The sequence below is a fragment of the Terrapene carolina genome, unplaced genomic scaffold (assembly GCF_002925995.2).
Source record: "Terrapene carolina triunguis isolate 2854851 unplaced genomic scaffold, T_m_triunguis-2.0 Scaffold68, whole genome shotgun sequence".
In the NCBI taxonomy this organism is placed as follows: Eukaryota; Metazoa; Chordata; order Testudines; family Emydidae; genus Terrapene; species Terrapene triunguis.
In genome coordinates this window covers 81,715,182-81,786,690 of record NW_020664419.1, presented here as the reverse complement: position 1 = coordinate 81,786,690, position 71,509 = coordinate 81,715,182, and the positions used below count along the sequence as shown (strand labels likewise).

The 71,509-nt window shown below is 45.6% G+C and overlaps 2 protein-coding genes across 2 annotated transcripts; one reads left to right on the top strand and one right to left on the bottom strand.

The window, feature by feature from the left end:
- The first annotated feature begins 12,107 nt into the window (after positions 1-12,107).
- On the top strand, positions 12,108-27,189 carry GSG1 (germ cell associated 1). The gene is made up of 6 exons (XM_024193869.1): positions 12,108-12,187; positions 15,231-15,549; positions 19,025-19,072; positions 22,239-22,391; positions 22,826-22,937; positions 26,859-27,189. Exons 2-6 carry the CDS (start codon positions 15,231-15,233, stop codon positions 27,187-27,189), a joined length of 963 nt encoding a protein of 320 aa, XP_024049637.1. The 5' UTR covers positions 12,108-12,187.
- Positions 27,190-29,684: 2,495 nt separating this feature from the next.
- FAM234B (family with sequence similarity 234 member B) lies at positions 29,685-54,066 on the bottom strand. Its single transcript, XM_024193880.2, has 13 exons — positions 53,987-54,066; positions 47,805-48,197; positions 44,581-44,679; positions 42,655-42,843; positions 40,548-40,678; positions 39,602-39,749; positions 39,054-39,195; positions 38,291-38,434; positions 35,194-35,275; positions 34,875-35,030; positions 32,678-32,795; positions 30,734-30,957; positions 29,685-30,398 (listed from the first exon to the last, which is right to left on the bottom strand). The coding sequence occupies exons 1-13, from the start codon at positions 54,021-54,023 to the stop codon at positions 30,393-30,395; spliced, it is 1,869 nt and encodes a 622-aa protein (XP_024049648.1). The 5' UTR covers positions 54,024-54,066; the 3' UTR covers positions 29,685-30,392.
- Positions 54,067-71,509: the final 17,443 nt, after the last annotated feature.

The following is a 71,509-nucleotide window of genomic DNA, read 5'->3' as shown; positions in this document are numbered from 1 at the left end:
GCATTTTGTCAATCTCCCTACATTCAACACAGCAGGACTGTTCCCTTACAGTACATCTCCAGAGCTTTGTCTATATGGCTTATGCAATGGGGCATCCATCACTTTCCTCAGGAGACTGTTTGGAAAGATTTCCTAGCTACACTCTAGATTTTCATTTTCATTTAAATCCTTCAGGAGTGGATTTTCACATTTGGATGGAAACCAGATAATGTGGTAGGACCAGAGGCTCTGATCCAGCAAAGCTCTTATGCATGTGTGTAAGGGCTTTGTTGGATTAGGGGTAGAAAGAACATCACTTTCCACTCAGTATTATCCATGTTCTCCTAGTTATACCCTTTATAATAGCTCAGTGGTTTGAGCATTGGCCTGCTAAACCCAGGATTGTAAATTCAATCCTTGAGAGGGCCACTTAGGAATCTGGGGCAAAAATCAGTACTTGGTCCTGCTAGTGAAGGCAGGGGGCTGGACTCAATGACCTTTTGAGGTCTCTTCCAGTTCTATGAGATAGGTATATCTCCATATATTTATATTTATTTAACCAATTTATCTCTTTCATTGTATTTAAACCTTGCAGATGTCGGTAAATATTGCTCATGTCTCCCACATAGTCTTTATTTAGTCAAGCTATTTAGTGTTTGGCTATGAAGTCTGGCAATTATAAGTCTCGCCTGCCTTACGGGAATTGTTGTTAGGATTAATTAGTTAGTGTTTGTACAGAACATTATAGGCAGGGTTGGTAGCATCGCCTATTATTAAGGTTGCCCAATAATTCCCATTAGGAGACACTGTTTTCAGTTGCATATTACTTTGCCAAACTTTAACACTTTGGACTGAAATTTTCTCTACGCATTGCCTTCCTCAGGCGGAATTGTTTTGGAAGATATCTGCCACAACAGTTCAGCCATTTCTGAGAATGAGGCTAAGCTAAAAAACACATTGCTTTACTTATGTTAGAATATTCATGCGTCCTTTTTTTTTTTAATAGCTCTAGTGCCACCTTGCTTTAAAACAGGGCCTTGAATTCTGACAGGGGAGTCACCTTTGCATGAGGGATGATTAAGTCTGTTACCATCCCCATGGAAATCTGCCTGGATTTGGTCAAGGTACACACCTTTGTAAAATCACAATTCACACATGCTCAGGAGATATCTTTGATTTTAACAGCTAAAATCTTGGAAGATTCTGTCCTCACTGAGCATGCTCCGGCCTCTCTTAGCTCCTCCCTTTGAGCAGATTGCTTATGTGTCATCCCCACAGAATAACTGAGTTGGACTGAGGGTGGGAGAATGAGTAGATTGGGACAAGGAGTCTGGTGATACTGGGAATGGAGGAGAAAGAGAAACTCTGACTGGGAATTGGCAAGAGGGAGGCTGGAACTGGTTGAGTACGGAGACTGTGATGAGTAACAATGGGGGAGAGGTGGAGATTGTGATTGCGAGCGGGTGAGGGAAAGTGGATAGGACAATTTGGCTGGGGATGGGAACACTGAAAGCAGACAAGGATCTGAAAGAGGGGATACTGGGACTGGCTGGACAAGGAGATTGAGATTAGGAACCAGAGGGAGGAGAATGGGGCCATGTGCGGGGAGGAGAGACAGATCTAACAAAGAGTTAGGGTGCAGGGAGAGAACTGGGATGGAATGGGCAGACACTGGGCCAAAGAGATATGGAGAGACTGTGATTGGATGAGGATCCTAGTGTGGGCAGACTAGGACTGGGAACCATTGTGAGGTGGGGAGAGGCAGATCAGATGAGCTGGGAGGGGGAACTCGGATTGACTGGGCAAGGATACTGGGACTAGTGTGGGAAAGGAGAGAGGCTGGGAGTTGGGGGAAGACTGGGACTCAGACAGCAAACCCAGAAAGGGAGAGTAGGATTGGCTGGGCAAGTAGACTGTAATGAGAAGCCTGAAGAGTGGAGACTGGGTAGGTGTGACATTCCCAAGGGTACAATCTGGACTGTTGAACAGCTGTGTCCCCTTAACTCTCTTATTGGGTACCTTTTACACTGTTTTGCTTTGAGAACAACCATTCCACTGAGGTGATTTGTGTCCTCTGGTCTTCCTTCTTATAACATTTCTCTTCTTTGAGAATCATCTCCAGCTGGGATTCAGGCGACAACAAGTCTGTCTGCCAAGATGTAAATTGCTTGCTCACACCCTTCTTCCTGCCAAAGAATAGCTGCTCAGCCCAGTAATAGTCCACTTGACTATGTTGACACCTGACTGAGGTGCTAGCTAACCTTTTGCCTCTGAGGAATTGGTTTGGGCTGTTTTTTCTAAACTTGGATCATGTCTCAGCAATTTCATAGAGTAGAATCTTTACATACAATGTTGCTACACACATTTTACCAGGACAATAATGATCAGTAGATTATAAGTTTTTAAATGATACCTCACAAGGCATACTTTGTAGAAAATGTATCATAGCCTTGTAAAAGTGGTGAACATGTGGGTACAGTCTGTCACAGTAGGCTAGTAGGATGAGACTGGGACAAGAACCTATGGGTAGGAAAGAGACAGGACTGGGACAGAGATAGGCTGATGGGGATGGGCTAGAAGGGGGTCAAGCTTGTGGGAAAAAAGCAGAAGAGTCTGTGGCTTTTAAACCATATGCCTCTCCAGAGGCTGGGGTGGAACCCAAATTTCCTGAGTCTCACTATTCCTCTGCTGTCAGAAAATATCTTTGAAACCCACTGGCAAAGTGTGTGTGTCGTCCCCCTCTAGTGCTTGTCCATATAAAAGATGACAACCTGCTATTGCTATTGGTTTCTCTGTTAACTGAAATGGTAGAGGTCTCTGTGGTCAATCTAAACGTTCCAACCCTGTTGATTAATCATGTGGGGGTCAATATGATGCCACATGATGGAATTTCTGTTTTTTCAGTTTGCTTTTTTTTATAAACCTAGGAAATTACTTGCAACAAACTACATTAGAAGCAGATTAAGGATCCTAAGTCAAGCAGTCAAATTAGAAAATGCCATAATTAAGGTTATCTGTGCAACCGTAATTCAGTCCCCTTGTGTGTGTACATTGACTTTAGTTACATGACAACATGCTATTTTTTTTCTACAGGGCTCCTGTCGCATTCAGTGCACAGAGTGGACAAGGCTCTGGGGATGAATCAGGGTTGTGTTGTGGAGGAGGCTGTTGTCTGTAGGACCCCTGCCGTACTTATTGCAGAAGGTGGAAGGCACAGGTGAGCACCATAGAAAAGAAGGTGGAAGGCACAGGTGAGCACCATAGAAAAGCCCATGAGGAAACTGATAATTCTGTCTGCAGAGCAGGGTTTGGACAGTGCACAGGAAATAAGGCCTAGGGCCACACCCTGACCAATGAAGAGAAAACAAAATATTGAATAGCTGCTCGTTAATTGAGTATCATCCGTCCTGTGCAGTGAATGAGGCAGGGATCTGTGGCAAAAACAGGACATAATCATGTAATTATTGACTACATCATAATGCATTCGCACAAGGGGACTGAATGATGGCTGCACAGGCAAGCTTCATTCAGGCATTTCTTAACTTTTGACTGATTGACCTTGCAACCTTAATAATGTTTTTAATAATATTTTTGGTGTGTAACTTAAGATCTAGGGCTCGATTCTCAGCTGGGTTAAAGTGGTCCGGCACCATTGAAGTCATTGGGGTTTTTCATAGACTTTTGCAATCCTGTCCTGTGAACTCCGCCCCTCAGTTAATGATAGGGTGACAAGACAGCAAATGTGAAAAATCGGGACGGGGGTGGGGGGTAATAGGAGGCAATATAAGAAAAAGACCCAAAAATCGGGACTGTCCCTATAAAATCGGGACATCTGGTTACCCTAGCTAATGAGCTCCAGACAAGCCCTCTAAGGGTATGTCTACACTGCAACGTAAGCCTGTCCTTGAGTTTGGACTCAAGCCTAAGCCCCCCCTCCCCTTGTGTCTACACTGTAGTTGTGTTAACCCAGGGCTCGGACCCAGAGTCCCAGGACCCTGCAGGGCTGGAGGGTCCAAATTCAAGTCAAGCTGGGACCCAGGGTCTGAGCACTATTGCTTTGCACGTAGATGCAAACCCGCTTGACTTGGGTCCCGGGAGTCAGCTAGAAGTATCCTACAATTCCATGGGACAGCTTCCTTAGTCCCCTTTATCCCAACAGTCTGCAATCCCCTCTAGTGAAAATGAAAGCCACACCCCTGCAGGGCAGGCAGTAAAGTTTATCCACAGTGCACCACAATCCTAGGGCTAAAGTGACCACATTTTGGAGAGTGGGGGGGAGGTGCTAGGGACTCTGTGATATGGTTATTTTGACTCGGGTCTGCGCTCTGCAGAGCCCTAGGTTTTAGCACGGGTTAGAAAAGTTTTAACATGGAGTTTAAATACAATGTAGATGCTCAAGCCCAAGGTTCCCTAACATGGGTCAGCTGACTCAAGTCCCACTAACCCTGGGCTTACATTGCAGAGTAGACATACCCAGAAAGAACCAGGGGGCTTGTGCTCCTAGGCTGTGTGAACCCCAGAGCAGGACAGTGACACATTATGCATGCATCACACGCACACGTGGTGCTGCGTAAAGAAATAATAATACCCATGACTCTCGCTCTCTTACACACATTCACACAGCTGGAAGTGGAGGGAGTGAATGAGAGGAAGGGGGGTTACACAACAGAGACCATTACTATAGCAACCCTCCCCCTCTTCCCTTGACACAGTGTGAGGAACTATCAGCTGGGTGTTCCCCTTCAATTCTCACACTCAGTCATTCCCAAAGCAGTAGTAGCAGCAGAAGCAGTAGAAAGCCCCTTTTGCCTTGATCTCTGTTTCCCAGCCTATCCACTAACGCCTACTGGCCTTCCTTGTACATGTCACCTTCATAGCCTGATCCAACGCTCTTCCCTCCACTTTTGTCCATCTACACTTGAATTCTATTCTTTTGGGGTATTTCTGTCCAGTCTCCTTTCCCTGCCCCCCTCTGGACGCTGTCTGCCTTGGGAGTGTTCCAGGAAAGCCGTTAGTACCAGTCGCAGGAAATGGAGAGGAGGAAACATCCCCCACACACCCATCTCAGCCCCCTTCTGCTGCCCGACTAGTTGGGAGATCTAAGGCCTGTTCTCTGCCTCCAGAATTCACAACATGTTCGGTGTGGTACTGGGGTTGCCCTGGCAACAGAATGGCTGGCTTTGAGGCAACTCCAGAGTAAACAGAGAGAGAGAGAAATAGAGAGAGGGAGGGAGACGCCCAGCCCCATGACTGTTCCTTGTTCTCACTTTGAGTGGGCCGCTCCCTTTCCATGGGGCCTCGTGAAGGCCCCCAGCTCCCTCCCCCTGCACGAGCTTCTGTCCATGTCAGTCATCAGCCCGCGTGAGGCGAGTGCGCCACAGGCTGTGCAGAGGCAGCATCTGCAATTCTCCCAGCTGGCTGGGAAATGGACAGAAAGCCATTCCTGCTCATCGCACTACACACCAATCCTGTTGCTAGGGGGACTCCAAAGCAGGGAGCGGAGGCTTCACAGCTGTGTCTCCTCCCCCAGAAGACAAGGCTGGGGGAAGTTTCCCAAGCCTCTTTTGGGTAACAGAATTTCCCCTTTATATTAATGGGGGGGGGGGGAATCTGTGTTACTGCAGCACTGAGCTAGACAGTTCCCAAAACACACAACTTATGGGATTCAAACACTGAGGTTCCCCCTCCCTGTCATGTTAACCTGCCCCATTGCACTCACAGAGGCAGTGTTTCGGGTTACACTTGGTGCTGTTAAAGGTGCACTTTAATGCCATGACCCAGCACATGGTATTTACCAGACCTGCAGACCATCAATGAGCAGATGACCTCCAAGAGCCACAAAAGAATTACAGGGGATTTAAAATCCTCATTTAAAAAGAAACAAAAACCCAAAACTACAATCCCTGATCATTAACAGATCACATGAGTTAAAATGTGCAGGAATAATATTCAGCACCTTTTGTTTTCAGCAAGCATCAGCCGTAACTAATCCTCCTCCATCTCCGCCATCGGGCAATCTATTCTTATTATGTCACTTAGAACTAAATCTCTGGCCTTGTCTCTTGTTGCACCCTCTGCCTGCTCCACTTTGTCAGTTCTGCCAGCCTCAATGCCTTTTTTTGCAACCGTCTACTGCTCCAGTCTCTGTACCGCTTGCCATGCTGTCTTTTATGCATGAACACCCACAGGTAGGCAGTTTGTAATAACAAAAGGACAATAACACCTCCTCCCACCCCCAAAAAGCTAACTCTCTACATTACTCTCTCCTCTGAATGTTCTGAGCGTCTTCTGTCAACTCAGAGTCTTTCTTTAAGGTCTAGATCCTGCAAACACTTATGCATGAATGTAACTTTAATAACATGGTTAGTCCCACAGACATCAATGAGTAAAGTTACTCACATGCAGACTGAGCCTTTAGATTTTAAGCAGAGCTGGTCAAAACAAGTTGGATTAAAATTTGATGTGGAAAAATTCAAAATGGTTCATTTCAGCTTTCTTGTTTCATTTCAATAACATCAAAACCTTTAGTTTTGATAAGGTAAAAACATTTTCTTTCGACTTTTGGTTTTGATTCATTTTGTTTTCACTTTTATATTATATTTAAATTACTTTTCATATTATATATAATATGTATATATATTACTTGTGTATTACAATGTTTCAACAACATGTAAATGAAACACTTCTATGGTTTTGAATCAAAAGTTTTCAGCATTTTTGTTCTGTGGAAAATGGTGGCTTTTCAATCTGATTTGGAATGAAAAAATTTGAAATGTAAGAATTCTCCACCCCGTGGAAATTCTGTTTTCTGGCCAGCTCTAATTTTAAGCCCTTTGGACCAGAGACAATCTTTACCTTTGTGTTTTGTACATCAGTGAGCACACTGTCCACGCTGATCTGTAATAAATAAATAATATTAATTTTGAAGACAGCATAACCAGAGGCAGAGATTAAATCCCGATCCTGCAATGAACTTCACAGGGATGACTTCTGCTCCTAAGAAGAGCCTGTTTGATTTCATTGAGACTCCATGTGCAATGGGGTCAGCCCACACAGATCTCATTTAAGATTGGGTGTAAATTACTTAGCCACTACCATAGAGTCAGTGTCAGAACCAGGAGCAGAACTCAGGAATTTGGGTTCCCTGCTAGACCGCTAGCTCACACTAAGCATCTCTAATAAAATGCATTTATTTGTGGCATTTAAAATAAAATATTTAAAATCATTTTGTTGCATGTCACCTGCCAAGTTTAGGGTTCTGTATCTCCTGTGGCACAGATGATGACAGGCATAACCAGGGCCGGCTCCAGGCACCAAGCACCCAAGCTGGTGCTGGGGGCGGCACCTGGAGGGGGGCGGCGGCGCGGCGCTCTGGCCGCCTGGGGGGGGAGAGCGGGCCGCGCGCCGGCCGGGGCTCGCTGCTTCCCCCGGCGCTCCGGCCGCCCCCTCGGGGGGGGGCGGCCGGAGGCTTTTTCGCCTGGGGCGGCGAAAAAGCCAGAGCCGGCCCTGGGCATAACAAGTTCCATTGGTTGGAAACTGAAGCTGGACAAATTCAGACTAGAAAGAAGGCACAAAGTTTTGATAGGTGAGGGTAATTAATCATTGGAACAAGTTACCAAGGACGTGATGGATTCTCCATCACCTGCAGTCCTTTTAAGTCAAGACCGGATGTCTTTCTAAAATATCTGCTATAGCTCAAACAGAAATTATAAGCTTGATTCAGAAATTAATGGCTGATGTTCTATGGTCCGTGTTATGCAGTAGGTCAGATTAGATTATCATAGTTGTCCCTTCTGGTTTTAAAATCTATGAATCTATGACAGTTCTTTGCTCTGTTTAGGTGTTCATGAGGCTATTTATTCTTAGAAGGGATCCCATAATAGGTATAACTAAAACTGTCAACAATTAATTTTAAGAGCATTTCTAAATGCAAAGAGAGACATTCTGCAAAAGTGGAAATCCTGCAGCTTCTGTGACATATTACACAATGCATGAATTAGCAAGCTTAGAAAGAATTAACCCATCAACAAAATGACAAATGTGGTACATTTCAAGGCAGCTGGACAAATTTCCTGGAGATTCATGACTGATGAATGCTTAATGAAAGAAAAAGAATAGTTGCATGTTTCCACTCTTTCATACTTGCCATTTTGGGTATTGTCCCCAAAGAACTGATGGAGATAAATGCTTACCTTACCTAATCTAATCTATCTGTCTATGGGCTTGTATGGCCCACACAACTGTAGTATCTGAATGCCTTGCTCACACAAGCAAGCTCTGGATCTTATTTAATATAACTATAGAGCTATAGACACTGTTTTTTTTCTTTTCCTATATATTATATGTTGGCCTAAATTTTTAGAAGTGACTAGTGATTTGGGGTTCCTCAATTTTTGGGTGCCCAATCTGGGCCACATTAAAGGGGCCCGATTTGAAGAAGGCAGGTGCTCAACGCTTTGTGTAAATTGAGATCCCTTAAGGTATCTTAAGTTGGGCATCTAGAACTCAGGGCAAAAACATCCCTAGTGAATTCTGAACATTTAGGCTGCTGCATTTAATTTTCCTTTGTTTCCTGTAACCTTGTGTGTTTCTTAAATAGGTCAAAATCATAAAGATATAAATGAAGAAAAAACAATTCCCCTGCAAACAGAACCTTTTCCAGAAGAAATGCAGGAACTTAAAATCAGGTCTTAAGAGGCGAAAAGCTTGTTTATTCACCTTTAAAATATATTTGTAATGTGTAAACGATGTATATTCAACACGTATATTCTGTTAGTGAGCTTGTGTCCCTAACAGTATAACCAATTTTAATGGTTTTAAACAAAAATTCACCTTTAAATGGATTTAGAATCCAAACATATGCCTAACTAGTTCATTGCAAAGTAAGAGTTAATTCATACATACAAAGAGCTAAATAAAGGTTTCAATCTGAGTAGAATTATTTAGGGCTCAGGGAGAAATCTGGCATTTGCAGTCTGTCACTGGTTTTGAAAAGTCCGGCTCTAATGTCACCACCACCCGGAGATATCCGCTGTGTATGTGTCACTAAGGGAAGGGACCACTTCTCTGGACTTTATTCATATAAAAGCAGAAGAAGGAGCTATAGGTAGAAGGTAATACAGAGGTGTAATGTCTGAGGAGCTTGGAGAATGGTTTGTGGGTATAAGTGTGTCTATGTAAGTTTAGCTGAGTGAATGTGCGTGTTTTTGTTGATATTGCCATTTTCCCCCAGGGCAACTGAAGAATCCATGTCAGACCGTCACATGACCCCTTACTTGCCCATCAGAAGAGAACTACATACAGGGCTATGAAGAGCCATGTACCTCTTGAGATCCACCGGTTGAGTATCACTGCCTTAGGGTGCTATCCAGTTAGATGCTCAGCACCCTCAAATCCCACTGTAGTCCTTGGACACTGAGGGTGCTCACCTCCTTGCAGGATTTGACCCTGAATGTGTATGTGCGATGAGGCCAAGCTAAAAATGCTGTGGGAAATTTAACTTTTAAAATACCTGACTTTTGTATATGTAAAAATCTCCTCAAAGATGTTGCATTAATATTGTGTCTTGCATTGAAGTCAGAGTGCTTCATGTGTTGACTTCCCTAGGCAAAGGAAACTTTTAAAATGGTCAGTGGTGTGAAGCTGCAGATACCCAGAGGAGAAAACTGGAAGAAACAAGTATCAGAGGGGTAGCCGTGTTAGTCTGTATCCACAAAAACGAGGAATCCGGCGGCACCTTAAAGACTAACAGATTTATTTGGGCATAAGCTTTCATGGGTAAAAAACCCACTACCCACAAAAGCTTATGCCCAAAAAAATTTGTTAGTCTTTAAGGTGCCACCGGACTCCTCATTGTTTTTGTGGAAGAAACAGTGCTCCCCACGGCATGCTAAGGCAGCAGAATTGTTTAGGATGTCTGGGAGGGTATTTCTAGTAGCAATGGCATGAAATTGAGCTAAGGGGATTTTAGGTTGAATATCAGGAAATATTTTCCAAGGTTGAAATCTACTGGATGGTGGAATAATCTCCGGATGGAAACCCCATTGCTTGAGATATTTGAAATGAGACTTGGCGAAGCATTGGAAAATACTGTACAGGGCGCAATCTGGCATTAGCCAAAAGATGGAGCAGGTGACCTATTAGATCTTTGCCACTGATAATTTTCATGGTTTTATAATTCTTTGGGGCTTAGCTGATAGAGATAAGCACCTTAGAAAAACCTAACACAGAAAAAGAGAGAGAGAGACTCAGAAAGCGAATTTGTTCTTTGAAAGAAGACAGAACAAAAAAGGGAGAGAAGATGGATATAAACTGGGATGTTGCTTCCCTGATACATGTGATACAAGTTAGAGCAGCAAGTGAGAAAAGAGTGAGGAAAAGTTGCCACCTGGTGGTAGGATAAATTCTACCGCCATCAAAAACACTAAAGGCCAGATTTTTAAAGCTGTTTAGGCACCTAAATATTTTCAAAATTCTGGCCCTTAAGTCCAGTATTTTTAAACATGGGCACCTAAAGGTATACACCTAAAATCCATATCTAGACACATAAATTAGAACTCACTTCCACAATAGAGTTAAACATGTACCCAACTTTAAGTATGTGAGTTGTTCCATGTACTATAATGGGACTACTAACATGCTAAAAGTTAGGTGCATGCTCCACAGTTGACTCAGGGCCTGCAAGAGGATTTTCAGAGGGGCTGAACACCTCTCAGACTCGCCCTCTCTGAAAATCAGGCCACTTTTATTTAGGTCTGTAAATATGGATTTAGACGCCAAACTTTACATACTCCCATTTGAATGTTTTGGCCTATGGAAAGAATTGCCTCTCTCACTAGAAGAAGACTCCTAACTAATATTATATATGGGCCTCACCCTTTTCACTCAGACAGAGGAATCTGTATTCAACACAACTCAGTAATTAATATAAGGATCTGGGAACAGTGGTTGCGGTGTCCAAACATTCAGTACTGCTGCCAATTAACCTCAGAAAGAAATATATACATAAGAGTAGCCTATGCAATAGCTAGGACTAAAGTGATCTAAGGGCTATCAGTCCTCCTGCTTCAAGATATAAGTGATCAGGAGGAAATTATGCTATTGACCATGTAGGGGCATTGTGAGGCATTTTCATTAATGTCAGTGTGGTACTTTGGAGGTGGAATGTGCTATACAAGTGCCAAATATTATTTTATATCTACCTCTCAAGCATCTAGCAATGGGATTTATAAGAACCAGGACCCCTGACTAGATAGACCCTTGCTTTGTTTGGTATGACAAGAGGCAGGAGAGTAGGCTAGCTACACACACAATCCATTCTGATAACCCTGAACAACACTGGGAGACTCGCCCACTCTGTACAAGGACTCCTCCTGGCCCCAGATAGGCAGGTGTGCATGGGATGCCTTACGGGCACTTTTCTGTAATGAAGTTCAAACTTAAAACAAGTTCCTTGCGTCATAGTGAGAGCTCCCCTATGCCCTTTAGTGGCTGTCTGACATATTTGTCCTGCCGTCCAGTTATTTCTTTTTAATTAAAATTTGAAGAGGTTGTGAGAGGTGCTGGATTGATGTCCCTTGGCGTCTCAAATCTTCCATCCTCAGAACGGCTGCCCTTTCCTTTTCACATGCCTCAGTTCTGCCAAGGAGAATACAACTCTAAGGATCAAGGGAGCTCAGCCTCCATGGCCCATTCAGTCCCTTGCCACTCTGTTGTGATTGCCAACAATGGGACCAGCTAGTGCCAATGGTGGTTGTAGTTTTTTGGGCTGCTTGGCATTAGTCTGAGAAACTCCGACTCATTTTGTACAGGCTACCAAACATCCATCAGACGGGAGTAATTGAAGTCTCCTCTGTATTATATTGAAACTTTTTCCTCAGTGAATGCAGGTCACTCTTTGCGCTTAATCCCAGCCTGCAACACCAATCTCTTCCCGTATAATCTCCCAGAACAGCTGTGCCATGATTGCATTGTGGATTATAAAACAGCTCAAAACAGCTGCCGGCTGGAAGGGAGAGCATTTAATAATCACAGGGTGTTGGGGGGCTGGGTGGGGTTGGGAGGAGATGAAGGAGAAAGAGCTTTAGAAGCAGTTTGTTTTCTTGAAAGATCTAGCTGGTAGATGCAGGAGAGAGCAAGGCAAAGAGTGAGTCGTACAGCTGTGCCGTCCACAAACTAAACAACAGCACGTAAAAGACCCACCAGCAAGGTAAATTCTACTCTCCTTTATTTCAGGAGGTTAGCTGCAGAGGCTTTCCAGATGCCAGAAGTTGTCTGACCAGTTACTGGCTGTAAGTGCTTGGCTTTCGTAGAAGGAAACTTTTCCGGGTGTGTTTGGCTAAGGAAGTAATTCAGGTTGCCTTCTCACTTTCCTAACCAATGTCCTCTCTCTCCGCTCTTCTACATCCTCCTGGCACCACCATTTTCTGCCCCTTCTTCTTCCCTTTGCCCCAGTCCTAAGGTATTTAGAAAACTATGCAGATTCTAAGATACTGACACAAACACAGCTGCACAGAATTTTTTTCTCATGGAAAATTTAGGTGAAAATAAAAAAAATTGTGTTTGACAAAATTTTAATAATAATGATTGATGCTAAATCCCTTTTTAGCAACTGCAAACAGAATAATTTTGACCAAAAAATGTTGAAAAATGGAAAACTTGGTTTTCAGTGGAAAATCTTCAGTTTTCAGGTTTTCTGCTTTCAGATGAAAAACTGGATATTTTTGAGGAAAGCAGACACTTTCCACAAAAAAACTGTTTTCTTGACAAGCTTATCTTCATCAGAAAAAAGTGTTATTGGAGATTTTTTCCCATCAGCCCAGGCCATAACCCCTTAACTAATACTGTGCAGGTGGCAATCATCTGCTTCCTGGACACGGTAAGGTCAAACATGCCTTCAGATTAGAGATTAAATGAGTAACTCTGTAGTGTTGGCAACACCTTTTCCAGTGTAATTGAACCGGGAGGTTGCTGAGTAATTGTCACTGGAGTGGCTCACAGGAAACAGAAGCCTGAGCAATAGACTTTGAAGGGAGAGGGAAGGGCATTCTCAGTAGTTGGGTAGTTTCTTACCTTTGCTCAATGCATTCTACTTGGGCACACAGTGTTTTGAGGGTAGGGTGACCAGATGTCCCAATTTTATAGGGACAGTCCCGATTTTTGGGTCTTTTTCATATATAGGCTCCTATTATCCCCCACCCCCTGTCCCGATTTTTCACACTTGCTGTCTGGTCACCCTATTTCAGGCTATGTCTACACTTACGGCAGCATATAGAGTACGGACTTTGCACACCTCCTACCACAGGTATACACAGCAGTGTAGATGACAAGGCACTGTTTAGGTGTGTAAAGACATGCCAGAACCTTAGGGTATGTACTCCACACAGTCTCTCTATGCCCAGGCAGTGCCTCCCACGTCTACACTGTAGTGTCCTGCTGCCTCAATGCAGCCCTTCCCCACCACAGGGAAAAACTCCGACCCAGGGGAAAGGCTCTGGCAGGTGGGAGGCTCCTTGCTGCTGAAGCCTTTCCCCACTGCCCCAATCCCTCCAGGTCTTTCACTGCCTTGTGTAGCTACAAACTGCAGTGTGGATGCAGCCTGGTTTTCACTGCAGCCTGCAGCTATGCATACCCTACATGCTGCCATCAGTGTAGACAAGGCCTTCTGTGTGATGCAAGGCTAGTCAATCCTACTCCCACCCAAGAGGGAAAGTTGCTCCATCTCAGGCACTGTCCTTTACTGATCAGCTTTCTGGTTAACAAAGCAGGGGTTGTGGCCTCCGTGGGCCATGTCCTTGTAATTTATCACGAGTGAAGCAGCATTACATCTCACATATTATTTATTTTTGGTTGTGCCCCAGATGGGCCAGGTGTTTCCCAAACATTGAAAAGGGGGTGGTCCCTGCTTTGGGGAGCTCGCAGTGTAAAGGCAGACAGACAAGCAGACAGAGGTATGGGGAAAGGGAACAGTGGGAGGCAATTTATATACCATCAACTCTATCCATGGTGAGCAGCACAGCTGAAATAGGGCTTTAGGAGAATCTTAAATATGGAAAGGTAGGAGCCACGCCAATGAACTCAGCAAGGATGTATCACGCGTTGGGGGTGCCCCATGGAAGAAGGCACTGAAACGATTACATGAGAAGTTGGCAGATGGACAGATAACATCTAAATGCTCTAGGGAGTGTTTTGCTGGGAGACCTCAAGAGAAAACCCCAGGGTTCTAGGGGAAGTGGTGTGAGTTATTCAGCAGGGGTACTCTTCCCTCAGAGTGAGAAGTGGCCAGTGCCCTGACATACTTGGAGTTGCTGGCTTTCAAATGAAAAGGCTTTTATTGTCATTTAAGATCTTCATTACACTTTTTGCAAGAGCAGGGGTATTGCCATCCCAGTGCCCGACTCAGATTCTGATTTAAGGGTTTGTAGCTTCCTGTGTGGGAAGTGCAGTCTAGTGGGGAGTCAGGCTGGGGAGTCAGGATTCCTAGGTTTTCTTCCTAAGTCTCTGATCCGGCGTGTTGGTTAATTCATGTAATCTTTCTCTGCCTCAGTTTCCCTATCTGCAAAATGACTATAATCATATTTACCTCTCACAATGTGGGGCTAAATTAATTAACCATATCTGAAAAAAAAAATGCTTTGCAACCCTTCAATAAAATGTGCTATGGCATTGCAAATTTGCATTTTATTGGGATACAATAGTCTTCTTCACTTCCTGTTCAAAGCTGTTGCATGGTGTTTCTGGGAGCTGTTTAACTGCTGCGGCATGCCACCTCAGACGTGCTTGTATTTCATGGCCCTGATCATTTCATCAGTTTTGTGCACACAGCTTTCTCTGAAGAGAGAAACTCCACTCACTCTGTCACTGAAGGATTATTCCCTACAGTATATTCGCCAGTTCCTTTGTTCAGTCCAATTTTAAATGGATGAAGCAACCACTTCCCTCAAGTGACTATTCCACAATCTAAGGGATCATGCTGTCAGGAAACGGTTTCTCATTCCTGAGTGAGGTAATAAGCTGCCCTGAGGATGGCAGACTGTCCTGTTTCTCCTCCTTGCCCTCACACACACACACACACACACACATATTTTGGTGGAATACGACATAGGCCCAACTACTCAAAGGTGTTTAGGTTCTGATGCCCAGTGAAATCAGTGGAAGTGAGAAGCCTACATACCGGTGAGGGTCTGGGACATTGTGCACAGTAAGAGAGATGCATGGCTGGTATGTGAGTCCGTCATGTTTGTTTGTTGCAGATGGAACTGCTGAAGATCCTGCCTTGGCGTCGTGCTGTCTTGGCAGTTGTCCTGAATCTGCTGGCTCTCAGCCTCTCTACCACAGCCTTGCTTGGCAGCTACTGGTGTGTTGGGACCCAGAAGGTGCCCAAGCCTTTGTGTGGAAAGGGCAAAGCCACCAAGTGCATCGGTGTGCACGTGTCCGCGGACGGAGGTGCTAGCAATTCTTCATCCCAGGACGTAGTGCACTACAGCTGGGAGACCGGGGACGACCGCTTCGCCTTCCGATACTTCCACACTGGCATGTGGCTTTCGTGTGAGGAGAACATGGAAGGGCCAGGTAGCATCTCCATCAAGGCAGCTTCAGCCTCATTCTTATTACAGCAAAATGTCTTTGGTGTCAATGACAGATGCCAGGCAGACAACACTAGGGAAAGATGCCTTCTCCATACTTGCAGAACAGATAGAGTTGGGGCAGTGGCAGTGCCCGCCTCCCACACATACTCACACACCACACCACCATACTTCATCCCTCAGTGAGGGGAATGATGTATGGGAGTTGAATGGGTCTTGGAGACAAGATGAGACTGCTAACAAAAGGCACCTTAGTGCTATTTGTGGGGGTGGTGGTTTTGTAATGTTCACATCTGTCCCAGCATGAACTGGAGTAACACCCTCCCCCCTTCTCCCCCCCCTCCCCAGTTCATGTCACGTTCAGTAGGGGATGGAGCCTGTGCGGTGAGAGACAGGGTGATGGCTTTATGCAGTGCTGACAACTGTCGCCGTTTTCATTGCAAGTAAAATGACAGGAGGTGTTTTTCTTAAAGCCCTAGGCCCTGGAGTCCTGTGAATAAGAGAGAATTTCAACTGTCATTTTAAACCGCCCTCCCCCCCCAAAGTTTCTCTCCCTCAGAGTTGTGGAGAAAAGCTTGCAAACGTGAACCCCAAAGGTGCAAATGACAGAAGGAGTATGAACAAGAGGCTTATCTTTAGAAGCTCGTGGTTTGGGGTGGGACGACACATTCATGCTTTTTGAATGCTTGGCACCGGCAATACGCTTCATGCCACCTTTGTGCCAACCAAATTCTGCCTGTGCTGGGGGGCTGGTGTGGCCCCCAGTGCAATTTAGACTGGTGGTGCTGGTCTAATTTATGGCAACCTTACCCAGGCTGCCTATGGACTGCTCCGCAGCCCAGAGCCCTTTGAACATGCCTCCTATCACCCCAACTTGCTTCCCCTACCTCAACTCCTGTGCTGTGGCTTTCGTCAGCCCTATGTCACACGTGCTCTGGGGGAATTCTCCCCAAGCCAGTCTTTATGGCCTGGCATATTTGGGTCAGAACTAGCTCCAAAGGCAGCAAACAGCTAGGTTGAAACTCATAAAAGAGAAATGAAAGGCGTTTTAGCCCATCCCCATTCCTCTGGGCCAGCCAACATTCCCCCTTCCTCAAAGGCACTCAAAATGGAACCTCAAAAAGAACAGGAGTACTTGTGGCACCTTAGAGACTAACAAATTTATTAGAGCATAAGCTTTCGTGGGCTACAACCCCTTGGTGCCACAAGTACTCCTGTTCTTTTTGAGGATACAGACTAACACGGCTGCTACTCTGAAACAATGGAACCTGTCAGTTCAAGAAGGCATTCTGTGCACTATTGCTCCTTCTGCGATCCGCTGGGATCAGCGCTTGAAAACAGAGAGGTTACAAATTAAAAGCAGGGCAACAATAAAAAAAAAAGCTTCAGTCACTCTCAGGTCTTGCTGAGAGGACTGGTTTGTTCTTGGCATTGTCAGGAATGGTTCAGAACAGGGTGCACTTAGGTAGGAATGCTTAAAGCTGTGATTAATTTCCATGGCAATAGCGGGTATGAGTTGGGAAAGAGACTGCATCATTCGACTGAGTTCAAGGTGTTTTCAGAGATGTAATGGGCCTCTTGGCAATACTGGAATAACAGTGAGGCATGAAGGGAAGGAGATCTGATAGATTTGGATTTTAGTAATGCATTTGGTACAATTTTTCATGAAATCAGACTCAAAATTAATTCAGACTGGCTTGCATATAGCCCCTGTTATGTGTTTTGACAGCAGGTTGAAGGACCAGAAACAAAGGATTATGATCAGCTGCAAAGTATTGAATTTTGGGAAGGTGTCTCATGGGGCCACTGCACGGCTCAGCATTAGGGTCAGTGTTGTTAATAACTTCATTAAAGTCTAGATGAGGTAGTGAACAGTGAGTTAATGAAATCTGCAGATGGTACTGAGCTGGAAGGAATCCTGAACACCACTGAGAGGAAAGATATAATACAAGGGGTTTACAGAGATTAGAATTGTGGGCAGAAAATAACAAGATGAGATTCAGCTGGAGAAAAAAGGCAAGTTAATATATATGGGGGGAAATAATCTGCCCAGGGGAGATTCAGTGGGAAAGAGAACTCTGGCAAACCGTCATGCTAAAAGAGACTTTTAGGGATTATAATGGATGTGCGGATTAGACAAAAGTTTGCACTGGGATATGGAGGCCAAAGCAATTTTGGATTGTATATGCCTAAGGGTAGGGAAGTGATAGTGATTCTGTATCGAGGGGAGAGTCAGAGTTTCCTTTGGAGAAGGGGTGTCCTGTTCTTAAGAGAAGGTACATCCTTCATTGGGAAGGAGCTGTGAGCTACTTTCTGCGGGACCAGTGGCAAGTGAAAATTCCATGTCCTAAGTGGGAGCTGGCTCTTCTGGTGCCTGTTACATGAGCTCCTTAGCAGAGGCTGGAATCAACCTGATGAATGCAGCTGAGATTATAACTGGCATGAGGGCCCTGGTGGAGTTTAGTCTCCTTCATGGGTGCAGCAGAGACTGGATACAACTCTGGATATTTTTAAAATCTTGGCCAATTAATGAGAACATCATACATTTTACAGAGTCAATGCTCATCTTTCTGCCATTGTCAATAAGCAATGGCCTAGCTTAGTTTGGTGCCTAGGGTATTCTGGCCTGTGTGTGTTGAGTGGATTGGATGGCAGTTGATAAGTGGCCTGGAGCAATGTCTCTGACTCACATCAGAAAGTTATATATGACAATTATAATGGAGTTTCTAGTCTATATATAGAAAGTGGATGGGGTAGATTAGAGTTCCATGTCTCATAGTGAAAAAAGGTTGATGGAGTTTCTATGGAGATTAGGATATATATTGTGGTTTTCTTAGGATAGTTGGAAGTTGGAGTGGGACAAGAGGCACCTCTCTGGTTTGTTTATGGAGAGTAAGAGGAAAAGAGTTGGTGTGTTTGCAAATAACAGGCAGGCAAATAGAGCACGGGCCATGTGATGAGTTTGAGGGTTTGTAGCCGATACTGGAAAATCATGAAATAGAAGAGTGGGATGGAAGAAAGTTTATGATCTCCAAGCTGAAGCTGGAAGGGGTGAAGTTATAGAGTTAAAGTAGCTTGCGGAACTTCTATGACAGCAAAGGAGCATTTTATCTCATCACAGCTTTCTTTTAATGTTTTGAATGTATAGCTATTTACTTATACTCAGCTGTATTTAATTTTTTGTGACTGTATACCAGCTTTCTCATAAGAGCCCCATCTGCACTAGACAGACAGACCATTGTCCTTCTTTCCCTACCTTTCCCCACTGGACTCCCACAACAGATCAAAGCAACCATCTCTTTGGTCAGAAAGACAGCAGACTCTAGAAGGCCTTAAAATAGGTAGAGCCTGCAAGCTTGAGAAATGAAAGAGGCATTAAGGTGGAATTTTTTCCCCTCTATCCTCCCCTACCATCTTTTGAGAATCCATATAATCTGAGCTTGATTGTGTTTGTATTTCAGATGAGAAATGTCGTAGCTTCATTGAGCTTTCACCCCCCGCAGAGAGAGGTAAGAATGAGTCTCTTCTTTTTCTCACTAGAGTTGCCCAATGCACCTTCTAGAGATCGGGGAACTTCAGCAGGTTGAGAGGGTGTTGTAGGCACCTAATCCTGGCCTACTGAAGTCAAAGTATTGAGGATTTCACCCCAAATGTTTACCCAAAACATCTGGCATCAGCCCCCAAAAGCTAGAAATCTCAACCTTCCTCACATAATTTCTGGTACTTCCTGCTGTCAGCCCAACTGTCAATGTGACAAAAACAGCCTTTTTTGCTGCGTTTCAGCATGTCCAATCTTGGTCATAACCCGCAATGCACACAAGCAGTCAATGTAAGTGATAAATAGTAACACAGCTGTACCATCAACTTGACATATGATCTTGGGCAAGTCACTTCTGTCAAAAAGTTGAAACATGGCCACCATTTTGGGTGCTTTCGTTTTTGGGTCCCAACCTGAGACACCAGAGTTCTGAATTTCAGTCATTCTGAGCATCCATTACTCCAGCTGAATAGGAGCTGTGGGTGATCAGAATATCTGTAAATTAGACCCTAAGGGTGAAATCTTAGCCGCACTGAAGCCAATGGCAAAACTTCCATTGACTTCAGAGGGGCCAGGATTTCATCCTATGTGTCTGTTTGGCCACTATTTTGGGGTATCCACTTTTGAAAATGTTGGTCCTACTTTCTCTTTAAAATGGTGCTAATAATGCATACCCCACCTTTGTAATGCACCTTGAAAGCTACAGAAGAGAAACGAAGAATATGTGAGCAAAGAATTGTTAGTATTAACAAGCTACTCTCCCAGAAGCATGCAAGAAACCTGCTTTCATTCTTAATTTGAGTCAGAAATCTCTACTGTAGGTGTCAAAATCTAAAACACACAGACAGGGCCTGTGGCCAGATTTCCGTGGGCTGCTGTTCAGGGCAGTTTGCTGTGGGTTAGGATCTGTGCAAGGGAGGGGAGTTTTGTGTTTTGTTGTAGAGGGATTGAGTTCTGGTGGAGGTCAGGGAGGGGGTAAGATGCTGTTTCGTTTTATCTTTATTCTAGCAACTTGTGTCAGCGGCGCTCAGACCCTGGGATATGTAGCCTGTTATATTAATATATACATCTAAATAAATAATAGAGTGCCCTGTTCTCCTTGGGAATAACAAATCTGTTTTTTTACTGATGGCACTTGTTAGTTAAAAACTGACCTGTAGTCACAATGGGAGCTATTTCTACAGGGTAACTTAAATGTTTGTGCTTTGCCTATCCCCCAACCAACTTTGCATGGATACATTATTCAAGCACAAGGTCATCTTCCTAGTCTTTCTGTATTAATTAGTTTTAACAGAGTAGCATGTGTTATCCATGATCCACTACTAGGCTCAATCCTTCCTTACAATAGGATTCCCTTCTGCTCTAAAGGAACAGGCAGAAAGCTTGTTAGAATAATTAATAACTGTCATTTAAATACAACAGGTAGAACTACAGGCTAAGTCAACTCGACAACAGATGGACCAAAACCAGGAGTGGGAATTACTTGTGAACTTACAGAATGGAAAATGATATCCAGAAACAGTTATGGAAGAACTTAGTATAACTAGATGCTTCCTGCTCCTTATCAGAACCTGAACTGTAGAATAGGGAGAATAGTCTCCAAGCTCACCTTGAACTCCTCCTGCATTGGGTCTATATGGCTTATTTGGAGACAACCCAGAGATCACTTTTCCTTCACTGGAGGAGTAGCAGGGAGGAGCTGGGCAATTGGAGTCTTGAGCCCTCCTTAGCTCGAGGCTTACAAGGCAGTTCAGTCTTTCCGCATACAATCACCTTCCACCAGCTCCAGGGAGTTGGCACTCACGTTCTTGGCTCAAAGCCAGACTCCTGATGCATAGGAGCTCAGCTTCTGTGCTCAAAGGCAATCCTGTTCGAGCCTTGTTATTTAGTCAAGGCTGAAAGAAGCTTCTGGAACTGGCATCCCTGGTCTCCCAGATGCCACTGTGATGTCACCTGTCAAGACACTGTGATGTCACCTGCTAAGATTCCAAACTCCATCACAGTCCAAACTAATTGCTAATTGCACAGGGGATGAAACAGGGCTCCCGAATGTTTGATTTTCAGATGGTCTTGTACAGATCCCAATTAGTATCCATAATATTTTATATAATTGGAGTAGCTTAGAACATCCTGTAGGAGAGCAGAATAATGTCCATGGAAGTTAGTGTAGCGTACAGTGTATCTCCTATTTAATACAATAGCCACATCTGTTGTTATTATATAGTACAATATAAAATTGGAGATGGGGTGCCAAATCTTGGCTGCATTCCATCCCCTTTTCATTTCAGGAAAACAACTGGTCCTCCCTACCTGGAAATGTGTGAAGGGGTGAGAGAGTGGGGGGAGGGGACTCCTTGGGTGGCATAGGGCTGGCATAGGGGCTCTATGTTGCATTCTCCCCTATAGCTCCTGGCATAGGGTCATGCCAGAGGTGGGTATGTTGGGAGAAGGAGGGAGTGTAGCTGAAATTCACTGGACTCTGGCTAATTTGAGCTATTGGACAGTCCTAAAGCCACCTTCCCCCTCCCTTGCAGTGAAAGGTACAGCTCAATTTCAGGGCTAGGGTGTCTATTAGTAGTAATGGTGGTTAGAGCAGGGGACTGGGAGACAGGCGATCCCAGAACAGAGATGTTACAGGACCCCTGTGTATAAGGTCATCTCCTGACTTTTCTGAGTCTACTCAACTGCCCTAGATGTACCTGTGTAGAGGATCCACACAAGACCTATGTATATCATTTAAACCCTAATTCGAAGGCTTACGTGGTATATACATCCTCTTCAGGCCATCTGCACAGGGGTGAATGTCGTCCCTGCAGAATAGCCATTTTAGCCGATGTTTGTATTCACTCTGCATTACTCAGCGGGCTGTGGGGAATGTCTGGAGTCTTCTCTCTCTCCCCATGGTGTCAAGTATCATGGGGTAGCTGTGTTAGTCTGTATCTACAAAAACAACAAGGAGTCTGGTGGCACCTTAAATCTGTTAGTCTTTAAGGTGCCACCAGACTCCTTGTTGTTTCTCTCTCCCCAGTTTATGATGGGGATCCTTTGGGGGGTCAGGGTCAGGAGGGCTGTGGCAGGTCATGACCCTATTTTGTGCTGACTCTGAGAGGTCTCTTCTTTCCTCTGGTTCATGGCAGGAATCCTGTGGCTGTCGTTGGGGTCGGAGATGGTCTACATCAGTTTGCTGCTCATTAGTTTCATCCTGCTGCTGATAGAAATGCTGTATACTGGGAATCCGGTTTGCGGGCTGAAGCTCAATGCCTTCGCTGCTGTCTCCTCTGTGCTGTCTGGTTGGTGCCCTAGTGCAGGCATGGGGTCATGAAGGCATTCTTGGGTGGCAGCATGAGTGGCCCAGGGCAGGGAGTGAAACTCATCAAGGAAAGGGTTCAAGAAGTCCTTCAGGGAAGAAAGTGCTGCCAAGACCTCACACATTCATTAGCCTCAGTGTGTCAATCGGGGGGCAGAAGGGGAAGGGGCCATGGAGAGAATGTGGTAGTGAGAGAGAGAAGGAAATGCGCAGAGTTGGGGAGAATAATGGGGAATCAGAGGAGAGATGATGACACAGGGTGGGGGAACAGGGCCCAAGGGTGGAGATCATTTAGCTGCTGAACCTGCTGATTGGAAGGATGAATTTGGTTCTAAGCCTTAGTTCCTAGACAGAAGAACAAATCAGCTGCCCTGGCCTCCACTGTGACAATTTTGCCTTCCTGTCCTCTTGCTTTAGGCCTGCTGGGGATGGTGGCTCACATGATGTACTCACAAGTCTTCCAAGCGACTGTCAATCTGGGGCCAGAGGACTGGAGACCGCACTCGTGGGACTATGGCTGGGCTTTCTAGTACGTGAACTGTGAGGCTGTCCACATCCCTATGGCTGTAGGCTTCAGTCACAGTCCACCTCTCCAGCACCCTCCTACTTAGCCCCTTACCCCTGAAGACAGCTCCAGTATGGCTTCGCCAGTGCTGCTTCTCTGTGATCCTTAGGTGTTTGCCTCAACCCTTGCCTCACATGGTTAACGTAATAGATCTGGGATGGAGGATGTCTAGCTAGGTCACATCCTGTCCACTCCCCTGACTCAATGCAGGATTGCTCCCTGAAACATATATTCCCCAGAGTTTTGTCCAGTCCAATTTTGATTGAACCAAGATATGGAGCTTCCACCCCTTACCTTGAGAAACTATCCTACAGTTTAATAGACCTCCCTATTTCAACCTGATCTATCAGGAAAGTTAACAAAAAACTTGTTAGTCTTGAGAAGCGAAGACTGAGAGGGGACCTGATAACAGCCTTTAAATATGTAAAGTGGTCAGTTGTTCTCCTTGTCCACTGAATGTAGGCCAAGAAGTAATGGGCTTAATCTGCTGCAAGGGAGATTTAGGTTAGATATTAGGAAAAGCTTTCTAACTATAAGGGTAGTTAAATTCTGGAATAGGCTACCAAGGGTGGTCATGGATTTCCCACCACTGGAGGTTTGTAAGAACAGGTTACATGAACACCTGTCTAGGTTTACATGGCTCTCCTTCAGTGCAGGGGCTGGACTGGATGATCTCTTGAGGTCTCTTTCAGCCCTACATTTCATTTCTCTGATTACCAAATATCTCCTGGTATTCAGCCTAAATTCTCCTTTTAGGAAAAGAAAAGAACACTGTCCACCTGAGACTGCCAGGGGAATGAACAGAAACTAAATGTAATTATGCAAACTGACGTTTGGCCAGGAACTGGCTAGTTTCCAAAAGGTGCCATGGGGCCTTTAATGACCGTATTGTGAAGGTCTCTCTTTTACATGTATTTATATCTAAGGCTATGTCTATGCTACGAGGTAGAGGTATGATTCCCCTGCTCATGTACACATAGTCACTCTAGCGCAATGAGAACTAGCGCGAGTATAAATAGCAGTGTAGCCGCGGTAGTACTGGTATCTGTAGCAGAGGCAGGCTTGAGCCGTGCGTACAGACCCACCTGAAACCGGTGGGTATGACTCAGCACAGTTCAGTCATGCCTCTGTTGCTGCTGCCAGTGCTGCTGTGGCTACACGGCTATTTATACTCATGATAGCACAATGAGAGTTAGTGCAAGTATGTGTACACGAGTAGGGGAAATCATACCCCTTAGTTCATAGTGCAGACGTAACCTAAAAGCCAACTTCTCCAGCAGCACAGTGCCCCCGACAGCATGCTAGGGCACAGGCTTAGTACTGAATCAAAGGGGCAAGCATCACCAAATTAATTTCCCAATGTTCCCTGCATAGTCCATTTAAATACCAACCAGGCCCAATCCTGCTGAGCTTGTGAGATCTGACGACCACCTAGAGCTGTGGGCTAAAGTGCCCTGACCTTCACCACCAGGCGTTTTTCTAGAATTGGATTCATCCATCCTCTCCATTTCATCATGGTTTGCTCATAAAACTAACACACTCCCGCATTTTCATATAAACAGCGGCAAGCTTAGGGCTCAGCCTCCCATCACATCCCACATGGCCATCTGAACCCACCAACATGGACGGTTTAGGTGTTATTTTGCATTTTGTCTGTAAACTCATGCCTAGACACTACAGTGCCTGGCGCTCTGTCGAAATGATTCACCAGAATCCCTCCTCTCCTGTGGTTTCACAATCTGTCTCCATTGCCACCTTCCACCTGGTCTTCCTGTTGCTCACATTAGTCAGTGTAACACTTTTTCTGCAGTTATGAGTCTGTAGTCCTGACCATAGCCACCTTAATGCTAAATCCAACATACTTCTCCATATATAGCATCATGATAGCTCTATAAAGTTCCATCACCATTTATGCACAGTGCAAGAAGATCCTCATAAGTGTAGCGAACATGCATTAAGGAAGCTGGTACTGGTGCGTCCAAGATACTGAGCACAGTGTCTACTGCTCACTACTGTCCATATACAGTCATAAGTCAGAGGGAACACTGTCTCTTCCACAGGATAACAGGAGCCACCTATTTAAGAGGGAAATAGGCATAGCGCTAGAGAACATGTAGACCCAATAATAGTGTTTTGTGAGTCTGTGGGTGTGGCTCAAAGAGGTGTTGGGAAACTCTGGGATTGAGGGACACAACCAGAATACAAAACCTTTCAGACTTGACCAGATCACTGATGCGTTAAATTTAGGATCCTTCTTCTAGCAGTGGCCGATACCTAGTGCTTTGGAGGAACACAGAACTCCAATAAAAGCATCTGCCAACGGTGCTATGTTGCAGGCCTAGGAGGGAAGCAGGAAGGTTCTTTCCTGACCCAGACACTGATCAGCTAATAGCTTGACGCATGAGATTAGATGATCAGAACTACATTATTGGCCATAAAATGATCCAGGCCTTATTAAATCTAGTTGCAATGTTTGGCTTTGGACCTCTGGCTGCATTGTATTCCACTGACTGTCTGGTTACTGTGTGAAGTATTTTTTGCATTGGTTTTAAGTTTACTTGCCATTAACTTCAAGGGACTTCAAATCAATCCCAGGTCAAAGTATGGGACAGTATAAAAAAGATGGCCTGATCAGTTTTCACTGTGCCCTTCTTAACCTCTTCTCTGATCAAGTCCCTCACTTCTGCCATTCTAAATAATCTTGTTTACATATTTCATCTCGGCAAGCCTTGCTGCCCTGATGTGGAGCTTCTTAGTCTCAGCTCTGTCTTACAATAATGTGATCAAAAATGAACACAAATGATTAACATTGTTCTGTCTGTTATGACGTTCTCCAAAATGCCATTTTTCATTTTAACTGCAGTTGCATGCTGGGCAGTATCCTCAGTGATCTATGATGAGTCCTGAGTATTTATTCCTTGGCGAATCCTGCAGTTTCAAACCTAGATACATATACAAAGTTTTTTATTTTTAGGTTTTTTTTTTTGCCAGGTACGTAATATTGGCTAACTTGAATTTGAAGGGTTATTTTCTTTCTGTAATGATCCTACGAAAAGACCGTATCAAAAGCTATTTGAAAACAAGGGTAGGTCTACACTTACCCGGCAGTTCGGCGGCGAGCAATCGAACTTCTGGGTTTGACTTATCGCGTCTTGTCTGAACGCGATAAGTCGAACCCGGAAGTGCTCACCGTCGACTGCGGTACTCCAGCTAGACGAGAGGAGTACCGCGGCGTTGACGGGGGAGCCTGCCTGCCGCGTGTGGACCGAGGTAAGTTCGAACTAAGGTACTTCGAACTTCAGCTACGTTATTCACGTAGCTGAAGTTGCGTACCTTAGTTCGACTTGGGGGGTTAGTATAGACCTGCCCCAAGACAAAACAAAGTGTCAAACAGGTGCCATAGAGAGTGGTTAATGTAACTGAGGACTGCAAAATGAACAAGATACTCAGGATCTCCCTGGCTGGCCTATTATTCTAAGGGATCTGCCTCATGATCGTGCTTTCCAGATGCAAATTTTCCAGCGTCCTCCTGTCATTTTCTCTCGCTGCATCCATTTTTTTTCCTTATGGCATTTCCCCCCCCACCCCCCTTCTCTACCATATGTTATGACTCTAGCAACATTTTACTCCATTGTTCAGGGGGAAGGGAAGGGTAATGGAGGCAGGATAAAGCTTAAGGGCTAGAATGGTTTGGGTCTGGGCTACAGCTCTGGTCTATCTAGTTGATGTCCATCTCCAGTTAGTGGCCTCTGCCTGGTATTCCAGAAGGCCATTAGCTCCTTGCAATGCATCTGGTTCATTTCTTGACCCCATCATACTTCTCTGACAATGGAAGACTTTATTAAGATCCTCACTGCATGTGCTGTTCTCCTTCCCCTCTCATAGCATGGCCTGGGCCTCCTTCACCTGCTGCATGGCCTCTGCTGTTACCACCCTCAACACTTACACCAAGACTGTGCTGGAGTTCAAGCGTAACCATATCAAAGGTTATGATGGGAGCTTCAAGGACCAGTCACAGCACCATCAGTGCTTCATGCAGCAGCAGCACCATAGGGAGCAGATGAGCAGCTACTACCAGCAGCGAGACAAACCTCTCCATTCCGTCTCAGAGGGGGTCGACTTTTACTCCGAGCTGCAGCAGAAGGTGCTACAGCGGGAACCGGAACTGGAGCTAGACGAGGTCTTGGGACAGTCCATGGAAGAAGATCACTGTTAGGGAGGGGGGAGCAGGCCGCTTGGGAAGCGGTAGGGAGATTGAGGTCTGAACCAAATACTAGTATCATTGTTATCAAGTTCTCTGCTGTTCTGGTTCCTTTCTTTAACACTTCTGGGGGGCTGGGAGGAGGAGAAGGCATGTGGTCACTGCTATCGATGTCTCTGGGCAGCACTGCAGGGGTACTCACAGTGACACTGTGGCTTGTGCTACTGGAGCTGGTCTGCTCTGTTGAGAGCAATGTTACCATGTCAGTCGTGAATGGTAAACGCACAGGCCATTTCCACTGGAAACTGTTATGCCACCTGTATTCTGGGGCTCCTCTGCTGCCACAGGGGTGCTATGGAGCCATTCCAATGCCAACAGTACCACAAAAATGGAAAGGGCTCACCCAGTGGAGACAGTACCCGCTGTCAGCAATTAGAATGGTGAGAGTCTGGAACTTTCCTTTTGATCACACCATTTTGACGTCCATTTTAATAAACCCCTGAGGCTTTGGGCTAGGTATGCCCAGCTCCATTTGCCACACAACTTGAAATGGTTCCAATTTTTCAAAACACCCATTGGGCTGGAGAACGTCACGTCTGGCCCTTTTGGATTTTACAGTCAAACTCCTTTTGAGTTAAACTGGCTCCAGACCCTCCTCCAGAATAGCCAGAGAAATCACTTCAAACCAGGAGTTTCCCACTGGAACAGGGATAGAAAGAGGGTCTCATTCCCCACTCACTTTCCAGTCACCTCTTCCCTCCTCCACCCACCAATCCCTCTTTTAAAGCACCCATCAGCTGTGGTATCCATCACCTCCGGCCAAGTCCTGTTTGCTCCCGTCCCCTGTGAGGCTCCCTTCTACACACTGTACACCCAACCCCCTTCTCTTTGGGGCTCCCGTCTATGCTCCTTGCTCCATTCTTTCCCCCTTCAGGACCCCTGTCCATTTCGTTCCCACACAGTCCCCTCAGAGGTGCAGTGGTGAGGTCCTGCTCGCTCTTCACTCCCCAAATGCCCTCGAGGGAGCCCGTCCCGTAACAAAAAGCAGTCTCCTTTTCAGGCTAAGGAAAACAAGGGTCAAACACAAAGGGGACGTTGTACATGATATTTATTTGTTTCACTGCAGTTCACAGTTCCCAACAATATACAGACAGAGTCTTTATTCACAGTGGGAATGCAGGGGAGAAATTCACATTGTGGGGGAGCTAGCATCACTGGACACTGACTATCAGGCCTAGGAGTTTAAGGAAGCACCTCGGGGGAATTACTCCTTCGGGTAGTGACTCACCAGCCTTTCCCAGCAAGGGGGTGGGGGGGAGAGGAAGCACATCCCTGTTCCTAACTTGCCTACTGGTACTTAGACATTCAGCCACCACCAGCCAGCCCGATTTACAAACCAACCAACACATATAAACACCACACCCAGCTAGAAGAGAGTAGAGGCCAGGCAGGTTCCAGGACCAGAGCCCCTTGCTACAGTTGTGCTAATATTTACAAAGCTATTTACACACAAATACCATTAAGCATATACAAACTGTTCAAAGGCTCTGGCATTAATAAGGAGAGGCCCAAGGCCCAGCCTCGGGGTTGCAGCTACCCCTGAAGAGACTGCACAGAAGCATTGCACTGGAGAGAGAGAAAGAGAAACAAGCAGTGAGGAGCTGGGCCAAGAGCCCAGGGTACAGAGCCAACCACACCCATGGTTCATGTGCCCTTTTAAAAGGAGGTGCCAAGCTGTGCCCTCTCCTCAGCACTAAGACAAGAAGAACTGGAAGAAAACAAAGGGGACGTACTAGCTGGAGGAGAGAAAAATGCACCAAGCAGCAGCCAATTAGCCACTTTAGGGCTACAGCTGCTTGGCTCTGCCAAATGTAAAGAGCCAGCCCGAGAGAGGCATGCTGGGAAACCAGTTCCTATAAGAGGGCACCCTGCAGTGGGGAGAGTTAGTAGGGGCCAGACGTCACCAAGGAGGCGTTGTCACTATGTCACAGGAGGCTTTACGGACACACTCCAGAATCGGCGCACGGGCCATTGCACGCCCTGAGACACAGAGGTTACATTTCAAAGAATTAAAACATACTGGGGACAGATCCAGCTTTTGGCTTTTGCACTGGGAGGGAGGTCGGGGGAGAGTGATAATATAAAGCCTACTGTAACCCTCTCTTGATTCTGGGGCAGCTGTGAGTAGCACAGGTCCCCACTGTTAAGTCAGAGCAGCCTTCTGGCTATTCTAACTTATGTACCTGGTGATGGCCACAAAGGACCAAAACTGCAGCTGGGGATCAGTTCAGGAAAGGGTCTCCTGGCTCTACCCCTTGCCTCCATCCCCTCCTCCTATGCAAGAAGCAGGGGGGTGCAGAAAAGCCTCTACACCATCTGAGGAACCACTTCACACTGGTGAGATATTCCTGGGGCCACATATCCAGGCTAGAGTCTGCCAGAGGCACAGCACAAAATGGCTGCACTCCCCTGTACCAGAGGATCTGGCCCACTTCAGGTAACAAATGTGCTTTGGGATACAAACGGTGTGATGTTCTTGTGAATACTGGGCATGTTTCTATGGAGCTCTGGGCCTGCAAACAAAGCAAGGGGAAAGGGCGACCTAGGAATGGGAAGCCTCTCCACCAGCCACTTCAACCTGGTTGGGAGGGGCAATTGGAATGGGGGGGTGGAACCTTTCTCCTCTGGAGCGCACATTCCCAACCTGCCAAGGTCATAGAGGGCTGGACGGTTCAGGAGACTGGGAACTGGACATGGAAAAGGGGAGTGCCCTGGTGTCTGTAAAATAAAGAGGTAGGACAGCTGGTGGAGCGTCCATGACCAGCCCTGCCATATAGGAGCCAGGCAGAGGCTCCACTACAAAAATACAGAGATTAGTGCAGAATGGCAGGAAATGCTGGTTGGACACAAATGGGAGCTTCCTGGAACCAGTTCATAAATTAAACATACAAAAATATACCCATTTCTATTCACAGCTCTATCTCTCTGCCTTCTCATTGCCATGTTACCCAGAAGGAAGCATGCAGGCAGGGTGTGGGGGGGAAGGGGTCACACACAGTTGCTCCCATTCCACAGCAAGCGGGAGGGGGGGGACAGAGAGAGTGCTCAGTCCCCACTCCCTGGGCACAGCGGACGTCCTGAGGAATCGCCAAGCAGCTCCCCGTGCCCCACCTAGACCACACGTCCACCTGGCTATTGAAACCTGACGGGCCAACATGCTAGAACTGGAGAAAGAGAGAAAAGTCATCAGCCAGGACTCTACTAGCCCAAAGTCCAGACAGGGGACCCCTGCCTTCCCCATGTTTCCCACTGCCTTTCTACCCCTCCCCAGCTACCATCCCCTGTCCTTGTCCTGCTCCCAAGATTCCTCCAGTCCAACTGTCACGTCCTAACTACCAAAGCATCTGCATGCCCTGACAGTCCACTCAATTTACGCTCAAAGGGATGGCATCCTGCAAATGCCAGCGCAGAAAGATCCCCAACCCTTGTCCATGAGGGGAGGGGCACTGCCTGTCCGACCCCTGTGACTTAGCAAAGGATTCCCTCTGAACTGTCTCACCTTGTGAGGAAAATCAATAAACTTCAGCCTGGAGAGGAATCTCCTCACTTCCCCACGGCTGATTTTTGAGGTGGTCTCCCTCAGCGGCACCATTCGGCTCTGAGTGAGCATGGCCCACCGCAGGCCCAGCTTGCTGACCAACAGCAGGCCCGGCTGGTTTTCGGAGGTCGGGCTCGTTGTCATGGTGATGTAAAATGCATCTTTTTGGAGATCGTTAATTCCAACTGATTGATAAGAAAGGGAGAGAAAATACTGGCGAACACTGAGAAAATTACACCCTTCAGGCAAAAGCTTATAGTCTTCACTCAGCCAAGATTCCCACTGACTTCAGTGTGAGTCGTGTCTGGGTGGGAGTCTGTCTACAATGCAATCAGAGATGTGACTGAAGCACATGCAGACATACCCAAGCTAGCTCTGATCTAACTGGCTTCAATAACAGCAATGGTAGCCCAGGCTGGCCTCTTGAGTACGTACACAGGGCCCCAGACCAGGCTGTTCAGCTTGTGCTGCCATGGTTTCATTGCTACTGGTGCTGGAGCTAGCTGGATCAGAGCTGGCTCGGGTATGTCTACATGTGCTGAAGTCACACCTCGGACTGCAGTGTAGACAGACCCTGCGTAAGGACTGTGGATCTTTAGTCACATATAAATTTGGATCATTCTGTTCAAAAATCTTGAAGGTGAAAATCTGCAGTGGAAATAAATTGCAATGCAGATCAAAATATGAAGTTTGCGACTCAACTGGCATTTTTGAGTCTTACGCTGGCAGCTACGCATACTTGCATAATGTAATACACTTCTAAAGAGCCTCTCATTCCCAAATCTGAAGGCACCTTACAAACATTAATCCTCTGTACTCCTGTAAGTAGGCATTTTAGAGAGACAAGGTGGGTGAGGTAATATCTTTTATTGTACGAGCTTCTGCTGATGAGAGAGACAAGCTTTCGAGCTTACACAGAGCTCTTCTTCAGGTCAGTAGGCATTTTATTCGTTTTACAAATAGGGAAATGGGCATAAAGGGAGGGAGGGTAACAAACCTGTCCAAAGCCCCATAATGAATAGAATAATCTGAACAAAACCCAGGAACCATCATCTCCAATTCCCTGCTCTAACAACGAATTTACACTTACTTTCAAGGCAGCCATTTATTTCAACAGTGCTATGAATCTTAGAATCATTACACCACAGCAGACTTGGTTGTGGCATGTCTAGCATTGGGCCCCACCTCCTGGCACACCAGATTGCCAGTTCATCTAATCCCATATCTTGCCTCCTGCCACACCAGCCAGGCCATTGGTCCAACTGGTCTGGTATGCTCCCTTGGGTGTCCAGCTGATGCTCTTAGGAGGTAATTTAAACTCCCACATTCCACTGATTGTGTAATTTTGTATGGAGGCAAATCCAGGTTAACTATCAAAGGAAAAACTAATATTTAAACAAAGTACTTAATTTTCAATCACCTCTTCAAATGAATGAGGAGGAAGCAGAGCAGGTTCTACCACATAGCGCAGAATAGGTGACTGCCTCGGGCACAGTATTGGGGGCAGCAAGATGATTGGGTCTGATTACCCAGTTCACTCCACTGAAATCAATGGATCTACTCCAAAGTAAAACCAGTGTGATACCAGAATCAGGCCCTTAGTATTTATCATATGCTAAGAGTGATTTGGTGAGTTTTCTACTTGCCAGCCTATAGACCTGGTGTTGGGCAAGAGAGGAGGAGTGGGAGTTGAACCTTGGTGGCAGTTTTCACTGATTTTCTGTGGCTGGCCTAAACTTGGTGGACACCGAGAGTCCTGCTTATTCTGAAGCACAGCAAGACCCCAGACCATCTCACAGCCAACTTCTCCTTCAGAACAGGGAAGGATTTTTAACAGCCATTTGGCCTTCCTCAGTTTCCCTTTGAGATGAGACTAAGAAGCACCCCATGCCCTTGCATACTTACTGGCTGAAGCAGTCACTGTGTCTGTTACATTGGTGAGGTCCAAAAGGAGGGCAGGAAAGGTAGGGTGCAGGAGGTAGAGGTGGTGTAGCCCTGGACGCTTGTTTCTTGGGCCAGGCTCCTTTTGGAAAGAAAGGCAAAAAAGGGATGGCTACATCCTCCACAACAACTCCTGCTTTGGAAGGAGCCGCCATTTGCTGAGAACCCCCATCTTACACTGACTGGCATGAGCTACAGAAATCATCTATGACCTGCTGCTATAAAAATCTCAGTTCTTCTCCAGGATGGGCTCTCCTGCTCCAGAGAGAGAACCATTCACACATGAGGTCTCTCCCACAATGTTTTATCTCAGCCAGTCTCCCCTTTGATTGCACAGCTCTTCCACAGCAGCTGTCCCCAAACGGAAGAAGCTCTTTCTCAGTATGAAAAGGAGCCCCTGGAGGATGTCTAGAATAACGTGTGAGCCCAAGCAGCTTCTCTATGGACTCATGCCGAGGGAGGAGACAGGCAAAAGAAAGAAACATTCTGAGAACCCATCTCTCCTCCAGCCAGGGAAAACTGGTGAACTAGCTGAGAGGACTGGGACCAATGCTGTGAGGCAAAGGGGCAGCAGGTGAGACTTTGCAAATGCAACAGAAGCTCAGGAACTGGCACAACCATCCAGTGGGCAGGGACCAATGTAAGCCCAGCTCCTAGGAGAACAAGTCACTAGAGCAAACAAGAATCCCTTCCTCGGGCTCCTGTAGGCTACTGCCTGCCCTGAAAGGCAGCTCTGTAGAAGCCGTAAGGCAGCAGTTATCAACTTTCTTTATCTAGAACCCCTTTTGTGAGGCACTCCTCCTCCCATCCCTATGTCCCTTCACACCACGCCCTGGCACATTTCTCGTTCCTTTCCTTCACTCTCTCTGTTCTTTTTCCCCCTTTTTTGTCTTCCGTCTATTTTTTGCTTTTATATTTTTAAAATTCTTTTTGCTCTTGTTCTTTTCCTCCCTTGCCAGCCTCCATTCAAAAAGCTACATTCTCTTGGGTGTTGCCCTCCACTGGTGGCTTCATAGTGCCAGGCTGCGCCTGCTCTTGCAAGCATGCTGAATAGCAGAAAAGGGAGGCTTGGCTTGGCAGGCTGCTGTCTGAGCTCGTTCATGCAAGCTCTTCATGGGGCTGTCTCCATTAAGAACTGTCACAGGTGCAAGTGACGGCTGTGGTTTTGATCCAAGATCATGCAGCTTTTTTTGACTCTACTAGTTCTCCCTTCCACACTGCTTTCCCCTCTCCTGGACCAGTCTAGCAGCCTGCCCACCAAGCTGTGGAATGCTAGTTTAAGAGATTATGGAAGCTAAGCCCTGGAGTTCCTGGAAAACACACATTTAGCTGAACGTTCACCCTCCCTCCGCCCCGTCCCACACTCTTCCAAATAAAAGAGTTCTGGGCTTAGGAACACTGTATTCTTAGGAGGGAGCCCAATGGCACACTGTTCCAGTGACATTCGGACTAGGAAAGGCTTCTGCAGCATCCCACAGAGCTCTCTTACTGCTTTCTCCCCTAGACATACAGCAAGCCCTGCAGCCATGAACTACAACCACTAGGGGGTGAGACTCAACTGCTATAGACAATCACTGCAGAATTTAGACAGAACTGGCTTGAAGGCCTTGTACACTTATTCTCTCCCTTCACTCAGATACCATGGTGATGGCTGACTTTACTGGACCTTAGACAGGTGGAAGATTTCATTATGTTATTCCTCTTCGTGTAGATGTGGGTTTGCGTAACGCCATCAAAAATGCATTTCCTTCACTTCTGTTCTCCCTCTTGGCCTACATACACTTTATTCTCACCTTGTCTCCCATGTCAAAAACTAATACGTGAGGGGTCTTGACTGCGTTCCACATCATTAACAATGACAGCATGGATCTGAACTGCTGAACAGGTACAGGGGAGTTCACATTTGTGTGGAGCCTACAAAAATGGCAGCTATTTATGGAAAAATATTAATAATCTAGTAGTAGATTTAAAAACAGACTATGTGTATGTGTGTGTGTACATGCACCCTTCAGAATTTAGAACCAAGAGACCCCCCCATCCCATATGGAAGGTTTTAAGTTCAGTAACATTGTAACTGAAGAAGAAATAAGAAAAAGGGGAGAGACTGAATACTCCTCAGGCAGAAAGCTTCCAAGTGGGAACAGGGCTCTTTCTCGCTTACCAAGTTTTGTAATGCAGGCTGCATTTCGTCAGCCCAGAAGAGAAAAACAGATTTCTTCTCCAAAGTCATCACTGACAGTGCATCAGATTCCTGCATGTGACACGGGAGATCATAGCTCCAAACAGGGAGGCCTGATTTACCATCCACCACCAGCATCTGAAAACAGGGAGGGGGACACAGCGTGAGCACCATGAGCCATGGAAATGGGAAGAGACAGATGATTATGGCAGAGACTAGGGACCTTACAGCTAGCACATACCCTGTCCTCTCTTCTGTCCCACCACAGTCCTCCCCAAGTGGTAACTTTCCCAGGATTTACCTTTTTCACATTGTCGTTCCTCTGAGCCTGCACCATGAAGTCCAGGGTTTGGTCAGCATTGAAGTAGCCAGGGGCAGGCTGGCTGTGAATGTTGAGAAAGTAACAGTGACTGGAAAAGCATGGAATATTGAGCGAGACAATGCACCCGCTTTTAGGTAATTTTCCCCTGATTGACACTCATCCCACTGCTATTAACACAGGATTTGCCAGACCAGATCAGGCTTTTAATTCACCAAGCATAGTCCTTGACTAGCAGCAACCATTTGCCGTTATATCAGAGGAGGGAAAAATAACCACAGTGCTCCTAAGCAATTCTTCAGTGCCATAAACACAGAGGGAAATTCCTGTCTGAGTCATATGGTAATCAGTTTACCATAATGCAGCCTGACATTTTATTACCCTTTCCTTAGCATGCACAACTACACATTTGTATTAGCAGTCATAAAATTATCCAGACCTTCTAAAATCCATCAACAGTTTTTGGTTGTCAGACCGCCTGCGGTAGTAAGTTTCACAGACCGATTATATGATGTGTGAGGCATTATTTTTATCACATTACTCCTTGTTCCCTTATTATGGACCAGTGTGAGAAAGAGTCACTGGCCATTTTTTACTAAACCCTTCTTAATCTTTAATAGTTCAGCTCAAGTCCCCTCTCACTTTTCTCCTTCTATGCGATATAATTCTAGATTTGGATCTCTTGCATCATATGTAAACTCCTGAGTTTTCTAACCATCTTGCTTGCCTCTCTGGCTTTTGAATCTGAGTTCTATCTTTCTTAAAGTGGACAGGTCTGGACACAATGCTCCAAATAAGAGCAGGCAATTCTTCAATATAATATCACCACTGTATGTTCTGTATTTGCTCATCCCCTTTGTAGTGCACCAAGCATGCCTTTTCCTTTTTCATTGCCTCTGAACCCAGCGGCAGATATCTTTAAACTAGCATCAATGTTTCCCAAGTCATTTACCTTGGAGAATCCCGTATCTTCAAAGTACACTGGCATAAACAAAAAGTGGAGGCTACTTTTTGCCTGTGCATGTTACTTTACATTTATTTAAGGTGAATTTCTTCTGCCATCAAGATTCCTGATTCCCCTGTGGGTTTGAATTCATCTGGCGTTTTCCCCCAAACTGAAAATATACTTTAGGTGTTATCCATCAGTCAACATCAACTCCCACTTTCAAATCAGTGGTGTAACAAACCAATTCTGCCACCACACTAATTACTGGGATAGCCTGTATTAAACCTTCTCTCTTCTGAAAATCATCCATTTACAACACGATTTTCGATTGCTTAACCAATTTCTAGTCCACCAGACTTTGTCCCTTACCTTCTGGCTAGTGATTCTCCTTTATGATCTTAAAGGATCTTATCAAAAGCTGTTTGAAAATCCAATAAAATTCTATCGACCGGGCCACCTTTATCATTTATTATATTTTGTTACCTTTTTCCAAAAGGGCAAGATTTTCCCTAACAGAAGCTGTGTGGGTTTGACTCTACTGAGTGACACTTATCCAAGTGTTTTACTATTCTATCCTTAGGCCTTGTCTATGCTGGGGGGCTGTGCGGATTCCAGCCACCAGTGTAGCTGCACCAGTACAAAAACCCTAGGGTAAATGGGCAAAGCACTATAAACTGTGGAGCTTGTCCCTGATTGAACCTGGGATGTGTAAGCTGCACATTTGGAAACTGCAGCTTAGCCTGTCTCCCCTATGCCTGTGCTTGTATGGCGATACTGGCGGCTCTAATTGGAGCCAATCTCCAACGAAGACAAGACTTGAGAATTGCCATCACTATCCTTAGTAGTGAAGTGAGGCTTCCCAATCTGTTACCCCCAGAATCTTCTTTTGCTCCCCTTTCCAAAATTCTTTAGCCTTCAGGAATAGTTGCTGGGTTTAGATATTGTATGTCTGACATACCATCTCTCCTGCTGTTTCATGTGTGACACTTCCTGGCAGAGTTTGTACTTTGTGCTATGTTGTTTAAGCAGGGTTTTCATTTATTAAATGATATTCTTTTAGCCCTAATAAACTAATCCCCTTCTCTACTTTACTATGCATGTTTTGTTCCCCTTTTTACTCTTTGTATCTACCCACTGAGAAAAAAAACAACAGCTAATCTGGGCCTTTAGCACAGTGGTCCTGTACAGGCTGCAGGATGATTCCATGATCTATGTTTCCACCTTTATCTTTCACTTCATCTTCACCATTTTCCTGCATAAGTTTTGCAATCTGCCCTTTTCAAAGTAATCACTGTATCCTCGTAGGTGTATTGCCATCTATTAGGACACCACACCCAACTGTACAGTGATCGCTATTGGTTAATGAAGATTCTACACTTGCCTCCTGGATAAATTCCTACCTGTTAGTGAACAAAAGAACGGCCCTACTGGGTCAGACCAAAGGTCCATCTAGCCCAGTATCCTGTCTTCCAACAGTGGCCAGTGCCAGGTGCTCCAGAGGGAATGAACAGAACAGGTAATCATCAAGTGATCCGTCCCTGTCACTCATTCCCAGCTTCTGGCAAACAGAGGCTAGGGACACACTAAGTTCACAGTTGTTTCCACCTTTGTAGGTACCAAAACAAGTTTCTTGTTTATGCTGTCAACAAAGTACTTCTGCCATCTATGCCCAGGTGTACATTCAACCAGTTAATACTGGGGTTGCTGGGGAAATCACCTGTTGTTATTGTCCCAGGAGATTTTGCAACTTCATTAAACTCTTTGAGTGAAATATACCCCTGTGCAGAGGTCCAGCACAGAGCATATGCACCATCATCTCAAGGGGCTTAAGTGCTGCATAGACCACGTGCTGGCTGCCTGCACAGGGACGAATTTCTTCCTTTCAACATACTAAGATGGACGTCACTCTTTGAATCTAGTATGTTGGCGATTCAGTCTGTCCCTTTGTTTCATTCCTTTCCTCTCCCATTCTTCCCTCCCCACAGCACTAACATACCGACACACAAATGACTCCAGCTCCCTGGTATCCCTGCAAGCTTGGGGAATAATTCCAGATGATTCCCACAGGAGTGTGCGCGCCTGGAGGAGAGAAACAGAAAACGGAGACACAGAAAAAACAAAAGGGTAGCTAACCTATGAATGTCCTGCAGCTCCAGGTTCCAGCGGGGCTCCAGGTCCTCTCCTCGCAGCAGAGTCAGGTTGTGTTTTGTGGTGATGAGGAGGTCGCTGCAGTTAGTATCTGAAGCCATCACCATCTGCAGGAACTCTACGCCCCCGCTGGGAGAGGAAGAAAGACAACATGAGGCAATTGGGCTTCCCAGGTTTTATTTACTTATTTAAATAAAAACAGCCAATGCCAAGCTCTACGCGCCTTTGAATATGTGAGAGTCTAATCCACAGAGGTATGGGTTTTAGGTTTTTTCCTGTGACTGAATCCCCACTTCACCACCTCATCTAAATTGGGGCCTGCTGCTTTCTTCTTGTTCCCAGTCACACTAAAGGATTTCCCAGGCTCTGCTGGGCATTGAATCACTGCGTGGAGAATAAGGGACATGCAGGTCCTACACGACCCTGGCCCACTCTGCTGTGTAGACAGAGCTGCTAACTTGGATTCTTAATGATTTAGAAACACACTTTTTCTCCCCTGTGCAGGCATATTCCTATGCATGTGTGGCTGTAAGGGGGGAACAAGGGCTCAGAGGAACAAGAGGTTCCCTTTATAACACATGGCATATGCCCACTGCAATCACTGGAACAGGGAGGGAATTGGAGTTCTTGATGTCACAGGCATTGCCTAGGTGACTCTGATGGACAGAGATATTCAAGTGGAAGGGGAACCTCCAACAGTGCCCAGGCAGAACCACAGCTTAGCCCGAATGGAGAGACCACAACCCACCTGTAAATGTCAATGAGCTCTGATAAGTTGACAGATCTGCGCTTCTCCCACTCCGGCTCCTCCCGCTGCAGCACAGGAGGGAAGCTGTCACGGTTTCTGGCTTGGGCAAAGAGATCCCTCAGGGCGACTGCTTGGACATTACCTAACAGATACGTGACAGGGAGAGCAAAGATTGAGATTCTCACTTGTTGGATGACAGTCCTGAGAGTACAAGAGGCTGGGACCACTTGCAGGTGGATAGTGATCAAACAAAAGCAGGAGGAGAGTCTCGGCCTCTCCGAGAAGCACAAAATGTAGGAAGATGCGTAGGAGCATCAATGGCTTTGGAGAGCTCCAAGCCACTCCAGTCCTAGGAGCTCCAAGCAGGTATCACTGTTCCTGCGCCATTTCCTACACTGGTGTGGGGAGCTCCCATCTTCTCCAATCTGAGCCTCCACCAGTGGAAGGAATGGTAGGAACAGCCTGGCAGAGCTCACAGTGATCCCAGCTTTAAAATGCCTTAGAAAAGAGATCAAATGGAAGTGGCAGAGGCCAGTGGCCCATCTTACCAAAGCCAAACAGGATATAGATGGCTCCTCGGCTGGTAATGTGGGCTTGGGGGCCGATCAGTTTTCCTTCTCCATTGATGCTGTACTTCACGGGCCCACCCAGAGGGTTTCCCGTCTTACCCGATACCAGGATAAAGCACAGGTCTGGCTGCAAAGGTGACAGAGATGCAGGGAATTCTGGGAGTTGACTCACACACAGCAGAAAGCCTCTCTGCCCCAGAATGAAAAGCTCTGCCATTCCCTCCCCACACAGTAGCATGTATCACATGACAAATCATTTGGCATCTTTCTTCTTCCCTCCCACCTCCTCTATTTGTTTTCCTGTGTGAGCTAGCAGTCTTGGTCTAGTTCCTTATGTTACGATATCCTTGTCACAACCCCCCCCCCCCCCCCAATATGCTAGGCACCCTTGTCAGTAGCAGAGGTGTCAGTGAATGAATGGACTTTGGAGCCTGAACTCTCTCATCAACCTTAAAGGCAGTACTTTCTAAGTCATTGTGCACGGAGCAGCATAGGGGAAGTCTGCACCATGATTGACAGACAGGGACGTCTCTTCGATAGCTAAACAGAGCACATCACTGGGCTGTCAAATTGTCAGCTTTCACTAGTGCTCTAAAACCACTTTAAAAACAAAAGCAGTAACTGCTAAAGGGGGAAGCACAGGAGAGAGCAATTCTCACGTCTCAGCCAGTGGACAGTGATTAATTTAACAACGACATTCATTTGTCAGCTGATAAAAGATACAGACAATGTAATTACTACTTGATCCTGTTCTCTAGAGCAAGAGAAGGAAGGCAGGTTTGTACCTAAGGGGAATCTGAGGTAAGAAAACTACTTGGATGAAGGAATTTGTGCCCTTCCCCCACTACACTCTCTTTAGACCATGTCCCTGCTCCCCCTCCAAAGATTCAAGCCCATTCAGAGCTCTGGTGGGGATGTATCATACCTGGGTCTCTCCGATGGCCAGAACCACCAGATCTCCAACCTTATCCCCATCCAAATCTGGCAGCATGACGGCTGGTGCAGCCAGGGTCCCACTTGGCAGGTGGGCGGGGTTCAGTGTCCAGATGGTTTTCCCTATAGGAGAAGAGAACATCTGAGCACTGCAGCACGTCAAGAAAGCAGAATTCATGAGAATCCTCAGAGAGTCCAACTAAACCTTCCTGAAGGAGGAAGGGAGAGAAGACACTACCGCCCAACAGCATGAGTAACAAATCCAACCTAGAGCAGGTGGCTGTGGAATTCACACACAGTGGAAAGTGGAATTCTTTCCTCCCCATTGCTGTGAACTGCTTTTGAGTCACAGCCTGCCAATGCTTTGCTTTATTAGCGTTCTGACATCTTCATCAGGGTCTGGTTCTGAACCTGCAACTCTTCTGGGGTTCAACTGTCAGGATTAGATCCTAAATAAGAGAGAGGCTTTGCAGGACACCAGCTGTCCTAACTGGCCAGTGGTAAAGCCTGATTGCTGATGTCACAGCTATGCAGACACTCCCAGGGAATGGGATAGGAACTCATAGTTGGAGGGACAGATTTTGGAAATGGAAATCTGTGTCTGAAAAATTTCCAACAGGAAACAGCCCTTGTTGCATCTTTATCCTCTCCACATGGGGGGATAAAGGTATGTGAGCAGAAGTGATTTTAAACACGGTTTGTCAGTGGGGACCCGCGGAGGGGCCAGTAAAAGAGGATTCACAAATTTTCTAACTAAATTAAAAAACAAATTCAAAGTAATTCCAGATGCTCTCCCTGCCCTCTGAGTCCCTCTGCCAATTACTATACTTTTACAATCATATTTTAACATGCTTTTCTCCCTCTTCTGCTGTGGGAAAGCCTCCCCACCCCTCCAAAGTACAGAACAAAGTTAGGGCCAGATCCTGCAAATGCTTATGTACACAAGTAACTGTACTCACACAAGCAGTAGTACTGAGTTCAGAGAGACTACCCTGGCCCTGCAAACACTTATACATGTGAACAGTCTCACCGGATTCATTCATTACAACCGTTTGAAAGTCAAGCTGTGTTGGTTAGTTTTCATTGGGCACAGAAGTCATGCAACATTTCTATATTCCCTAACTAAATAAATATAACTCTCAGAACCAGGGTTCCACTGCAAATGCTCATTCAAGCTCCAAAAATATTCTCCAACATTTGCCTAAAATTCACTGTTCCCATGAACATTTCTGCTAGCAAATTCACTTGCGAGGATGTCCATTAAGAGTAAACATAAAAGGAACATAATCAAAATGACTAAAAATGCAATATTCGTTCAGATCTAGTAAATACTTTTATCAACCTAAATTCTCCTGAATCTGGAACTGGCTACAGCATACTTCCTCACCTCTTTCTCTAGATATGATGTTTAGCGCATCTGTGTTGTTGTGAAAGAGCTGCTGCATTCCACTCAAGAGGTGGCTACATTTCAGTGGTAGGTGAAATGACTCCTATATCCTTTATCTATATCACAGGGATGTTATAGGGCTACATTAATGAAGTGCAAAGGATTACATTACATATTATTCCTTCTAATTCGGTATTTGTTAACGATTAGATGAGGGGTTCTCAAACTTCATTGCATTGTGACCCCCTTCTGACAACAAAAATTACTACACAACCCCAGGAGAGGGGACCGAAGACCTAGCCCACCCAAGCCCCTCCGCCACAGGCGGGGGGGGAGGAGGGCGGCGGGGAGGCAAAGCCAAAGCCCAAGCCCCACTGCCCCTGGTGGAGAGGGGGGCAAAGCCAAAGCCCAAAGGGTTGAGCCCCAGGCAGGGGGCTTGTAACCTAAGCCCCGCCGCCCAAGGCTTGGGTTTCGGTCCTAGGCGGTGGGGCTCAGGCTTTGGTTTTAGTCCCAGGCCCCAGCAAGTCTAAGCCAGCCCCGGCAACCCCATTAAAATGGGGTCGCGACCCACAGTTTGAGAACCCCTGGATTAGATCATCTTCTGTATTACTCTGCAGTTTTCTTTTAGCTATGGACTTGTTCCTATGTTGCTACCATGGTGCTGAATTATTCAAGGTGATCGGTTCATCCACAAATTCATGCCTGGAACTACCTGAGGAGGCCTGGAGAAGGCTGAGGAATTTGGATGTTCCAGTCACAAGGCAGACAGGCTCAGCTGGGGCTGTGAGAGTCAGTCCTTTACACTGCACACTCCGAGTTTCTTCTGGAATGTGGCTGGACCACAGGGTGCTGCCGTTCACACCCGAAAGGGCCATCACAGTTACCGATGGTGTAGAAACACCTGCAGACACACAAGAGGGGCAGTGAGGTCCCTTGCAATCAAAGGAGAGAGAGGAACAAGGCAAAGTGATCTCAGGGGGACACTCCATTCAGTTATGCTGCTACTCTGTGCTGTCCCCAAGTGGAAAAGGTTAAAGTAGTTGCATTCAGAAGAATCCCATGAGTTTGGTTATGTCAGTCTCTTGCTAGCTCACAGGAATGGAACTGGCAGTAACTGTCCATAGAAACACCTGAAGTTACGTTTCTGTTCTTGGTTGGCAAAGGAACATAATATTTGCGCTACCCGAGCACCTACTGGTCCATTCAATTCATCACCCTAACTGCTGTCACACCAGACTAGACTACTGTTCTTTTTAATGCTTATTCTTCTGCTGACCAATGGTTAATGCTTAGAAGTTGCAACTACCCTTCTATTAGGAACCTGGCTAGTTATGCACAGGGTCCTGTATGTTCTGTGATTCTGTGGCAGCAGAATTTTGCTCCACAATCTTAAGTTTTTTCTTTTTTGGTAAAAAGCCCCCCTATGTTTCTAGCCTTCATTGTTGTGAAAAACACCTTGAAAGCATGCAATCAGTGTCAAACAGTGTTGTCTGCCTGAGTCTGCAGACAGCACAAAATAATAGCTAAATGGAGTATGAAGTAGCCCAATATGTTTTAATCAAATGTTGACTTTGATGCCTAATGATGATAAGTTTAAGGTCAGCCTAACATCAGACATACTGTTCATCTTTTTAGCAGAAACATCCAGCTAATGCGCTTATGTCACAACCCCAAACAAAGTCCCCACATCTTCCAAGGTGCTAAGAGCTCCACATGGGTCTTATCCAGATGGCAAAATTTCCAGCTTCTCCCTAACAGCATCTACAGTGCAGTGCCAGTACAAAAATCTGCTTCATGTTGAAAACTGAAAATGTGGGAACAGTGTAAAATAAAGAACCCGGGGAATACCACACAGGTTGAATGATTCATTTTCATATTTAATTCAGTATAATCACAATTTTTTAATTGAAATGAACCTGCCATTGGATTTTCTATCTACTGCACCAGAATTCCTTGGACTCCAGGGACCCTGCAGTGGAATTTACATCTCACTTGTAATGGAGTACATGGGGTCTTACTTATGTAGCACTATGCCATGGGGGAAGGGAAATTTTCCTTCTTATCTGTATTCCTATTACACCAATCATTGTAATTAGACACCAGATATTGCCAATACACTCCAGCATAATGGGCCCTTGCTTCTTGACTGTGTCTGTGGGACTGGAACAGATTTCATGTTACTACAAGATGAAGGTGGCTGTGGAGATGCAGTACAATGACAGCTGGGAAGCTCCAGAAACAGGAAGCTTGGAGCAGTGGGAAACCAGCAGAACTCAGTGACAAGCTAAGTTATTTCTAGACTTCTGATGGGGTATCCCACGTGTCATGCAAATGTTAGCAGAGAAATGAAAAGCAGCCTGCTGAGGGGGAGTGGGCTGCTTAACATTAAACAGCCAGGTGTGGTAAAATTACTACTGTCAATCAATATATCAGCTGGGACTTTCACAGCAGAAGTGAGCTGTTTTAAGGAGAGATCTGAAGGAGAACAGCATGGCAGCTCTGCAGATGGTTAGGGTAACTCCTCTCATTCATAAAGGCTGGCAGGGAGAAAATAAGAAAAAAATCATTGGACAACCCGACAAAAGAGCCATCAAGGCTGGCATCCCTGGCGAAGCGAAGTTGGCAGTTAAAATCTTACCCAATACGCTAGCATTCATCAGGGCTGTGAAGGAGAGCAAGATGTCCGGGAGCCCATCACCATTCACATCAGAGAGCTCCAGTGGGAACAGCACTCCACCTGTGACAATCAAAGCAAATCAGGAGCTGCTATCAGAATGGCTGCCAAATCCACTCTGCACAATGGGGATGAGGACAACCATGAACGAAAAGGGGTCTGAATAACCAGGCATCATGGAATCCACAGGAAACCACCGAAGCAGCACTATTCATAGAATCATAGAATATCAGGGTTGGAAGGGACCTCAGGAGGTCATCTAGTCCAACCCCCTGCTCAAAGCAGGACCAATTCCCAACTAAATCATCCCAGCCAGGGCTTTGTCAAGCCGGGCCTTAAAAACCTCCAAGGAAGGAGATTCCACTACCTCCCTAGGGAACTCATTCCAGTGCTTCACCACCCTCCTAGTGAAATAGTGTTTCCTAATATCCAACCTAGACCTCCCCCACTGCAACTTGAGACCATTGCTCCTTGTTCTGTCATCTGCCACCACTGAGAACAGCCGAGCTCCATCCTCTTTGGAACCCCCCTTCAGGTAGTTGAAAGCAGCTATCAAATCCCCCCTCATTCTTCTCTTCTGCAGACTAAACAATCCCAGTTCCCTCAGCCTCTCCTCATAAGTCATGTGCTCCAGACCCCTAATCATTTTTGTTGCCCTCCGCTGGACTCTTTCCAATTTTTCCACATCCTTCTTGTAGTGTGGGGCCCAAAACTGGACACAGTACTCCAGATGAAGCCTCACCAATGTCGAATAAAGGGGAACGATCACGTTCCTCGATCTGCTGGCAATGCCCCTACTTATACAGCCCAAAATGCCGTTAGCCTTCTTGGCAACAAGAGCACACTGTTAACTCATATCCAGCTTCTCGTCCACTGTAACCCCTAGGTCCTTTTCTGCAGAACTGCTACCTAGCCATTCGGTCCCTAGTCTGTAGCAGTGCATGGGATTCTTCCGTCCTAAATGCAGGACTCTGCACTTGTCCTTGTTGAACCTCATCAGGTTTTTTTTGGCCCAATCCTCTAATTTGTCTAGGTCCCTCTGTATCCAATCCCTACCCTCTAGTGTATCTACCACGCCTCCCAGTTTAGTGTCATCTGCAAACTTGCTGAGAGTGCAGTCCACACCATCCTCCAGTTCATTAATAAAGATATTAAACAAAACCGGCCCCAGGACCGACCCTTGGGGCATTCCGCTTGAAACCGGCTGCCAACTAGACATGGAGCCATTGATCACTACCCGTTGAGCCCGACGATCTAGCCAGCTTTCTATCCACCTTACAGTCCATTCATCCAGCTCATACGTCTTTAACTTGGTGGCAAGAATACTGTGGGAGACCGTATCAAAAGCTTTGCTAAAGTCAAGGAATAACACATCCACTGCTTTCCCCTCATCCACAGAGCCAGTTATCTCATCATAGAAGGCAATTAGGTTAGTCAAGCATGACTTCCCCTTGGTGAATCCATGCTGACTGTTCCTGATCACTTTCCTCTCCTCTAAGTGTTTCATAATTGATTCCTTGAGGACCTGCTCCATGATTTTTCCAGGGACTGAGGTGAGGCTGACTGGCCTGTAGTTCCCCGGATCCTCCTTCTTCCCTTTTTTAAAGATGGGCACTACATTAGCCTTTTTCCAGTCATTCGGGACCTCCCCCGATCGCCATGAGTTTTCAAAAATAATGGCCAATGGCTCTGCAATCTCATCCGCCAACTCCTTTAGCACCCTTGGATGCAGCGCATCCGGCCCCATGGACTTGTGCACGTCCAGTTTTTCTAAATAGTCCCGAACCACTTCTTTCTCCACAAAGGGCTGGTCACCTTCTCCCCATACTGTGCTGCCCAGTGCAGCAGTCTGGGAACTGACCTTGTTCGTGAAGACAGAGGCAAAAAAATCATTGAGTACATTAGCTTTTTCCACATCCTCAGTCACTAGGTTGCCTCCCTCATTCAGTAAGGGGCCCACACTTTCCTTGACTTTCTTCTTGTTGTTAACATACCTGAAGAAACCCTTCTTGTTACTCTTAACATCTCTTGCTAGCTGCAACTCCAAGTGTGATTTGGCCTTCCTGATTTCACTCCTGCATGCCTGAGCAATATTTTTATACTCCTCCCTGGTCATTTGTCCAATCTTCCACTTCTTGTAAGCTTCTTTTTTGCATTTAAGATCAGCAAGGATTTCACTGTTTAGCCCAGCTATGTCATGTCCCTCCCCACACGGCACAGCTCCAGCACTGGGCTCAGCCAAAGATCCAGCAAGGGCCTACAGGAGCCAGCAGAGATGATTATCTGCACCCACTGCAGTGATCTGGTACCACATCTGACTGGCTTCTCAGAGCCCAGAAATGGGAGGAGGAAAGAAGGAAAAAGAGTAGAATCACATCGGGGCCTAACAGAATCACGTCACCGATCATTGCTGTCTCAGTGGAGATATCAAGCGGGGAAGCACTTTAGAAAATACCACAGATTAGCTAGCTATTCTATGACTGTTTGAGGAGAGACAGAGACCTCGGAACATTTAAATTACTGATTTATAGATTTAACAGGGAGAGAAATATGCAGAGGAAACAACTTTAGTTAAGCCAATTTGCATACACAAAGGAAAATCCATTCCTCCCCACCCCAGGCGACGCGTCATGTCCCGCCCCCGAGATTTGCTGCTTGGCTTGTACTGAGCATGCTCATTAATACTGCTGAAGCCGGCTGACCTCACTCTGCCCCCCCACTATTGGCAGGCATGTGTTGTCTCTACCTCCCCCCACCCCATGTGAATGGAGGAGCTTGTGGAGTGCAATCTCTGGATAGGGAAGTGATGGGGACCAAAGTGGACTAGCCCATCTATATCTGGGGCAAATTCCAAAATGGGTAACGCCATCCAGGCAGAGGGGTGACATGGGAGGAGAGTCAGAAGAACCCTGCTATTTTTTTGGCACTGGAGAAAGTAAGACCTTATTAGACAACAGAATGTATCTCCGACTGGCCCGTGATATGTACCATATAGGCATCAGAGGAAGGCTGGGTGCATCAGCCATATGCCTGTTTATGGCCTCAGAGCATCTGCAGTGGTGAAGAGGCTTAAGTTGCTGCTCCTCTGCTCTAAACAAATTCTCCCAAGTGGGTCTTTCCCCCACACCCAGCCTGTGAGCTACCCCCTTCCCAATCTCACACAGCTGCTGTTCCTAATGGTCTCTCACCTGCTTCCTGGCCTAGGTTGCGGTTCCAGGTGTTATGCAAGTCTCTGGGAGGACAAGGAATGAGAAAGGCGCACACCAGCACCAGAATCATGGAGATAACCATGGTAAGCAAAAAGACTGCTGTGCGCAGGTATGGCATCAGGGAGGAGGCTGCCTTCTGCTCCAGGCTGCCAGTGGCCTCTGCAGGGTACCCATCTGGGGCACTCTCTGATAGCCGCTGCTTTGTCACCTCGACCTCCACTTCTGAGTCTGGGTCCTGCACTTCCTCCAGGGTGCTCTTCCCGTTCTTGACTCCCCCATTCTTCTGCAAGCTGAGCACAAGGTCATCTTCACTCTCATCGCTGTCAGCCTGAGTGAGGGGGTCATACTCCCCTAGGTCCGGGCTCTTTTTTCCTGAGGAGAGAAGCAGGGAGAGAGAATCAAGCATGGCTGGTGGGAAGGAAAGAAAGAATAAGATCTCTGCGCTTTCAGGTCCCAAAGGGAGGAGAGTGAGAGAGAGAAGACAGGATGTCTGTATTTTGTGTCTACTCAGATGATGGGCATGGTTGGAGGGGATGAGGTGTAAGGGAGAAGGCGGGGTCCATGCACATCCACCTGGTCTCAGAGTGAGGGCTACAAGAAAACAGATCCCCACAGTTTAGTTCCCCAAGGCAAAAAAACAATTCCAGGATTTGCTTAATTTCCTCTAATGCTTTCCGGGTCTGTAATTAGAAACAGTTCCATGGAGCTATCGTACTATATCTTTAGGCTTGGAAGGATTAGAATCTCATCGGTATACAGTGATAAGTGCTGATTTCATTGTACACACACAAACCCATGAAAAAATATTTCCATCGATAATAACTGAAATTTACAGAGAAGCAAAGTAAGAAAAATGCTACTTGTGAACTTATTAGAGTTTGGATTTAAGGATATTACCTTGTGTATTTTGAAATGTGATGTTGACAATTTGGGTTTGAATAGTTATAAAGCTTTAACTTTTTCAATCTTGACATCTAGTGTCATTAAACAATTATTGGTGGACCCCCACTAATGTCGGATCCCCCCCACCCATAATTTTCCACACCTGTGAAAATGTAAATTGATAAGAATAAAAAAATGCTTAAAAAAAACATCGATATTATCTGTCAACATTTTAAAAAATAAAAATTGAATTCTGCCAACCCTACATATCTCCATGCTTAACCCTCTGCATACCTAAGTCCCAGACTCTCCTCAGCAATCTCCTAATTCAAAGCTCTAATCATGAAAGAGCCCTTCCTCACATGGTAGCCTTTACAGTGTATCCATGGCAGGGTCCTCTCTCTATATCTCATTTTTCATCTGCTCCTCCTCCCTGATCCACTCAGTGATGTCACAATCTAAATTTCTGTGACACCATAGCTGCTTCCATGGGAACGAGCTGTGATGCCAGATGCTAAACTGTGCCTCAAGTGTTTAAAGGAACACTTTGCAAGACATAAACAATATATATATGGTAATTGCAAAAATGTGTATTGTATCCAGCTTCCGATTCTATGATGAATGGGAATGATCCAAAGAAGAGAAATCAGAAAGTTTTAGGTTCTCATGGTAATGTTAATTCAACCCTACTGCTCAGAAGTAATTTTTCCTATTTGTTTTTCTCTTTAAATGCACAGCTTAGTACGTAACTGTCAAGTTGTTAAATGTATAAAATATGCAGTCTGTGCTACACAGCAGAGTTAACATTGCAGCAGCCATCCTTAAATTCTTCAGTTTGGAAAGATTCTAGCAGTATGAGCAGCCAAACCAGTAATCTCTCTCCAACTAGTAGAAATGCTGAAAGTGCACCCAGTGTACCATAAAAGAACCTTCATATTTTCCTTTCTTCTTTTATGTTTGAAATTGTAACTTTAATGTAAACGACAGGATTTTTTTAATGTAAAAGCCAATCAAATAACACTGTTAAGTCACAGTAAATCCTTAACTGCCTCACTCACAGCCTTAGCTAAGGCAACATGGGAGCGCTGTTATAGTTAAGGCTGTGTCACAACTTCTGTATAAAAGTTGATCTTTCTAAGTCCTCTAAAATCTACATGTTTAATCAGATTCCTTTGAAATTTTGTGTGCCTCAGGACAGTGCAGAGTAGGATTAGTGATCCAAATTTGGGGTCATTTGACGAAGGGATTCCTGATTTACAGGATCCTCCAGAAACCCAGTTTCCTTCTGCTGCCTTGTACTGTTAAACTGAGAGGTATTAATGACTGGTTGAACACAGACCTCACTGAGACCGATGGCTGTGAACTCACCCTTCAATTAACATACCGAAGGGTAAATTAATCACAAGCCCCCACCTAAAACCAAATGAGTTTTGGACTGAGTGGCCAGAGATTGCTGCAATCTGACAGTCATGGATGGCAATTTTATTTTGGAGGAAATGTAATCAAAGTTTTTGAGGGGAAAAATAGACATGTGAATGCTTCCAGAGAGGGGAGAGGAAGTGGGGGAAAGGGATTTGGGGCTGCAGCGAAGAGGGGGGGTTATTGAGAGGGAGTTAAATGAGGGCAGGTGATAGAGGAGAGTGGTTGACGGCTCAAGCGAGGGAGAAATGGAGGTTGGGAGAGTGGAGGGGTGGGATACTGGGAAGGGGGATGTGCGGGGGGAGTGGCAGAGAAGGGGATGGAATAGGGGCAAGGGCACCTGTCAGCCCCACATTCTCCCCTCCCATGTGTGTGCCCAGATTGCGGGGGGGGGAGGAAGGAAGAGCTGGAACCACTAAGGCAGTCTGAGCCCCCCATGTGAGCTGGGATATGGGAGGTCTTGCCCCTCTGGTGTCAGTACAATAATTGCAGGACATGATATGGACAACTGCCTAAATGACTCCTAACTCCTATCTCCAGCTTATCTTTTCCTGTTCAGAAAACTAGGAAATTCAATGGCAAAAATCTATCTTGAGGCAGAGTTAAGGTTGCTTAGTGGGATGTTGTCCCCTCAAAGAACACTGAGTTGACCAAAACTGAAAACTTCTGAAACCCAGGAAATGCACAGTTAAGGTTACGGCTTTGGAGAAGGTGAGAAATGAGGACAGGTGTAGGCAAACCTCGGATTGGTGGTTTGAGAAAATCTGTATTTTACTAGACACGGGGGTGGGGAGCAAGTGGCTACTTGCTGATCTCAGGACAGATGAATGTGGTGTTTCCAAAGGCACAGAGGTTTGGAACTGACAGCACAGGTACCTTGACTCACAGGCGCTGGCTTCCTCCTTTCCACGGGGGTGCTCAACCCCCCCTCTGCCCCCGGCCCCGCCCCCCCCCCTTCCCCCCCGCCTCTTCCCCCCCAGTTCTGCCCCCTCCCCTGAGCGGGTCCCGTCCCCGCTCCTCCCCCTACCCCCAGCGCCTCCTGCACGCTGCAGAACAGCTGATTGCGGCGGGCGGGAGGCGCTGGACAGGAGGGGGGAGCTGGCTGCCGGTGGGTGCTAAGTATCCACTAATATTTTTCTGTGGGTGCTCCAGCAGGTCAGGCATCCATTAAGGCCTGTATTAAAACTACATGAACATTATGAAAAGTTTAAGATTTGCCAGTTTGAGAGATACCAAGCTATCACTGATCTCTTGGCCAATAGCAGTGGGGTTTTTTAGCACTGGTTTTAGAGTGAAGAGAGCAAATCCTGAACTTTACACCACTGTAATTTTCAATGCTTGTTTTTCTTGATTATTAAAAAACAGGAATCTGCTTCCAATATTCTTTGAACCCTCTTTGGTGCCATACTTTGTTTTCTATTTTTTGCTCTTAGGAGTTGGCTGATGCCACATATACATATCTAAACCCTTAGGGAAATAAGATAGCACATATTTGCGAAATTAATGAAAAGTGAAAGAAAAAGCAGCTATAGGAAAAACAGTTCAGACTTTTCATGGCTGTTGAAAGCTACATTTTGACTATGTGTTAGTCACACAAGTAGGGTCTTAGGTGTACAAATAAATTTGAGCACAGATACAAGGATTATTTTTGTAAATCCCCTTGAAAGGCCTTCGTTCAGCTAAAAATAGCTTACTTTGTGTACCCAAATTAATGTCTTCCAGTTGCAGGTGGATACACATTATTAGTTATGTCAAGAAATTTAGGGAGAAGTTTGTCTTTGCAGTTGCAAAATGCCCCTTTGCTCACATATTTATAACTCTCCCATTTTGAACTTTTATTTTTCCCAAGTAAACAGCTTTGAACAACTGTTCCATCCTGTTTAATCAAACAAACAAATTGTTCTGTAAATGAAAAAAAGCACTAAAGCAGAGCTTCAGTTTGGTAGAAGACCTTGCCCTGGATTGATTAATGCTTGAGGTGGGGCCTTATAGGTGTCATCACGGTTGGTCCTCATGGGCCAGTGGAGGAAGGCCATGTCAACTGCCTACTGGGTTCCACTTCAAAGCCATGGGAGCACTAAGAAGCTGGTGAGACCCAGCAGGAGGGAGGAGCTCCAGCAGCCAGTAGCTGGTGTGCTAGTTCTGTTCCAGTTTTCCTGAGTGCAAGCAATAGACATGAAAGTTGATGGGGCACTTTCCCATTGGTTTAGTATTGCCACCTGTATTGGCTCCACCCGTTTTCTAACAAAACCTTGGCAGCCTGTTCTACAGTAAAATACAGACACTCAAGAGGTGTTTTCAGTAAAATTCCCTTTTAATGTTCTCACAGAAATGTATAGTTGACTGTATCTACGCCTCCGAAAATACGTGCTTCTCTAAACTAATAGTCCCTTTTCCTGAATATCCTATTACCAGGGTATAGATATATTTCTTCTCTCCCATTTTTAATACAAATGATAAAATAGAGATTACTGGAAATTATACAGACAAATTTGGCAGGGTTTTTATATTTACCCCGATAAATGTAGAGACAGAACTTGAATTTGGAGCCTGATTTAGAAGAGTAGGTTATTTATAGGAATGACACATACTAGCGAACGAGACAAAGACAAACATTTCTTTATCTTTTTTAGGTATTCATTCTCCTTCATATATTTATTTTTTTACACGCTGCATTAGTTTACCGCAAAAGGTATTTAAAAGGCAGCAATTTAAACATTGTTCTAACTCTGTTCAAAATCAAATATGTTCCACAATAATATGAGCTGTAGGAAACGGAGAGCAAAGTATTGCAAAGAGTATGCAAAAATGTAATGTATCAGAGGGGTAGCCGTGTTAGTCTGAAACTGTAAAAAGCAACAGAGGGTCCTGTGGCACCTTTAAGACTAACAGAAGTATTGGGAGCATAAGCTTTCGTGGGTAAGAAACTCACTTCTTCAGAACACCAAGGGAGGAGAAACTGCTTCTGTAGTTGGATAGCCATTCACAGTCTTTGTTTAATCCTGATCTGATGGTGTCAAATTTGCAAATGAACTGGAGCTCAGCAGTACTGTTCACACCTCAACTGCTAGCAGAGCACCTCACCCTCCCTGATTGAACTAACCTCGTTATCTCCATACTGATTTATACCTGCTTCTGGAGATTTCCATTACTTGCATCTGAAGAAGTGAGGTTCTTACCCACGAAAGCTTATGCTCCCAATACTTCTGTTAGTCTCAAAGGTGCCACAGGACCCTCTGTTGCTTTTTACAAAAATGTACTGTTACTTAATCTCAGAATATAGTGCTATAAGAGTGCATGACAGGGTGCAGAGAGACTAAGATATTCAACAGAAGCAGTGTCAGGGGCATCCGATGAGCAAATGGAACAGCCCCGCCATTGGCTTCCAACTCAGCTCCTACTCCCCTCCCTTATGATCAGTGATCCCCTCTTTCCCCCACCCTTAGGGGCAGTGACCCCCCCTCCCCACCTCAGGAGCAGTGACCACCCCCACCTCCTCCTTCTCAGGAGCAGTGACACCCCCCTCTTCTTCCCCCCCACCTCAGGAGCAGTGACACCCCCCCTTCTTCCCCTCCCCCCCACCTCAGGAGCAGTGACACTCCCTTCTACTTCCCCCCACACACATCTGAAGCAGTGACCACCCCCACTTCCTTCTCCACCTCAGGGGCACTGACACCCCCCACCCCCGAAGCTCCCCGGACCCAGATGTCCCTGAGGGGGTCTCTCCCTCCCTGCAGAAAGACCCGGATGTTTTTGGCCCCCGAGGAAGGCGCGGGTCGGTCCCGGCCCCCTGCGCGCAGGGTCCCGCCGAGTTGTTCCTGCCCCGCCCTCGGCCTGTCCCTGCGGAGCGAGCTCCCTACCTGGCAGCTTCAGCGCGCGAGACAGCACCGTGGCCATGCTGAAAGCGCGCGGTGCGCATGCGCGGCGGCCCGCGGCTTGCTGGGAAGTGTAGTTCTCCAGCAAGGTGGTCACACAGGTTTACGCTGCACACGGGAGGCGTGGGTGTAGGCGGGGCGGAGCGGGGCAGAGACCTCTGCCGGGCACACGGAGCCCTTGGGTCATGTTCCCATTGCTCCTGGTAGTTGCTATTGTTATATTTCTCTTTCATTGTTATTTTAAAGTTGAAGCTCTATTTTAAAATAAAACGATGGGCGGTGGGGGCAAGAACCACCAGTTACATTTAACGTGGGACTCCCCTCGGCTTCTCTGTGCGAGACCAGGCTCGTCGCTGTACAAGGTGCAAAGACAGAACTGCTGATCTCTGCCCTATACAGAGAGACAAGGATCAAATGTCAGGCACACTGAGAGACAACCAGGATCATGCTAACTGACAGCAGCATTTTTTTCCAATCAGTCAGCAGCGCCAGACCCAAGTGTTCAAAAATCATGAGATTGTGCTTTAAATAATGGGTAATGTGGGGTTCTTTGTATTTGCCTTCTGGTTTTTGAGCCTTACGGCTCACATTTTCCAGGTTTTTTCACAACCATGAGGCTAGAAATTTACTTTAAAAAAAAAACAAAACAAAAAACCCTGAGATTCTCACATAATCAAATCATTCCGGCAGCTATATCTTTAAGTAAATCACTACATGGTACAAGACTTGGTAATGTTGTTGAGTGATGGCAGCATTTTACTGCTGCAGATGAGTTTTTTGTGGGGCTGGAGATGCTAGTGAGTTTGTAAGACCCAATCCTGTAAACATTTACACATACGTTAAAACTTAGTCACAGGAGTAGTGTTGAAATCAGGAGGACTCTCATGTAGGTAATGTTAAAAACCTGTGTAAGTGTTAGCAGGATTTGGGCTTAAGGCCTGAATCTTGCAAGTTGTTACACATTGATGGACCTCTGCACCTGTGCAGAGCCCCACTGACATTAACTGGCTATTGAAATTCCCTGACCTGCAGAGTTCCCCATTGACCCTGCAACTTAATTCAAATCAACCACACTTGATTTATTTATTGTTATCATTTGTATTCCAGCAGCACTCGTAATGTGCTAGACAATGTCCACACACACACACACACACACACAGGAAGACAATCCTTGCCCATAAAGGTTTACAATCAAAAGCCCATACATTATTCTGCTTGTGTAATATATATGTCTTAGCCCTGAGCTTGGGAAGTTCATGGTTGAAAGAAATCTTATTTCTCTATTTTGTTTTATTTTAGGGCATTTTTCTTTTCTTCATAATAATATATAACACTAGAGTGCTTTCATGGTATGTTTTACAAACATTATATAAGTAATCTTCACAACAGCCTTGTGAAGTAGGCAGGCCAGTTTCACTGTTCTTGCTTCACAGTGGGGAGATCAAGGCAGAAAGAATATATGGCTTGCCCAAAGTCACGGGAGTCAGTGTTCCTAATTCCCAGGCCTGGACTGAATCCACCAGACAACATCATTTCTTGCAAATGTGACCAGCTTGGTAGCTGTCGAGTTGTTTTTGTTTACTAAAGAAAAGGCCAGTTTTACAGCAAATAAAAGAGTAGCAGTCAGAGCTGCAGAAGCATGTAACAGACTCCGCTTAGCATCAGACTCTGCTTTCCTCCGCTTCAAGCTCTGCCCCAACAAAAAAAATTATTTCGCACCTTTCATTCAAACTGTATCCTGAAATGCTATGAAGAATAGTAATAAAAGAAGAGCAGAGGGAGAGTGAAGCCAAGCTGTCTACGCAATGAAGAAGAGATGTTTTCAGATACCATTTGGAAAGAGATGGAGAGTTAGGGATTGATCCAAAGCCTGTTGATTTCGATGTCATTGGGGCACTTTTCAGTGATGTTAGTGGATTTAGGATCAGGACCTTCATGAGGTGGAGGCACACAGTGAGGCTGTTCCAGACAGCAGAAACTACAGAGGCAAAGACCTTTGTACCAAGAGTAGTTATTTTCCCTCTCCTTTTCAGTTCTCTCTGGATAAGAGGGATCCTGAACACATGAAAAAAACAACAAGGAGTCCTTGTGGCACCTTAGAGACTAACAAATTTATTTGGGCAAAGCTTATGCCCCACCCTGAAACCTGAACACATGAAGTTTCACAATCCCCATGTTCCTCCCCCATTGCCCTCTTGATTTAAGGGCAGTGACAGTCTTGTGACTATGTAAGCCTTTTAGAACCCTAGAAATGTAGGGCTTTGTTGAAGAGAATCCGACAGCATCAGTCTTATACCTGTTAAGGAAACTTGTGATATAGGAGGTAAAAGGCTGTCCTGCAGAGAAGTACTTTCTAAGAACCAGCTTCTGGAACAGATTAGAGCTGAAAGCAAGAGTGCAGCAGAAGGCAGGCAGATGGAGGAGTCGGAGAATCTGGACTCTTCATTTCTGTGTTCTGGATATCTGGCTCCCATGCCCTCAGCAATCCCTGGTTTACAATACTTGTCAATTTGTAGGGCAGCATCCCAAAGCTTAAATAAATGCAAAAAAAGTCTCTTTCTCCAACTTCAGAGTTAGGCAGGGGTGCTATGTGGGGTCAAATTCCAGCAAGAGCAAATAGTTTGTGCTGCAAATTCATGCAATTTGATGCATGGATGGCAGAGCATAGTGTTTGGGATTTTAGTGATGTACCAAGCATGAAAAATGAAATTTACCTACTTTACATTGTGAATGTGAGCTAGTGATATGCACTGATTTACATATAAATTGGACACATCTAATTTACTAAGCCCAAGCAACAAACTTTGATAAAATAACACTAAGGTTGCAAACAGACCATTAATTTACAATGATATTAAAATGTCATTCAAAAAAAAGTTTGAAAGTCAAGAAATGTGCAGTTAAGCTTGAAGAGTTAAAAGTTTCAATGTCAGGAGTTTAGAAGGCAATTCATAAAACTAAAGTGCCAGAAAGTCTGGGAATATTTGCTCAAGTTCCATCACCAGTGCTCACTCTGCAGCCTTACCCTCTATTATTCTCTTCTGCCTAGAGGGAAGACCCTATTTACTTAGGGTTACCATACATCCGGATTTTCCCGGACATGTCCGGCTTTTTGGGCCTCAAATCCCCGCCCGGGAGGAAATCCCAAAAAGCCGGACATGTCCGGGAAAATAGGGAGGCAGGGGCCGGCGGTGCTCGGCCGGGGGCCGGCGGTGCGGGGCCGGGGCCACGGGGCCGGCGGTGCGGGGCCAGGGGCCGGGGCCAGCGGTGCTTGGCCGGGGGCCGGGGCCGGGGCCGGCGCCTCAGGGCCCGAGCCGAGCCGGGCGGGAGACGCCGGGGCCAGAGCCTCTTGGCCTGGGCCGGCCGGCCGCCAGAGGGAGCCGCTCAGCCGGGGGGGCCGGACTGGGCTGCGCCTCCTCGCGCCCCAAATGTTCGCGGGAAGCAGGGGAGGGGGAGGGGCAGGGGGTGAAGCGTTCAGGGGAGGGGGCGGAGTTGGGGCGGGGCCGGGAAGAGGCAGGGCTGGGGCAGGGGGCAGGGAAGGGGCGGGGCTGGGGGCGGAGTTGGTGCGGGGCCGGGGCCCCGTGGAGTGTCCTCTTTTTGGACACTTTAAATATGGTAACCCTATATTTACTGTACATGAAAGAAATTGAGTCTGTCTTGACAACTGAGTTTGGTTTTGGGCGACAGATTCTATGCCCTTTGAAATCACTCCAAACCCACTCCCAACAAGGAGCTGCCATTTTTGCCTTTGTTTCTCTCCAGGGACACAGAGACGCCTGCTTGCTCACTTCAACTGCTTAACCCACAGCCTTGTTGCAGCCCATTGCCCCTGTGTTTGGAACCTGGAAAATCCGGCTACCTCCACACTCCCTCCTCTGGGGCCAGCCTCCAGAGATAAGAATGGGTCCCTCCCATGTGTCCCCGCTGACAACTCATGGGGTAGTCACCTGAATTGAATCCATACTGCCTATGGTTTCTCCTTGGAGAACTACTTCAACAACCCATAACAAGTGAGCTATTACATATCTCTTTCATAACAGACGGTCTGACACCCATATGTTCAGGATCATGAGCAAAAAGTTGATCTCTGGCCTGTAGCTAAAGTTTAAAGTCCCTGAATAATACTGGGAAGGTAAATAGGGTTGAGTAAGGTTTTCTCCCTACAACAGAATGATGACTAAGCTCTGTACCATATGTGAAGGGTTATGTAGGAGAAGCTAAGCTAGTCGAAACAAGGTTAGTATATTTCATGAAAAAATTGAAACATGAAAATGTTTCACTTCATTCAAAAAATTCCGTTGGTCAAAAAAATATTTTTCAATTAAAACATTAAAATTAAAAATTCCATTCCCCCCCCAAAAAAGTGTGTTTTGTTTCAGTGCATAATAAACCATTTTCTCACACATTTTTTACTTCTCCCCGGAAAAATGGGGAGGAGGAAGTGAAAGTGTGAGAGAATATTTATTTCTCTCCAGAAACAAAACACAATTTTGGGGGTGGGAGGGTAGGGGGACAGTGGGTGGAATTTTTCATTTAAAATATTTTCATTGGAAAATGGGGAAAAAATCAATCAAAATTATTTTTAATTAAATTTTTATTTTGGTCAAAAAGGCATTTTCCATTTGTTGAATAAAAGTAATAATTAATACATTTCTGTTATGGGAAAGTATGAGAAAGACTGGCCCAGAACGGACCCTGGATTTGGCCTGACCATTAGAAAGAAATATGCCTCTCAGCCTGCTGAGTCTGTGCTAATTGAAATACGCCTATCAGTTTACAAGGTCTGTGTTAATTGTAGAAGCACATCCCAAGACAAAAAGTCTGTTCCAAAGTAATACGATTACCATTAAGGACATTTGTTACGACTGTTTTCCTGAACTCAGGAATAAGATCTGTTAACCCTCACTCTTGCATTCTTATCTTGCTTGTTTCCTTTTCATATGTAACAAGTGGTATGAATAGGTCTATTGAAGCCTGTCATGCCCCAATGATTTTAGAATGGTTATGGTAAAGAATGAATAGGTAATAAAATGTAGATGTGATAGAAAAGATGTTAAGTGAAATAAAGTGTGATTGCGGTGGTATGTTTGGATGGGTAATAAAAGGTCAGGCGCCAGCCTTAGAATCATAATAAACGACACCACATCTGAAGGAAGAAAAACAACTACCCAGAACCGTTTGGCCAAAGAATGCGCTGGGCGAGATAACCTGATAACCCTGAGGGCACACCGGAATCCACCCCCAACCGCCCCAAGGACAGGGGGACCAAAGAACCGAAGACCAAAATAACAACGAATCGTCATTGCTGTGCCATCTGCGTGATTGATTATCACTTCAAACATGAGAACAGCATGAGGAGGGAAACCCCATAGACTTGTATGAGGATGGATCCCTATAAAGACAGACCCTAAAGACTGAGGACTTTGGGTCTAGTTCTGCAACCAACTTCCAGGAGCATCGGATGCGCATCCGACAAGGCCTGGCTCCCTCCTCGTGTCCAGGCCACCTGGCCAGTGACTTGGCACGAGCAACTCCTAGGCTGGTAATTATAATAACAACCTTGCAGAACTTGTGTGTGTGTGAATGAATGTGTGAGTGAATGGAATGTTATAACTATAACTGATTGCTTACTCTGATTCTTTCTGTATTCATAATAAACGCGGCATATTGCCTTATCCCCTGAATAAAATCCTGCTGGTTTTCATTTTCTAAGTATAACACATTAAAAAAAAGTGTCCATTTTTTTTTTAAGTAGCTCTAGTGAGAAGTTTGTATTCTCTGACCCATACCATGAGGGTAGGGCAGGGTCATGCCTTCAGCCCATAGTTAGTGGGTACGATTAGGTATATATGGCCTTATTCTCCTCTCTCATACACCAACTGTACACCAGTATAACCCCATGGGGTCAGTTCACTGTTGCCCTTCCTCATGTATAGTTTTTTATTCCAGTATAAGGTGAGTGCTACATGCACGTAAAATGCTGTCATTCTAGTATGGTAATATTTGACACCCACTTTGCACTGGGGTGAATTACTACATAAGGTACAGGGGAGGGCAAAGGGAATTGAGCCTGTCAAGATTCCTTCCCCACTCTGAACTTTAGAGTACAGATATGGGGACCTGCATGTGACCCCCTAAACTGAATTACCAGCTTAGATCTGGTTTTGCTGCCACTACTCCCAAGTACTAACTCCCTTCCCTGGGTAGCCTTGAGAGACTTCTCCACCAATTTCCTGGTGAACACCGATCCAAACCCTTGGATCTTAAAACAAGGAGAAATTAACCATTCCCCCTTCTTTCCCCCCCCACCAATTCCTGGTGAGTCCAGATCCAACCCCCTTGGATCTTAAAACAAGGAAAAATCATTCAGGTTCTTAAAAAGAAGGCTTTTAATTAAAGAAAGAAAGGTAAAAATCATCTCTGTAAAATCAGGATGGAAAATAACTTTACAGGGTAATCAGATTCAAAGAGCCCAGAGGACCCCCCTCTAGCCTTAAGTTCAAAGTTACAGCAAACAGAGGTAAACCCTCTAGCAAAAGGAACATTTACAAGTTGAGAAAACAAAGATAAACCTAACACGCCTTGCCTGGCTGTTACTTACAAGTTTGAAATATGAGAGACTTGTTCAGAAGATTTGGAGAGCATGGATTGATGTCTGGTCCCTCTTAGTCTCAAGAGCGAACAACCCCCAAAACAAAGAGCACAAACAAAAGCCTCCCCCCCACCAATATTTGAAAGTATCTTGTCCCCTTATTGGTTCTTTGGGTCAGGTGTCAGCCAGGTTACCTGAGCTTCTTAACCCTTTACAGGTAAAAGGATTTTGGAGTCTCTGGCCAGGAGGGATTTTATAGTATTGTACACAGGAGGGCTGTTACCCTTCCCTTTATAGTTATGACAGAGCCCTTTGACTTCAATGGTCAACTTTGCTCCTGAGTACATGAGAGGTGAATCAGTCCCATGCAGTTTTATCTAAGGAAAGAGGATGGGAGGAGTGGTTATGGAGGAGGCATGTATGGAGCTCAGAGCTTGAAGACATTAGACAGAAATTGGACATTTTTGACAGATTTTATATAACGTTGATGTAGGTGGAGTTGCTACAATTTGGAGCAGAGAAGGTGGGACTCCTGAGGAGATTATAAACTCATTGGGAGTCCCTGGGATGTTTCTAAAGACTTCAGTAGATCCTGAGATTCATATAAACAACAAAGGAATCTTTGTGGAACTTATCTGTTCTGTAAACATCCTAGGTGACTCATGAGTAGACTTTTAAGGAGTGTCCAAGCCTGTGGCTGTAGACATCTTTAACCCTGACTCCCCTCTTGGTTCATATGGGGTTTTAAGAGGTACACAGCCTGTAACTGCAGACAATTCTGTCTCATACAGGCTGCACCATTTATGAATTCTGCCGTTATTATTGTTTAATATTTATATTATAGTAGTGCCTGAAGGCTCCATTCAGAATTTGGGGCCCCGTTGTGCTAAGTGCTTCACAAACACATACAAAGACATTGGTCCTGCCCTGAAGAGTTCATAGTCTAAGAACTCTACCGAGTTCCCATAGATTGAAAAAAAAAAGCCCATATAAACTAACTTTAAACTTGAGCCACAAAGGCTTATGAAAACAGCCAGCTCCCACTCCTCACTGAGGAGAGTGGAACAAAACATCTGGAGTTGCTATGCAGCACCATTTTTGAGAAGTGGCAAAAAACATATGGAGATTTTTTTTAAAAGATCCTTGACCTCTCTGCTCAGACTGTTTATGATTGATGCTTATTACAGAGTCATTTTAGTGATGTATAACACAGGACAACAGAGCAGGGGATTTTTGTAATATGGACCCCCATCTGCTAAGAACTGGACTGAGACCAGGTCTGCCTCCAAAGGCTTAGTGTCACAGCTGTGTTGGTCAGGAAAAAAACCACACACACCCCAGACTGACATAACTATGTCAGCAACCAACCCCCGAGTAGACACAGCTAAAGAGTCCTTTTGCTAGTACAGCTTATGTCATTCAGGGAGATGGTTTAACTACATCCTTTTGACTGTATAAGCTGCATCTCCACTAGAGAGCTCTGCTGGTATAGCTATACCTATACAGCTGTAGCTGCAGAGCCTTTGAAGTGTAGACCAAGTGGTTCTCAATCAAGGGTCTGCATATCCCTGAGGGTACGCAGAGATCTTCAAGGGGGTACATCAACTCATCTAGATATTTGCCTAGTTTTACAACAGTCTCCATAAAAAGCACTAGCGAAGTCAGTACAAACTAAAACTTCATACAGACAATGACTTGTTTATACTGTTCTATATACGATACACTGAAATGTAAGTACAATATTCATATTCCAATTTATTTTATAATTATATGGTAAAAATGAGAAAGTTAGCAACTTTTCAGTCATATTGTGGCTGTGACACTTTTGTATTTTTATGTCTGATTTTGTAAGCAAGTAGTTTTTAAGTGAGATGAAACTTGGAGATACACAATACAAATCAGACTCCTGAAAGGAAACAGTAGTGTGGAAAGATTGAGAGCCACTGGTGTAGACTAGCCAAGAGACTAACAACTAATTGCACAAGGCCAGAAGGGCCAACAGATAACTTTGATTCACTAATAAAACAGGCTGCATTTGAACTGGTAATTTAGAGGCTGAAGTCCTGCACACTGAAGTCAATGGAAGTTTTGCCATTGACTGTGCTGGGAGCCCAACTGGGCCCGAAAGACACTATTTACTATGAAAAATAGTGATCAGGATTTGGGTAGATCATCAGAGCTTTGCAGGGACCCTTTCCCAGTCCACTGCACCATGAAGTGCCCGTGCCCTGAGCTTTCAAGTGGTGAGTCCTTCCAGGAGTTTGTTTCTTCTTCTTTCCACTGAACTGTCGTGTCAGCACATCTGGACTGTGCTAGTCCCTTCTCAAATGGGAACAGCTGTGAGAAATCCATGTGATACAGATTATTGTTAGGGTTATAGCTGTATAATTTTTGTTTGTTTTTATCCCTGACAACACGGGTTGCTAACATTTCTGGAGGCCATATGAGTAGTTTTAATATTTCCTATTGTGGGTTGCTTTATGTAATTGGTGTTGTATAACTTTGTAAGTGTCCCACTGTTTCAGTGCTATGGACAATAACATTTACATAGAAACCTCACTCCCCATGCAGGCACTTTTTTTTAGAGACGGAGTGAGGGAAATGTTGGAACCATGTGTCTCTGGTACTGTCTAGCTCTGAAGAGCCAGTCCTCTGTAATCACAATCCTCTCTCTGTCGGGGCACCTCTCCATTGGAGATTAGCACGTTTGAACTGCTGACTAAACGATGGTAATAATAATGACTGACATTTATAGTATCTTCACCCAGAAGGAGCCAAAGCACTTTACTGATTTACAAACCATGGGTTAGATCCTCAGCTGGCGTAAATCAACATAACTACATTCAAGCCAGTCTGGGAGCTCTGCTGATTTACCCAGCTGAGGATCTGACCCTATATACTGCGTGCGTGCGCGCACACACACATACACTTACATTCATACAGTGCTTCTGATCTTGAGCAATCGTAAAGTGCTTCACTCTATGCAAGGGGATCATTGTACCTACCACTGTGGGTATGTCTACACTACGGGATTACTCCGAATTTACAGAATTCGATTTTGGGCAACCGATTGTATAAAGTCGAATGCATGCGGCCACACTAAGCACATTGATTCGGCGGTGTGCATCCATGTACCGAGGCTAGCGTCGACTTCCGGAGCATTGCACTGTGGGTAGCTATCCCATAGCTATCCCATAGTTCCCGCAGTCTCCCCCACCTATTGGAATTCTGGGTTGAGATCCCAATGCCTGATGGGGCAAAAAACATTGTCGCGGGTGGTTCTGGGTACATCCTCACCCTCCCTCTGTGAAAGCAATGGCAGACAACCGTTTCGCGCCTTTTTTCCTGGGTGAACTGTGCAGACGCCATTCCACGGCAAGCATGGAGCCCACTCAGCTCAAGACAGCAGTCATGAACATTGTAAACACCTCGCGCATTATTGTGCAGTTTATGCTGAACCAGGACCTGAAAAACCAGGCAAGGAGGAGACAGCTATGGCAGCACGGTGATGAGAGTGATGAGGACATGGACACAGAATTCTCTCAAACCACGGGCCCCGACGCTTTGGAGATCATGTTGTTAATGGGGCAGGTTCTAGCCATGGAACGTCGATTCTGGGCCCGGGAAACAAGCACAGACTGGTGGGACTGCATAGTGTTGCAGGTGTGGTACGAGTGCCAGTGGCTGCAAAACTTTCGCATGTGTAAGGGCACTTTCAAGGAACTTTGTGACTTGCTTTCCCCTGCCCTGAAGCGCCAGAATACCAAGATGAGAGCAGCCCTCACAGTTGAGAAGCGAGTGGTGATAGTCCTGTAGAAGCTTGTAATGCCAGACAGCTACCGGTCAGTCGGGAATCAATTTGGAGTGGGCAAATCTACTGTGGGGGCTGCTGTGATGCAAGTAGCCAAAGCAATCACTGAGGTGCTGCTACCAAAGGTAGTGACTCTGGGAAATGTGCAGGTCATAGCGGATGGCTTTGCTGCAATGGGATTCTCTAACTGTGGTGGGGCGATAGATGGAACCCATATCCCTATCTTGGCACCGGAGCACCAGGGCAGCCAGTACATAAACCTCAAGGGGTACATTTCAATGGTGCTGCAATCACTGGTGGATCACAAGGGACATTTCACCAACATCAAAGTGGGATGGCCAGGAAGGGTTCATGACGCTCGCGTCTTCAGGAACACTAATCTGTTTAAATGGCTGCAGCAAGGGATTTACTTCCCAGACCAGAAAATAACCGTTGGGGATGTTGAAATGCCTATAGTTATCCTTGGGGACCCAGCCTACCCCTTAATGCCATGGCTCATAAAGCCATACACAGGCAGCCTGGACAGTAGTCAGGAGCTGTTCAACTACAGGCTGAGCAAGTGCAGAATGGTGGTAGAATGTGCATTTGGATGTTTAAAGGGTCGCTGGTGCACTTTATTGACTTGCTCAGACCTCAGCCAAACCAATATTCCCATTGTTATTGCTGCTTGCTGTGTGCTCCACAATCTCTGTGAGAGTAAGGGGGAGACCTTTATGGCAGGGTGGGAGGCTGAGGCAAATTGCCTGGCCGCTGATTACGCGCAGCCAGACACCAGGGCGATTAGAAGAGCACACCAGGAAGCACTGCGCATCAGAGAAGTTTTGAAAACCAGTTTCATGATTGGCCAGGCTACGGTGTGAAAGTTCTGTTTGTTTCTCCTTGATGAAAACCCGCCCCCTTTGATTGACTCATTCCCTGTAAGCAACCCACCCTCCCCCTTCGATCACAGCTTGCTTTCAAAGGAAATAAAGTCACTATCATTTAAAAATCATGTATTCTTTATTAATTGATTATAAAAAGAAGGAGAGAACTGACAAGGTAGCCCGGGTAGGATTTGGGAGGAGGATAGGAGGGAAGGAAAAGGCCACTAAAAAAGTTAAAAATAATGACAGCCTTTTGCTTGAGCTGTCCACTGGGGTGGAGTGGGAGGGTGCACGGAGCCTCCCCCGCCCCCCTGTTCTTACACGTCTGGGTGAGGAGGCTATGGAACATGGTGAGAGGGGAGGGTAGTTATACAGGGGCTGCAGCGGCACTCTGTGATCCTGCTGCTGTTCCTGAAGCTCCACCAGATGCCGGAGCATGTCCGTTTGCTCACGCAGCAGCAGCAGCGTTGCATCCCGCCACCTCTCATCTCGAGCGTCTCTCCTCTTCTCACGTTGGTCCCTTCTGTCCTCACGTTGGTCCCTCCTGTCCTCACGTTCACTGGCATCTTTCCTGTACTTTGATACTGTGTCCTTCCACTCATTCAGATGAGCTCTTTCATCACGGGTCGATTGCATGATTTCCGAGAACATGTCGTCTCGCGTCCGGTTTTTTTTGCTGCCTTATCTGAGATAGCCTTCGGGACGGAGGAGGGAGGCTTGAAAAATTTGCAGCTGCGGGAGGCAGGGAAAAAAGGGAGAAAAGTATTTAAAAAGATACATTTTACAGAACAATGCTTATACTCTTTCACGGTGAACAACACTATTCACATTACACAGCACATGTGATTTTGGTACAAGGTTGCATTTTGCATCTTAATATTGAGTGTCTGCGGCTTTGGTGTTAGAGATCACAAACACAGGTCCGGGCAACAGAATTCGGCTTGCATGCGGCCATGGTAAGCCATTGTCTTTCGGCTTCTGCAGCCTTCATAAAAGCAGCGCCCTCCTTTCCCACATACCAAGCAAAGCCCATTGAGTGCGGCGGTTTTCCTGTTAATGTGTGGCAGCAGAAACCAAACTACCCCCCCTCCCCATCCAATTCTCTGGGATGATTGCTTTATCCCTCCCCCCACCGCGTGGCTGGTATCAGGGAAGATCCCTGCTAGTCAAACGCGAAAAGCTCAGCACCAATGATTCTCCCACCCCAGCTTGGCTAACTGCAGGGAAGGATTTCTTTTCAGCCACAGGCAATCAGCCCAGTAGGAACGGCCACCTCTGTCCCCTTAATTAAATTCCCATATTTCAACCAGGTTACCATGAACGATATCACTCTCCTGAGGATAACACAGTGAGATAAAGAACGGATGTTGCTTGAATGCCACCAAACACCGGGACCATATGCTGCCAGGCTTTGTCATGCAATGATACCAGATTACTTGCTACTAGCATGGCGTGGTCAAGTGTCCTACCAGGGAGGACAGAATAAGGCTGCACTGCCCAGAAACCTTCTGGAAAGGCTTTTGGAGTACCTCCAGGAGAGCTTCATGGAGATGTCCCTGGAGGATTTCCGCTCCATCCCCAGACACGTTAACAGACTTTTCCAGTAGCTGTACTGGCCGCGAATGCATCCCAAGTCCTCAGGGCAAATTAATCATTAAAAAATGCTCGCTTTTAAACCATGTTTTATATTTACAAAGGTACACTCACCAGAGGTCCCTTCCATGGCTTCATGGTCTGGGATAATGCCTTGGGAGGGTTGGGAGGGTACTTCAGTCAGGCTGAGAAAAAGATCCTGGCTGTTGGGGAGAACGGAGTGCTGTGTGCTCTCCGCAAGCTCGTTGTCCTCCTCCTCCTCATCATCTTCCCCGTCCACAGAATCCTCAGGCATGGCTGAGATTACCCCCTCCTCGGAATCCATGGTCAGGGGTGGGGGAGTGGTGGCGGCCCCCCCTAGAATTGCATGCAGCTCAGCGTAGAAGCAGCATGTCTGCAGCTCTGACCCAGACCTTCCGTTTGCTTCTTTGGTTTTCTGGTAGGCTTGTCTGAGCTCCTTAACTTTCATGCGGCACTGTAGTGAATCCCTATTTTGGCCTCTCTTCATCATGCCCTTGGAGATTTTTTCAAATGTTTTGGCATTTCGTCTTTTGGAATGTAGTTCTGCTAGCATGGAATCCTCTCCCCATATAGCGATCAGATCCAGTACCTCCCGTACGGTCCATGCTGGTGCTCTTTTTCGATTCTCAGACTGCATGGTTACCTGTGCTGATGAGCTCTGCGTGGTCACCTGTGCTCTCCACGCTGGGCAAACAGGAAATGAAATTCAAAAGTTCGCGGAGCTTTTCCTGTCTACCTGGCCAGTGCATCCGAGTTCAGATTGCTGTCCAGAGCGGTCACAATGGTGCTCTGTGGGATAGCTCCCGGAGGCCAATACCGTCGAATTGCGGCCACACTAACCCTAATTCGAAATGGCAATGTCGATTTCGGTGCTACTCCCGTCGTCCGGGAGGAATACAGAAATCGATTTTAAGAGCCCTTTATGTCGAAGTAAATGGTTTCGTTGTGTGGACGGGTGCAGGGTTAATTCGATTTAACGCTGCTAAATTCGAACTAAACTCATAGTGTAGACCAGACCTGAAATGCAGTGGCAGCAGGGGTGGAACGTGCAGTTATCTAAGAGCACACAGCAAAATCATCAAACGGTTTAGAACAGGAAGTGAAAAAAGCACTGCAGCCAATTGACACTATAAGAGTAATATTAGGCAGAATTCAAATTTGGCCAGGGGACTAGCAAATCGTGCCATGGATATGGTAATGATCACAGGAAGCCAGAACACGGCATTAAAGTTTTATCCAAAGGATAGTACCTGTAGTAGTGCAGCACATCCTAAGACGATACTTGTTCAATACTTACTCACAGGAAGGGACAAGATCACCCTCTACCAAGTCACCAACGTCACTTATTGTGACACCTGATGTTTCTTTGGAGGTCTCTAAGTCAAGTACTGTCCAAGCCTGACTCTGTTTGGCTTGGCAGCCAAGTAACTTGGGAGCAGAAAAAAACACTGCCGACAATATATCCTCCTTGTTTACTCTGACCAAAATAGATCTGGCACAATGGCTCAGGAATGAACTAATCGGCAGAGAATTAATTGGCATGTTTGTTCAAAGGCAAAAACAACTTGAGGAACAAATCCCAGGCTGGATGGCTCCAGGGGGGGCTCAAGCTGCCAGAAAGGAACACGGCATAGTGGAAACTATGGATGGTAAAAGAGGTTGCACAGCCGTGCTGGATGCCAAAGAGTTGTGTGCTGTGCATCGGGGAACCAGGTGCACGGAGGAGAGGAGGCCCCTCAAGAGAGGGTCCACTTTAAAAAGGAACTACACTGCAAATGATGGATGTTTTCACTTCCGTAAGGCTCCCATGTGTCTGAGAAGATGTTCAGCTTGAATGGGCGGGAGGGGAGGGCAAGAAAGAGCAGCTAGAAGAGGTTCCACAGAAAGATTGGAGAAATGTGTAAAGCAGAGATATGAAGAGGGACACGTCACACACTACAAGCTGAAATCCAAAGTGGGCGGTGAGGAGAGAAGAAAAAGAGAGAGAGATAATTTGAAACCTCATCACAGGATTGTCCTCTGGAGTCCAGGTAAAGTTTATTTACAATTCTCTGCCCTCCTTACCAGGAAGAAGTTGTACCTTCTTCATGAGGAGACACAGCCAAGCTTCTAAAAAGCCTGGTCAGTAGAAGGGGGTGAATGAACCTGCAAGAAGATGCAGGAAGAGGAGAGAAAATCTGTCTCAACACCTGTGTCCTTTGTTGGACTGGCTTAGACCTTAAGGCTATATGAGTGCTACTGGATTGCATTGGAGGGGAGAGGGTGTTAGTGTGCAGAATGAAAGGAGGAAGAAAAGAAAGAATGTGCAAGTCCCAAAGACAGGGAGAAATAGAGTGCAAGTTCTGAAGGAGTGTGTGTGTGTGTGTGTGTGTGTTCTGAGACCTAAAAGAGAGGGGGAATGTGTTCTGAAGGAGAGAGAGAATATGCACTCTGAAAAAGTGTGCACATTTTGAAGAAGGGGCAGGAACTGTGTACACATCCTCAGGACAGGAAGGACCAACAATATTTTCACTGCTGCTCTGCTTTGCAGCAATACCTTTATTGGTACCAGCCTGGTACCAGGACGGCTCACTCCTTTCAGTCAGTATGCCTGTCTGTCTGAAGCATCAGTTTCTCTAGCTGCCAGCCTGCAGGTCTTCCATAAGGTCAGGGGATCTGTCTGGTTATCAGGATGGTCAGTCTATTTGCAAGATCAGACAGGTCTGCTTTCAAATGACCATATGCAAAATGAACAAATTCGTTTATAATTACATGCAAAAAACCACTAGTGTTAATGGGGCATTAACGCAGAAATGGCAAGCCCTTAAAAGTCAGGAAATTCTGAAAGTTAATGTTACTCCCACCTAAACTCAATAAGGTATTTCATTCTCTCTCTCTATGTATATATATAAAAATAACAAATGATACCAATTACAATTAACATTTAACAAGGAATAGAAATAGAAAACACAGCAGAGGTACAATGTGCTGAGTTAATATTGTGGGATTTTTTCTGACATTTCTGTGGTATTTCAACTATAAACAATTACATTTATATTTATATTTCCCTGCTTTTTACTTGGGGAGCTTACAAACAGAATCATTTCTTAAGCGAAGCTTGTAAACTCTTTGATTGTGGGCTTATGTTAAAGACTTCCCAGCCTGGCAGATTTCTCTCCTGTGGAACTGTCAGTATTTTCAACATCCTGGTTCTCACAGTTCTAATGGAACTGTCATTAACTCAGGTGTACTTTAATGACCTTGTATGTTCCCAGATATGGAGCTATTTGGCTGGAGGACTTTAAAAGCTCTTTTGCCTTTACCTGTGGAATAAGACATCGTTAGCTGGGTGTCCAATAAGAAATGCATCCTCAAAATATTGCACATTAAAAAACAAAAAATAGAAGAGTGCTAGCAGAATGTGCAGAAATTATATATTGAACATTTTAAATTATTTTTTTAAAGCAAATTTGTCTTGCCGCATCAGAGTCCATTAAATCTACAAAATGAGCCTAGTTTGATTTTTCTAACTTCAGGTGTTTTTGATTTACTCAAGCACAACATTTCTGATAAGACTATGTGTATTTTATTCCCATGCAAATAAATCAAAATATTCATTCACTACTGTTGACATTTTTCAAGAAAATTGAACTTTGGGCTAAAAATAAACAGGGAAAATTTCAGCCTAAAAAGAAATTTGAGAAAGTCATGAGCAACTGAAAACAAAGGGAAAGGAGTTTCACATAGAAGGCACAAGCCTAATTCACTGTTGCCCTTCATTTTCTGCAGTGAAATCAAAATGGGAACATTTTACACACACTTTGCATTCACTTTATATTGATGTGAATGACAATGGGGGCATAGGTCCCACATTTTAGACATAACTATAATGATTGCTATCCCTAGTCACTGAAATCCTGATCTCAAACTGAATCAAGAGTCGAGCCAGCATCAATCACCCCAGTATGCTCAGAAGTAGAATCAGAAGACAATATGCATATAGGAGCAGGTGGAAAGTAGAGTTAACAATTTCAGCCTATCTTGTTCTAAGGCAATCCAGAGTCCTGATCCAATGTAATGAGTACAATATGTACTCATCAGGCTTCCGAAGGCGTTGGCCTCTTTGAAATGGAGGCTGTATTTGGCACTGGGACTGGATAACCTAGAAAATTCCCAGCTGCACTAGCAGAAAACATTAGTTGTGTACAGTACTGAACTGAGTGGTTGAATGTTTTCTCTCTGTGGGATCCAGGGCAGACACAAGGGAAATCTCCCTAGCGATATCTTTGTCTCTGCTTACCTGATATTTATAGGGGTTAGAACACATCGGCAAGGCTCTTTGTTTTCAGTTTTTAACAAAAAATTTGCAAAAGTTCTTTTTCGTTTTTTACCCATTTTCACACAAATTTTGGACCACTCAGGTACATGAATATACCGATTATGTTAAGAAAATCCAATCTATATTCCATTAGGTGCATGTGTTCATGTTAGTAATGAATTAGTCTAAGTGTAAATGCGAGGCTGTCTGTCAAAGCAAGGCAATGCAGTGGAAGACACACACACACACGTGTACATCAGTGCTCAACTCCTAAAAAATGAAGTGGCAGAACTCCCTGGACCTGGCTCCTTGCTCAGGAAGGAGAGAGGGT

Coding starts and splice junctions, on each gene's coding strand:
- GSG1 (XM_024193869.1), top strand. CDS start 15,231: ATGGAACTGCTGAAGATCCTGCCTTGGCGTCGTGCTGTCTTGGCAGTT. Junction 15,550..19,024: donor GGAGAACATGGAAGGGCCAG/GTAGCATCTCCA, acceptor TTTGTATTTCAG/ATGAGAAATGTCGTAGCTTC. Junction 19,073..22,238: donor TTCACCCCCCGCAGAGAGAG/GTAAGAATGAGT, acceptor GGTTCATGGCAG/GAATCCTGTGGCTGTCGTTG.
- FAM234B (XM_024193880.2), bottom strand. CDS start 54,023: ATGGCCACGGTGCTGTCTCGCGCGCTGAAGCTGCCAG. Junction 44,680..47,804: donor CAACCTAGGCCAGGAAGCAG/GTGAGAGACCAT, acceptor TGATTGTCACAG/GTGGAGTGCTGTTCCCACTG. Junction 42,844..44,580: donor GATGAATGCTAGCGTATTGG/GTAAGATTTTAA, acceptor GTGTGTCTGCAG/GTGTTTCTACACCATCGGTA.